The 72,089-nt window shown below is 37.8% G+C and overlaps 2 pseudogenes; one reads left to right on the top strand and one right to left on the bottom strand.

Moving 5' to 3' along the window:
• On the bottom strand, window positions 26,353–27,471 carry Olr1004-ps (olfactory receptor pseudogene 1004; annotated as a pseudogene).
• Or6c5f-ps1 (olfactory receptor family 6 subfamily C member 5F, pseudogene 1) lies at window positions 64,468–65,384 on the top strand (annotated as a pseudogene).

A 72,089-nucleotide genomic window follows, 5' to 3' on the forward strand; every position in this document is an offset into this window, starting at 1 on the left:
GGAACATTAGAATCTAGTAATATAATTACTTTACAGAAATCATACAGACATCATTCTAAGAGAAAACTATTTTTTCTTTTACAATTAGTTTCAAGTTTTGGCAGCACATAAGTGAATCTTAAGATGACAGCATTTATATCCTGATCCCTATGAACATTTATAGAAAGGCTTCTGTACAGTCTCTCTTCTGACTCTGTACTCTCCTATCTGTGCCCAATGGCCAAATGCAACAAGAAGTCAATAGAATGCATAGTGTGTCCTTTTCAGAGAACCCAGGAGGTGAGGAGTGTCAGAGCAATTTAAATGGAGAATACAAGCATGGGTTAATTTTTATACTTTGACAAACAGAATTCCAAAAGATTATAAAGGCCTGGATCTTATGGTGTACATATAGTTTGTCCTCCAATGTTTCCTAGGCCTTGATATTAAAAAGTGATTGAACCTAAGATGTAAAGCACATTTCAAATAGTTTTTAGGCCATTGTCTCAAAAAAGATTAATGTAGGTTTGGGGGACTTGCTTCTTCACATCAATAAAACAGTCACTAGGACAAAAAAAGAAGTGACAGATTTTTTAAAAACATTTCTATTGTTTTGAGAGTTATTCATTACAGCATACATAAGGGATCATGAATAATATGATACTAAATTCCTAAATTCTTCTAGGTTGAGGGTGCAAAAGTGATGTTCTTGTATGGCTCTGAATTATACGACCTTTGGAGGACGGCTGAAAGTAATTTTTATGAATGATTGAAAAGGATCTGGTGATAAGACTCTCATGCCTGTCAAAGTTAATTATTGTTTCTGTTCACTATGAAGTATAAAAGACTAGTAATGATACAAAATTGAAAATGATGGTGTATTTGAGAGGCAATCCTGTGGTAAATTTTACAAGAAATATTCATAGATAGCTCTAGGTATTTATTATGGGTTTTCTATTATCATGGTTCAGTATCTCCTCAATAGATTATTCTGCTAGTATAACATATGGTTGATACTTCTTTCATTGTTTTCCCCTATATTTAAATTCATTTTTGGAAGAGTAATGTTAGGAACAATCTTTTCAGTAAGAAAATTAATGTTTATAATTCTCTGTTCTATATAACCAATGTGACTTTTGAAATTTATTATTAAGAACCAGAAGGTCTTTTATAACACAGGTTCAAAAGATAATGTTGAGATATAGATTAGTTGGTAATATACTTGCGAGCATGAGAGTCTGTGTTCAATCCTAAGAATCCATGTTTAAAAAATTCTAGTTGGGTAGTGGTAACACAGGTCTTTAATCCCAGTACTCAGGCAGGAGGATCTCTAAGTTCGAGGCCAGTCTGGTCTACAGAGTGATTTCTAGGATGCTTAGGTATATGCAGAGAAACCCTGTCTCAAAAACCAACCAACAGCACCACCAACAACAAAAAAACAAACAGCAAAAGCCCTCCCCCAGCAACAGCAACAATAAAAACAATCTAGGTATAGTGGCACATGCTGGGAATTAGAGGCAGGCAGATCACTAGGATTAGCCAGGTTGGCAAGTTATAGAGAAGGTACTCTATCTCAGAAAAGGATAGATGGTAGGGCACCTGAGATTGTCATCTGGCCTACACACACACACACACACACACACACACACACACACACACACACGTAAGCAATGACTTTTCTGTATATTGAAAGATGTTTAAATCTGACATTTATCAGTTATCAGAGAAGGAGCATTCTTCAGTGTTTTCTCTTATAGACTGCTGGAACAAAACTTTAAAGTATAGTCAACTATAACAAAGTATTCCATATCTGGTCTACATTTTCTTTCTTTAAAATATAGCTAGATATTATGAATAATATAGAAATGTAGGTATCACATATAGAACTTTTACACTTGAACATTTAAGTTTTCATATGATATTACTTTAAAATATCTCATGAATACATTTGTTGTTTTTTAGACTCCTACCCAGATATTCATAATTCCCCAATCAAATGATCTAATAATACCCTTTAACCTCCGTTGCAATTTATACTGTTTTGGTAATCCATCTAGTGATAAATTCATGTGTCTTAGCAATCAATTAATTATATTGTAAGCTGAAATATTTTTAATCCTGAGCAAGCATGTGTAAGTCCTGGGATTTGCTTATATAAATGAGTAGAAATGGCATTCACTAAAGCCCTCAAGTAAATTGTAATGTGAACCGATTTCTTTCTTTAATTTTTTTCCCCCGGCATAGTATTGAATACATTTACTAAATCACTTGGGAGGCAGAGACTGGTAAATCTCTGAATTTGAGGCCAATCTGGTTTATATAGTGAGTTCCATAACACCCAAAGATATACAGAAAGATCTTGTTTCAAAACAAAACAGAAAGCAAAACATAACAAAGCAAAAACTCAAACCCAAACTTAACAACCAACCAGACAAAACCAAAAATGATTAAAAAGGACTTTCAAGTTTCCTTCCTTTAGAATTGGGAGCAAGGTCAGCTAACCAAGGTAGCTAGCATCCAATAAAATCTACAGTGATTGTCACAGAGGAAGGAAGTCTAAGGACTCTTGTTTTCCATGACATTCCTAGGGATTTCAGGGAAAAGTAGACAAAGTCTGGAGGGTCTGGAAAACTACCTTTTCAGCCCATCACCTCCTGTCAATCCCTCACTCTTGTTCTTCAGAGTTTAGTTCAGTCTGCAGACTCCTACCTTGGGCTACTTGGAATGGAACCCCTTGTTTTGAAACACCTATCTTTGCTTCAAATCCTGGAGAATCTACTATTCTGTGAAACAATAAGAGACAAAGTTTGAAAAGAAATATTATTGGAACAGAGCCATGCTCTTTTCTCTCTATGTATTTGGAAGATCTGAAGAAAAGTGTTCACGGTAGTGTCCATTCAGTTATCAGTATATAGGTAACCAGTCAATATTTAGAGATGATTTTCAAGGGACCCTGTTTTCATAGTGAGAAAGTTTGCATGCTATATTACTGAGGAAGCACTCCAGACAATGCTCACTGTATTCTATGCTGACAGTGTTTACTCAATTTATGGTTTTCCACAAAAGTGACAACTCCCATTTAAACTGTTTTTACAATACTTCATATAACATGAATGACACTGATAAACATACATAAAATATGCTTCTCTGAAACATGTTTCCTAAACTTTCATACAGAAAAGTAAGTGAAACAAGGATAATATACTCACTATTTGAAGAGCCAATCATACCTTTCATGGGATACCAGCAAAAAATTCCTTGCATGGGACATGGGGCAGATCAGTCAAGTCTTGGGTTTTAATTTCTGGCTTGTTCTCATGAACCTCTACTCAACTTAGGATGCTTCAGTGATTAGATTGCTGAGGTTCTTACCCTAACTTCATGCCTAGTGAAGCTTTAGGAATTTAAAATAATTTAGTATGCTCCAACATAATATTGGGGTCATTCTTCTTTTCTTTCTTTGGACATTAGATGGCCTTGAATAGAGGAATGGATAGAGAAAATGTGGTACATCTACACAGTGGAATATTACTCAGCTATCAAAAACAATGACTTTATGAAATTCATAGGCAAATGGATGGAACTGGAAAGTATCATCCTGAGTGAGGTAACCCAATCACAAAAAAACACGCATGGTATGCACTCATTGATAAGTAGCTATTAGCCCAAATGCTTGAATTACCCTAGATCCACAGAACACATGAAACTCATGAAGGGTGACCAAAATGCAAATGCCTCACTCCTTCTTTAAAGGGGAACAAGAAAATTTTTGGGAGGGAATAGGGAGGCAAAGTTTAGAACAGAGATAGAAGGAACACCCATTCAGAGCCTGCCCCACATGTGGCCCATACATATACAGCCACCCAATTGGATAAGATGGATGAAGCAAAGAAGTGCAGGCTGACAGGAACCGGATGTAGATCTCTCCTGAGAGACACAGCCAGAATACAGCAAATACATAGACGAATGCTAGCAGCAAACCACTGAACTGAGAACAGGACCACTGTTGAAGGAATCTAAAAAGGACTGAAGGAGCTTGAAGGGGCTTGAGACCCCATATGAACAACAATGCCAACGAACCAGATCTTCTAGGGACTAAGCCACTACCCAAAGACTATACATGGACTGACCCTGGGCTCCAACCTAATAGGTAGCAATGAATAGCCTAGTAAGAGTACCAGTGGAAGGGGAAGCCCTTGGTCCTGCCAAGACTGGACCCCCAGTGAACGTGATTGTTGGTGGGAGGGCGGTAATGTTTGGGAGGATGGGGAGGGGAACACACATAGAAAAGGGGAGGGGGAGGGTTTAGGGGGATGTAGGCCTGGAAACCGGGAAGGAGAATAACAATCAAAATGTAAATAAGAAATACTCAAGTTAATAAAGATGGAAAAAAAAGTTTTCTCTGATTTTTAAAATGAAAATATTTTGATCTTCATCTCTTCTTGAGAAGGTTTCGATATTAATAGAGAAACTGTTTGTTTTATTTATGAAAGCTGAGATGAAATAGCCACCAGGGACCTTGTTGACCCAATTTTAAGATCACTAATGAGTTTCCTATTGGCACAAACCCTAAAAAGAAAAAAAAAATAAAGTACCAGTGAGGACAGTGTCCTCAGAGAAATGGAGATACAATAGTTGCAAGTGCAGGCTGACATAGCATTGAAGACCAAAGGACACACTAACTTCCTGGATTTGTGTCCAACTCCTGGAGTGAACATAAGACCATCAGACTTAATTTACTTTCATTTAAAAATTATAGCTGAATGCCAGAGACCTGCTCAGGCAAAGGACAGGGCCTAAGCAGGATGATTGTAGCATCCAATGTGGAGGTGAATTACACTGGATAGCAGTTTGAATTTTCTCTGAGGCTCTGATGATAATTTGTGTGTGTCTGTACTGGGGAGGCAGAACACAGAGTAGGAAACTCTGCTTTCTCAGGGCCACAGGGATTGTTTCTTATAGTAATAATTATATAATTTCTTATTTCCATTTCAAAGAATTTCTAGTGCATAGGTATAGAAGGAGAATAAAACTTTTAAATTAATGATTATAGTCTAAGTGTCAATAATCATACTTCCTGAGACAAAGTGTAGCTAAGCAGGGAAGAGAGGACTTGATCTTGCTAAGAAAGCCTTATTGTTTCAAGTACTTGACAGTTTGAAGCCTGAAAAAGTTATCTTTTACATAGTGATTGTATCAAGCAAAACAAAACATTTTTCTTATTTATTAATCACTTTATTTGTTTATATTTGTTTATATTTATATTTGTTGATATCCCCCTTCCTGGTATCCCTTCCACAAACCCCTCATGCTTGCCTAGCCTCCCTTTTGCCTCTATGAGGGTGCTCCTCCACCAACTTCCCACTCCAACCTCACTGCTCTAGCATCCCCATACGCTGGGGCATAGAGCCACCATAGGACTAAAGGCCTTTCCTCCCATTGATGCCAGATTATGCCATCCTTTTTATATATGTAGCTGGAGCCATGGATCCCTCTATGTATACTCTTTGGTTGGTGGTTTAGTCCCTTGGAGCTCTGTGGTTTCTGGTTAGTTGACATTGTTCTTCCTATGGGGTTGCATTCAATTTCAGTTCCTGCAAAACAAAAATTAAGCAATCTGAATTACAACCTATTTCAAGCCTTCCTATTCCTTATTTCCTTTTCTATTTCTTAAATATGTCTTTCCAATATGTTCTTTATATTCATTTTACTACTGAGAGTGAGAAGTGTTAGGAGCCATTTGCCAACTTCTAAAAGCAGAGTAAAGGTTTGACCATTTTTCTGACAGAGAGAGAGAGAGAGAGAGAGAGAGAGAGAGAGAGAGAGAGAGAGAGAGAGAGAGAGAAAGTCTGCTTGTCAGGCAGCTCAAAGCCAGAGGCTGAAGATTCTATTGACCTTGATGGAAGGAACAGAGAGACTTTGAATGGAAACAGATGCTTTATATGTATATTTTAGCAATTGTTTCTGTTAGCTTGTGTCTTTGCTATCCATGGTTTACTGTGCAATCTAAAATTCTATGAAAAATACACTTGCAACTGACATCATAATGACCTGTAGCCCTCCCATATCTGTCTCTTGAATCTCCTTTCTGCTTTTCCTATAGTTATTCTCACTGCCACGGCTCCCTCAGAGGACTGCTCGACTTCTTGCTGGAGGGCTGGTACAGAGAGGATTATCAAATTCTAGTTTCTACAAAGTTCTATCCCTTCTGTTTTCATATTGTCCAGTAAACTTCTAATGATTAACCTAGGTTCTTTCATTCTTGGCTTCCTAAACTCTTTTAAAAATCTTACTCAAATTGATATCATCCATACAGATTTAGCAGGAAATGTTCCCAATTTTATTTATGGGTTTCTGCATGTTCAAAGTCTTAGCCTCTGTCCCAGCCTTTATGGCTGAGAAGGATTTTATTATATTTATTTTAAATCCAGATAATTTATTCCTCTTCTGTTTCTCTCCCCAAACCATCTCAGAACACCAATGCTTTCAAAGGTAAAAGGCAAATAGGGAATACCAGAAACAATTGTATAAATAATTCAAAAAGAGCACCAGGCAGCCATCTCTCTGCTGAAAGCTGGAACTTTATCACAGTCTCACTAGCATTTTGGTCAGGGGCTCTGCTAACTGAAAGAACCAAAATATCATGGCAAGAAAGTGTATGGATAATTGTTGTTTGGGGGGTAATTACATCTACTAGTTATATAGTTAATGCTATCATTTAGATCATGCACAGATATCTCCATTTGTAAACACATTTAATGCTACCCAAATGCTCCTTACATAGTTTTGGTAAAGGGTAAAAAGAATGCACTAGACAAGGAGGAAGGCTGTAGAGTGTCACTCTCTAGGTACCACACAGTCATTGCAATAATGAACCCACAGTAGCTGTAGTTACTAGCCTTCGGCCTACACAAGGTTGTTCCCATTCCCAATTAGGAAAGGCCATGACACCCTACCACAAATATCCATTAGAGAACAGATAGACCATTTAAAAAATAGTACTGGCAAAGTGGATAGTCTCTGTGATGAGATCAGCCTATACACTCCCTTGCACTCCATATGTATGAAACAGTCATTTTTAAAGCCATTCAATGCCCTAGGACACTCATGTTTAAAACAGCATTTATCTCCATTTCTGTATTAATGTATTGTACCATTTGTCAGGCTCCAACAATCCAACACAAACTGATGGATGATTTATTCTTGGAAATAGAAAGGGAGCCATTCTCTAAATTTACTGGGGGTGGTTTGAGGCTTTAGGAATACATTGTTATAATAAAATCATACAAGGGAAAACAGACTCAAGAATTTACAAGACACCCCAGACTGATAAAATTAATTAAGTCCCTTATTTTGATGTAATAAAATGACAGATGCCAAACATTGCAATGGGATGGCCTTATAGCAACCTATCACCTGGTACCTGATGTAGGTCAAGAAGTAATAGATGACTTTCTGTGGAACTTGGGCTGTGTGTGTGTGTGTGTGTGTGTGTGTGTGTGTGTGTGTGTGTGTGTGTTTTAACATAACTGTTGATGTTCCCTACATGACTGCTGGCATAGACCCCTGTTTCCCTTGTTAGGACCTGTATTTTGAACTTGCTGTTTCCTCCTCCTGGACCCAGTTGTACCTCCCTACTCATGGCTGGGCTCTGCACTTTTGGTGTCAATCCTTAACTACAGCCTATGACAGGTGTAGCTCACCTCCTAGGACTTATGTGCTTCTTTCTCTTTTGATGCCTATAGAGTGACATCATCTGGAACTTCAGGAGAGAATTCTTTTTCTCTGCTAACTTTATTTTATTTTTAGCTAAATTTTACTTTTCATATAATAAATATATTATCAAAACATCACTTTAGAATATATTTTAAATTAAAATATGATTATATCAATTTTTCTTTAATTTTCTCCTAGTCCCCCCACGATATATACTATCTCTCCCACCTTTTCAGGTCCCTAATCACTCTAAAACTGATAACCTCTCTTTCTGTGATTTTTATTGTTATACACACATATGTATATATGCACAAACAATCTGTTGAGTATGTTTTTGTTGTTTGTGCATATATGGTTTCAGGACTGACAAATTTGCAAAGGATAGCCAGTTAGTGTTCATTCCTGGGAAAATTTAACCTCTTAGCAGTCATAATTTGGCTGCGTTTTTTTTTTTTTTTGGATATTTTATTTATTTACATTTCAAATGTAATTCCCTTTCTCTGTTCTCCTACAGAAATACCCTATCCCATCCATCCTTCTTCTGATTCTATGAGGTTGTACCCCCACCCCACCCACTCCCACCTCCCAGCCTGGAATTCTCCTACATTGGAGCATCAAGCCTTCACAGAGGCAAGGGCCTCTCCTCTCATTCTCTGCTACATATGCTGCTGGAGCCGTGGGTTCCTATATGCATGTTCTTTGATTGATGGCTTAGTCCCTAGGAGCTCTGGGAGATCTGGTTTGTTCAAAACCCCTTCAGTTCCTTCTCTAACTGCTCCATTGGGGACCCTGTTCTCAGTCCAGTGTTAGCTGTGAGCCTTCGCCTCTGCATTTTTCAAGCTCTGACAGAGCCACTCAGGAGACAGCTACATCAGGTTCCTGTCAACAAGCACTTCTTGCTTCCACCACAGTGTTAGGGTTTGGTGTATGTATATGGGATGGATCCTAATGTGTGGCAGTAGCTGGATGGCCTTACCTTCAGTCTCTGCTCCATACTTTGTCTCCATAATTCCTCCTTTGAATATTTTGTTCCCCCTTTTAAGAAGGACTAAGGCATCCATAGTTTGGATTTCCTCCTTCTTGAGCTTTGTGTGGTCTGTGAATTGTATCTTGAGCATTCTGAGCTTTTGGCTAATATCCACTTATCAGTGAGTGCATACCATGTGTGTTTTTCTGTGATTTGGTTACATCACTCAGGATGATATTTTTTTATAAGAACAACTGAAGTTTATTTTCTCAAAGATTGAGAAGAAAAAATACCTAGTCAAAATGTTAGCATAATTAGTTGGTCCTGATCCCCAAAGTCATGTTTTGTATATGCAGAGGAAAGGTTTTCCAAATCCTTCCTCTTCAGGCTCATGACTCGAATACTGCCATTTGGGTGACATGATTTTCCCTGTCTTTCTGTGTCTGTCACACTCTTTTACTTAGAACTTGGTAGCAACAGTAAAAGCTCTTTCCCCCCAGAGCTCAAGGTTTGTGGCTACTCTGTGTGCATATCATAGTGATAAGCCACTCCAGAAATTTTCCATCTTTATTAAATTGGGTATTTCTACACTTGATCTTAGCCAAAAGGCCGAGAAGCGATTAAATTGGGTATTTCTTATTTACACTTCAAATGTTATTCCCTTTCCCGGTTTCCAGGACAACATCCCCCTAACCCCTCCCTCTCCCTTTCTATATGGGTGTTGCCCTCCTGCCCTCTGCCCAAGAAACCTGTAACTGGGGTTCCAGCCTTGGCAGAACCAAGAGCTTCTCCTTCAACTGGTGCCCTTACTAGACTATTTATTGCTACTTATGCAGTTGAAGCCCAGGGTCAGTCCATGTATAGACTTTGGGTAGAGGCTTAGTCCCTGGAAGCTCTGGTTGGTGGGCATGGTTGTTCACATGAGGTCTCAAGTCCCTTCAATCTCTTTCAGTCCTTTCTCTGATTGCTTCAACGGGGGTCCCATTCTTAGTTCAGTGGTTTGCTGCTAGCATTCGCCAATGTATTTGCCATATTCTGACTGTGTCTCTCAGAAGAGATCTACATCCGGTTCCTGTCAGCCTGCACTTCTTTGCTTCATTCATCTTATCTAGTTTGGTGGCTGTATATGAATGGGCCACTTGTGGGACAGGCTCTGAATGGGTATTTCTTCTGCCTCTGTTCTAAACTTTGCCTCCCTGTTCCCTCCCAAGGGTATTCTTGTTCCCCTTTTAAAGAAGGAGTAAAGCATTCGCATTTTGGTCATCTTTCTTGAGTCTCATGTGTTCTGTACATCTAGGGTAATCCAAGAATTTGGGGTAATATCCATTTATGAATGAGTGCATACCTTGTGTAGTTTTCTGTGATTGGTTTACCTCACTCAGGATATTTTCCCATTCCATCCATTTCCAAAAAATTTCATAAAGTCATTGTTTTTGATAGCTGCGCAGTATTCCATTGTGTAGACGTACCACATTTTCTGTATCCATTCTTATGTTGAAGGGCATGTGTGTTCTTTCCACCTTCTGGATATTATAAATAAGGCTGCTATGAACATAGTAGAGCATGTGTCTTTGTTATTTGTTGGAACATCTTTGGGTATATGCCCAAGAGAGTTATAGATTGATCCTCAGGTACTGCAATGTCCAATTTTCTGAGGAACCTCCAGACTGATTGACAGAATGGTTGTACCAGGCTGCAATCCCACCAACAATGGAGGAGTGTTCCTCTTTCTCCACATCCTCACCAGCATTTGCTGAGGATCAAAAACCTGAGTTTTTGATCTTAGCCATTCTCACTGGTGTGAGGTGGAACCTCAGGACTGTTTTGATTTGCATTTAACTTATGACTAAAAATCTTGAAAATTTCTTTAAGTTTGTCTCAGCCATTCAGCATTTCTCAGCTGTGAATGCTTTGTTTAGCTATGAACATCATTTTTTATTAGGCATATTTGTCTCCCTGCAGAAAAACCTCGTGAGTTCTTCGTACATTTTGGATATAAGCTCTCTATCAGTTGTAGGATTGGCAAAGATCTTTTCCCAATCTGTTGGTTGCCATTTTTTCCTAAGTACAGTGTCCTTTGCCTTACATAAGCCTTATAGTTTTATGAGATCTCAATTGTCTATTCTTGATCTTAGAGCATAAGGCATTTTTGTTTTGTCCAGGAAATTTTCTCCAGTGTCCACGTGTTCAAGTTACTTCTCCGATTTTTCTTCTAGTAGTTTGAGTGTATCTGGTTTGATCTGGAGGTCCTTGATTCACTTGGACTTAAGCTTAATACAGGGTGATAAGAATGGTTCGATCTGCATTCTTCTACATGCTGACCTCCAGTTGAAACATCAACATTTGCTGAAAGGGCTATCTTTTTTCTATTGGATGGTTTTGGCTCCTTTGCCAAAACTCAAGTGACCATAGGTGTGTGGGTTTATATCTGGGTCTTCAATTCTGTTCCACTGTTCTATCTTCCTGTCTCTGTACCAATACCATACAGTTTTTATTACTGTTGCTCTGTAATACTGCTTGATTTCAGGGATAGTGATTCCCCCGGAAGTCCTTTTATTGTTGAGGATAATTTTAGCTATCCTGGGTATTTTGTTATTCCAGCTGAATTTGTAAATTGTTCTTTCTAACTCACTGAAGAACTGGATTGGAATTTTGATGGGGATTAAATTGAATCTGTAGATTGCTTTTGGTAAAATGGTCATTTATACTATATTAATCCTGCCAATCCATGAGCATGGGAGATCTTTCCATCTTCTGAGATCTTTTTCAATTTCTTTCTTCAGAGGCTTGAATGTCTTATCATACAAATCTTTCACTTGCTTGGTTAAAGTCACACCAAGGTATTTTGTATTATTTGGGACTATTAAGAAGGGTGTTGTTCCCCTAATTTCTTTCTCCAATAGTATCTCTTTTCTGTAGAGGAAGGCTACTGATTTGTTTGAGTTAAATTTATACCCAGTCACTTTACTGAAGTTGTTTATCAGCTTTAGTAATTCTCTGGTGGAACTTTTGGAATCACTTAAATATACTATCGTATCATCTGCAAATAGTGACATTTTGACTTTTTCCTTTTCAATTTGTATCACTTGATCTCCTTATGTTGTCTGAATGCTCTGGCTAGGACTTCAAGAACTTTATTGAATAAATAGGTAGAGAGTGGGCAGTATTTTCTAGCCCCTGATTTTAGTGGCATTGCTTCAAGTTTCTCTCCATTTAGATTGCTGTTAAGTAATGGTTTGCTGTATATTGCTTTTACTATGTTTACTAACGGGCCTAGAATTACTGATCATTCCCAGACTTTTATCATGAAGGGGTGTTGAATTTTGTCAAATGCTTTCTCAGCATCTATTGAAATCATTATACGGATTTTATCTTTCAGTTTGTTTATATAGTGATTTACATTGATGGCTTTCCATATATTGAACCATCCCTGCATGCCTTGGATAAAGCCTATTTGATCAAGATGCATGATTATTTTCATATGCTCTTAGATTCAGTTTACAGGAATTTTATTGAGTATTTTTGCATCGATGTGCATAAGGGAAATTGGTCTGAAGTTCTCTTACTTTTTTGGGTCTTTGTGTGGTTTAGTCATAAAAGTAATTGTGGCTTCATCAAAGGAAATCTGTAGCATTCCGTCTATTTCAATTTTGTGGAATAGTTTGGATAGTATTGGTATGAGGTCTTCTATGAATGTCTGATAAAATTCTGTACTGAATCCATCTGGACCTGGGCCCTTTTTGGATGCCAGACTTTTAATGACTGCTTCTATTTCTTTAGGAGTTATGGGATTGTTTAAATGGTTTATCTGTTCCTGATTTAACGTTGTTTCTTGATATCTGTCTAGGAAGTTGTCCATTTCCTCCGGATTTTCAAGTTTTGTTGAATATAGGCTTTTGTAGTAGGATCGGATGATTTTTTGAATTTCCTTTGATTCTGTTGTTATGTCTCCCTTTTCATTTCTGCTCTTGTTAATATGGACACACTCTCTGTGTCCTCTGGTAAGTCTGGATAAGAATGTGTCTATGTTCTTGATTTTCTCAAAGAACCAGCTTTTTCTTCTGTTGCTTCTTTGTATAGACCTTTTTGTTTCTACTTGGCTGACTTCAGCCCTTAGTTTGATTATTTCCTGCCTTCTACTCCTCCTGGGTGTATTTGCTTCTGTTTGTTCTAGATATTTTAGATGTGATGACAAGCTATTGATATATGTTCTCTCTTGTTTCTTTCTGCATGCACTATGAGTTTTGCTCTTAGCATAGCTTTCACTGTGTCCGATAAGTTTGGGTATGTTGCACATTCATTTTCATTAAATCTAAGAAGTCTTTAATTTCTTTCTTTATTTCTTCCTTGACCATGCTATCATTGAATAGAGCATTATTCAACTTCCATGTAAATGTAGGCGTTCTTTCCTTATTGTTATTGAAGACCAGCTTTATTCTGTGGTTGTCTGATAGGATACATGGGATTATTTCTATTTTTCTGTATCTGTTGAGACCTGTTTTATGACTGATTATATCATCAATTTTGGAGAAATACCACTAGGTTGTGAGAAGGTATGTCCTTTTATTTTAGGATAGGATGTTCTATAAATATATTAAGTTCATTTGGTTCATGACTACTCTTAGTCTGTCTATGTCTCTGCTAAATTTCTGTTTCCATGATCTGTCCATTGATGAGAGTGGGGTGTTAAAATTTATTATTATTGTGTGAGGTCCAATGTGTGCTTTGCGCTTTAGTAAGGTTTCTCTTATGTATGTAGGTGGCCTTGTATTTGGAGCATAGATATGATTGAGAGTTCATCTTGGTGGGTTTTTCCTGTGATGAATATGAAGTGTCTTTCCTTATTGTTTTTGATGATTTTTGGTTGAAAATTTATTTTATTTGATATTAGAATGGCTACTCTAGCTTTCTTCGTCAGATCATTTGCTTGGAAAGTTGTTTTCCAGCCTTTTACTCTGAGGTAGTGTCTGTCTTTGTCTCTGAGGTTTGTCTCTGAGACTTGTTTCCTGTAGGCAGCAAAATGCTGGATCCTTATTGTGTATCCAGTTTGTTTATCTGTGTCTTTTTATTGGGGAATTGAGTCCATTCATGCTGAGAGTTATTAAGGAATAGTGATTGTTGCTTCCTGTTATCTTCGTATTTGGAGGTGAGATTCTGTTTGTGTGCTTGTACTTTTTTTCTTTTTTTGCAAAACGATTAGTTTCTGCTTTTTCTAGGGTGTAGCTTGCCTCCTTTCATTGGGATTTACCATTTATTATTCTTTGTAGGGCTGGATTTGTAGAAAGATATTGTGTAAATTTGGTTTTGTCATGGCATATCTTGGTTTCTCCATCTGCATAAATTGAGAGTTTTGCTGGGCTGGCATTTGTCACCTCTTAGGGTCTGTGTGACATCTGTTCAGGATCTTCTGGCTTTCATAGTCTCTGGTGAGAAGGCTGGTGTAATTCTGATAGATCTGCCTTTATATGTTACTTGACCTTTTTCCTTTACTGCTTCTAATATTTTTGTTTGTTTGTTTTGTGCATTTGGTGTTTTGACTATTATGTATCGGGAGGAGTTTCTTTTCTGGTCCAATCTATTTGGAGTTCTGTAGGCTCCTTGTATGTTTACAGGCATTTCTTTCTTTAGGTTAGGGAAGTTTCCTTCTATGATTTTGTTGAAGATATTTACTGGTCCTTTGAGTTGGGAGTCTTCACTCTCTTCTATACCTATTATCCTTATGTTTGATCTCATTTTGTCCTGTATGTTTTGGGCCAGTAGCTTTTCCTGTCTTTACATTATCTTTGACAGTTGTGTTGATGATTTCTATGGAATCTTTTGCTCCTGAAATTCTCTCTTCTTTCTCTTGTATTATATTTGTGATGCTTGTATCTACAGCTCCTTTTCTCTTTGCTTGGTTTTCTATATCCTGGGTTGTCTCCTTTTGTGATTTCTTTATTGGTTTTATTTTTATTTTTAATTCCTTCATCTGTTTGTGTTTTCCTGGAATTCTTTCAGGGATTTTTGTGTTTCCTCTCTAAGGGATTCTACTTGTTTATTTGTGTATTCCTGCATTTCTCTAAGGTAGTTCTTTATATCTTTCCTGTGGTCCTCCATCATCAAGATCAAATGTGATTTTAAATCTAGTCTTGCTTTGCTCTTGTGTTTGGATATTCAGTGTTGGCTTTGGTGGGAGACTTAATCTCCGATGATTCCATGTAGTCTTGGTTTCTGTTGCTGGGGTTCTTGTGCTTGCCTCTCGCCATCAGGTTGTCTCTGGTGTTACCTTGTTCTGCTATTCCTGACAGTGGCTAGAACTTTCCTATATCCCTGTGTGTCAGGAGTGCTATAGACCTGTTTTCCTGTTTTCTTTCAGCCAGTTATGGGAACAGAGTGTTCTGCTTTCAGGCGTGTAGTCGTTCCTCTCTACTGGCTTTCAGATGTTCCTGTAGGCATGTGACCTGAGTCCACCATGCAGGTCACTTGAAACAGAAAAGTTAGTCTTGTCTCTGGTCTCAGCCCTGATGTCATTGCTCAGGGCTGGTTTTCAGCTCTCCATGAGGGCAGCAACCAGAAGGGCCTGCCCCGTCTTCTCCTGGGTCCCGGTGAACTGGAGGCCTTGATGGCACTATGTGTTTTCCTCTAGAGTCAGAAATGTGGAAAAAGCATAGTCTCCTCTGGTTTCCCAGGCGTGTCTGCCCATGTGAAGGTCTAGCTCTCCCTCCCACGGGATTTGGGTGCAGGGAGTTTTTTGTCCAGGTCCCTTCAGATCCAGGCACAGTCTGGACCTCAGGGCTCCTGCAGCTTGAGTGCCAGGATGATATTTTCTAGTTCCATCCATTTTCCTACTTTCATGAATTCAGTGTTTTTAATTGCTCAGGTGTATCCCACTATGTAAATGTACCCCTATTTTCTGTATCCATTCCTCTGTTGAAGGACATCTAGGTTCTTTCCTTCTTGAGGCCATTATAAATAAGTGCCTGCATTCTTTTTCCCTAGGGGAGAGACTCTGTGAGATTTTTTCCTCTTCTGCATTAGCATGTCTATTGATATTATAATTGCTTAAGTCTTGTTTATTCAGCCTTTTCTAGGTAAGAGAGGCTCAGAGCAGAGTTCCTGGTATTCTGGCTCTTACAATCTCCCTGCTTCCTTTTCCATGTTCCATGAGCCATAGGTCCAGTAGTTGTATTGCAGATGTATCCATTGGGGCTGTTGTCTCTCTGCATTGTGTTGAGTTGTATGTGCATACACGTATTGGTGCCCCATGGCCCCACCGACACGGTACCGAGAATCGGGTGAAAGCTTGTGGGATTAAAGAAACATACACACACAGGTTATTCGTGTCAAGCCAGGAGAGGAAGAGAGAGACTCCTGTAGCATTATTCACCACTTATATACCCAAGTTCCCCAGGTAGAAAATATCTGGGAAGCACAGTGGGAAACCCTGGCTTGTGACTGCCTGGCTTGTGACTTCGGTAACAAAAGACTGAGTACGTGACCTGAATTAATTAGGGAGAAATCCAGGAAGACCAGCCTAAATCTCAAGGACAAAAGCTGAGAAAGCAAAAGGCAGGAGCGAATTCACTACTGCCCAGGTGTGGCCCTGGTGTGTCAGTTCCACATGCATCAGCCGGGCTCAGCAGGGGTCATGCGCTGGAGACACCGGGTGTTTGCTCAGGAGATACTTGGTATTGGCTCCGGCTGAAAGCATTTTGTGATTATTTTCTTCCTGTGCCGTAAATTCATCAATCTCACGACTTTATGGCCATACAGCCCAGAGTCACGTAGCCACTTTGAGTCATACAGTCACAAAGCGGCCAGGCCCAAATCCAATATGGCTCCCTACATACATGCACATGCATGTGTGTGTGTTTGTGTTTTAATAATAGTTTCCATTCAATAATAATAGAAAGAAGCATCATTTTTGAAGGATGATAGCTACATTTGTCTGTGGGTATACAGATGTAGTTAGAGTTAATGCTGTCTAACAGAGTTGTAGTAGAGATTCTTGTCTAATATCCATGATGTCACTGGTCCATATAAGTTGGTCAGGTTTCTAGCAGTGAAAGGAAAATTATACAGATTTAAGCTTTAAAAATATGAAGTTAAAAGAGTAAGTTTCAAAATTCACAGACTCAGGACTAAACACTGTGAAAAGCAAGTCCAGGCAGCTCCCCCCTGCCGCTAGGACTAACAGACCATAAAGATAAAGAAAAGGAATGCAGGAACCAGCCCGAGTTATCAGGACTGACCCAAACCATCTGGGAGAAAGGCACCTCCCCCAGCTTACTCAGAGTCACACCTTAACCAGATGTCCTTCAAACCCTGATACGCCCCTAGCTTCTAAAATCCTGTATGCTCCAGTCAATACTTACTCTCCTGCTGTGCTGTAATCTCACTGCCATGTTTAAATGAGCCAATCACTTATAGCCACGCCAGAAATTAGCCAATTGTGTGTAAATGCGCCAAACCCCCTAGCCTTCCCTATATAAACCCCTGACTTTTGAGCTTCGTCGTCGACACCTCTGGCTAGCAGGATACGTGTCGACCCAGAGATCCCCATAATAGATATCCGTAATAAACCTCGCCTTTGCTTATTACATCCAAAAGGGTCTCTCTGTGTCAGGTCCGCGATTTCCCGTGACTTTAGAAAGGGTCTCTCTTTGGGGATCTTTCAGCAGAAGGTATGATTTTCCTTTAGATGAGTATGCTTAGGTCCACTTAGACAGCTGTTGCTTATCACCATGATGTCAGTGCCACTTTTGCACTTGCCATTCTGGCCATGGTTGTGGTTTATTATCTGGGTAAAACTATTAAATGCTTCTCGTGGAAGATTGTAAGGTAATTTCTGATACTATGGAAACTAGACCACAAAAAAGAGGCTTTTATATTAGATACAACTCAAATAATACATGTCTTCGCTTCAAAAGTGTGAGGTCCTTCAGTAATAAAAACTTCAACAAACTAGAGGAAACCAGTCATAACAGCCACAGCTTTTATTATTTCTGGGGGTCACTTGGACTAATCTGACTAACTCCTTGAAATGTTTCTTGTGGAAGCCCTTAGTCCTGCCAAGACTGGACCGCCCAGTTTAGGGGAATGTCAGGGTAGAGAGGTGGGAAGGGGTGGATGGTCAGAGGGGAACAACTTCATAGAAGAAGGGAGATGGGGTATGAGAGAGGGGGTTCATGGATGGGAAACTGGGAAAGGGGATAACATTTGAAATTAAATAAAAAATGTCCAATTTAAAAACAAAGAATTACAAAATAACAAAGAAATATTTCTCATAATTGGTACCAGGATGTTTGTTATTGTGTAGTTCTTGTGGGGAGAATTGTCAGCTCAAGTGGCATATATAACGTATAATATATATACATATATATAATACTTTACTAATATTATCTGCCATTCCCTTAGTTTTCCTGTATGTAATGCAAATACTTGAAGGGCTGCTGTGCCTTCATGTATATACACTGCTCACCAGTTCCATATTCCACTAATTTGACTTTGTCTATTTTTAATCTGCCATATCTCCTGGCCAGGTTATCACACTTAGCTTTGTGGGTTTTCGCAAAACCATTCAAGATATAGGCACAGGTAAGCACTTTCTGCAAAAGACTCCTGTCATCCAGGCAAGAAATTATGCCAACAATTTAAAACTGTTATTTCATAAAGTTAAAGGTGCACTACAAAGAAAACAGTTGCTAAAGGAGAGGACCTATCAAATGGGAGAAAGTATTTGCCAGCTTTATACCTTACAGATGATTTGTATCTGGAATATACAAACATTAAAAAATTATATAACAAAAATGCACCCCAGCCAATAAATGGCTAATGGAATGAGAAGATTGTTCTCAGGAAATGAAATACAAATGAACAACTAACATGTTAAAAAAATATTCAACCTGAACAGCCTCTACAGATATGCAAATTAGATCTATATTCAGATTTCATCCTACCCTGGATAGAATGGCAGCCATGAAGGAAAGAAATAATGAATGCTGATGAGAATGTGGACAAAAGGGAGCTATGTACAAATTTAAGTTACTGTAGCCAATACTCAAAATTCAAAACATTAATCTTCCCTGGGACCTAGGTTTATTATTACTGGATAATTCATCGAAAGGACTCCAGGTCCACATATCACAGAGATGCTTGCACATCAGTGTTTATCACTGTGCCATTCACAAATATGTAACCAATGAATATATAAAGAATACATAACTATTTACCCAAGGATTTATATGAGCCATAGGAAAAAATAAAATTCCATTCACTGGAAAATGGAAGCAACTTGAGAGAGTCATATTAAATGAGTTAAGTCAGACAAAGAAAGACAGAGATCATATATCTTCTCATATTTGTACTTCACATATTTTATGTAGGCACTTGAAATCATATATGTACACATGGCATAATGTGAAGATGCAACTGTGTAGAAGAATACGGGAACTAATGGGAGAGGGAAAGGTTGTGAAAGATTTGTGTGTTTGTGTTTGTGTGTGTGTGTGTGTGTGTGTGTGTGTGTGTACATGTATGTGTGTCTGTGTGAGATCTGTCTAAATACATTTTATATGTGTATGAATGTTTTTATGTTACCCAAAATGTTTAATAATGACTAGAGGAAAATTCAATAAAAATGTACAGCATGGGTGGGTGAGATGTCTCTGTGATTAAAACTTTCGCTGCTCTTCTATAGGATCTGGATTCAATTTCCAGTACCTACACAGAAGCCCACAACCTACTGTAACTCTAGGTCCAGGGGATCTAATGCCCTCTTCTGATCTCCATTGGCATCAGGTACACATGTGTTACACAGACATACATGCAGGCAACAATATACTTAACATAATTAATGATGATGATGATGATGATGAAGTACTTATTAGATTTTCTGATTTTAAGCTAATGAATGACATGCAATGTTTGTATGTGTGTTTGTGCTTGTGCGTGTGTGTGAGTGTGTGTTTGTGTGTGTGTGTGTGTTCACATGTGTGTGGGACCCTCCTGGGCTCCCTCAGTGTTTGCCTCCTGCTGAGCCTTGCTGACACAAGTGGAAACTTTTGTTTTTAAGAAAAGAATATCTTTGCCTTTGCGGTTTGGCCGACCAGCATTAACACCATTGAGTCAGTTAATGTTTTTATCCTGAGAATGTAAACTTGTTTTTCCATTTTGCTTCCAGGGGCTTTTCCACCTGATGGACTTGGTATATATACTGTGAACCTCAGTAAAGCTTTGGCATTTTTGTAGCATGAATGACCCGAGTCTCTGTCTTCCACTGAATGCCCCAGGCCTACACCCGGTTCTCGGTACCATGGCAGCATGGGCACTGTCACGTTTGTGTAAAGATTCTTGAATACTATCATTGGTATTCATCCACAAGTATTAAATTTTCATCAAATATGTGGTCTATGATGTATATGTAGAGTGAATTTCCACATATCTAAGGAACAGACAAAAACATTTAATAGAGAAGGCTCATGTCGTTTAGAAATACCGTGAACTTTTTACATAGTTTTGTTATTGCTGTAGCACAGCCAATCTCTTCCTGAGAATTAAGCTTTTCATATTTTTTCCTGTACTTATGGGAAGTGAAAATTCAGAGATGTCAGCTTTCAAGATATTAATATTTTAGTACTGTGATCATCAGGATTTTAGATTTTAGGCATGTTTATTCTGTCAGGGTTCAATATTCAGGATTATGGATAAATAACTCTGAAGAAAAAAGACAATGAATGAGCAGGGACAATCTTACCACAGGGAGATACTTCAGAATTAAGGTTAAGAATAAATCTCTTTAGGTCTATTTATTACGGGGAAAGTAAATTTGGTGACTAATGTAAATAAAACTGTTCAGTTTGATGCATGTTGTCTTACCTTGTGGAAGCTTAGATAACCAGAGAAGACTTTTGAGAATAGAAAGTGTGGGCTGAGGTATTCACCCAATGGTCTCCTCCTCCATGACTCCAATATGATAACCTGTGGTGTGTGTGGTGGTTTCAATAAGAAATGTCCTCTACAGCCACACATATTTGAATGCTTTGCCTCCAGTTAATGACCTGTTTGTGGATATTGTGGGATGGGGTGGCCTCACAGGAGGAAGTATATCACAGGGTGGGATGGGACTATGGGTGTTTGGGGTTAGATCATAGCCTTGCCCTGATCTTAGTTCACAATTTTGGCTTCATAGTTTTCATGTGGAATGTGGCAGTGCCCTGCGGCTATGCTTATTGCACTGTCATGGATTCTTCACACAGAACCATAAATCACAATTAACTTGTTGATAAGTTGCTTTGGTTATGGTATTCTATCACAGTAACAGAGGCTTAACTAATACAGAAAGTGGTATCAGGGAGTGGTTTCTTGCTGTGAAGAAATCTACCAATAGTTCCTTGAGAGCCAGGGCTTTCAGCCTTCCTAACACTGTCCCTTTGATGCAGTTCCTCATCTTGTAGTGACCCCCAATCATAAAATTAATTTGTTGCTATTTCATAACAGTAACTTTGCTATTGTCATGAATCCTAGTGTAAATATCTGATATCCAGATTATCTGATAGGGGACACCTGTGAAAGGGTCATTTGTCCCTCCCCGTCAAAGGGTTGAGAACCACTACTTTAGAGAAAAATGAATGACTTAGAACTAAAAATGGTTTAGGTTATATGCTGCAAGCAGAGACTAACTGGCTATTTTAGTAGGATTTTGGGAAACAGTAATCTTGAGTAAAATGTGGACTTTTGAAGCCTGGCTCAAGAGGTTTCAGAGAGAAGCAAGACTTTCTCCAGCAACTGGGTTAGAGACCATATAGTGTAATACATTAGTAAATAATATGACTGCTTCTTTCCGAAGAACTTGTCTGAGGTTACATCAAAGTGTAGTGGATTAATTTTTTTGGTAGAAGAAATATTAAAACATTATAACACTGAATCAGTGACACAGTGGTTTAATGACCGGTCTACAGTGAAGAGAAGCTAGTGGGTGAGAAAGAAATAAAAATATATAGTTTTGTGAGAAAAAATATAAGGAATTTTAATGTTATAGCCAATGTTGTGCTGAGAAGCTGTAGTGGTTAAAGAGACTAACACACTTGTCCCCTCCTCCACTCTGGAACACCAAGAATGATGTCTCAAGGACAAGTCTCCACCCAGCTAAGCTTCCAATTTGTGAAAGAACCTGAGAAGTTTTCTGTGCCTAGAAAGCTTTAACTTCCCATGATGTTGTTAATGTGGTTGAAAGGGGTGAGAATCCATTCCAAATTGTCAGACAAACTTGGTATTGTTGTCTTTGTGAGTCTTGTTTTTGAGGCATATTGAATGCAAGAGTTAGGAAAGGGTTGTGGATTTTTTGGTTGCTTGTGGCCTCACAGTCCTGACACAATTGCCTGGACTCAGAAACTATAGTGTGAAGCTGTAAAAATGAATCCTGAGTTTCAGTGGAGACTCCAAGATGTTGGAGATGGATGCCATGAGAACTGAATAGAGGAAGAAATGTATGTTGTGGGCTGAAAATCCAGAAGGAAAGAGCCATTCAATCCCTTGGATATCAAACAGAAAGCTACAGGATTGGATATTTGCCTTGATGAGTTTTGGTTTTGCTTTGGTTCAGGATTTCCTTACTATTCCATTACTCATCTATTTTGGAATGACAATGTAGATTTATCCCAATGTGTGCTGGAAATATATAATTTGGATTTTGGATTTAGCAAGAACTACAGTAAAGAGACTGCCTCAGGTCTCAGAAGGGACTTTGATCTCCTAATTGGTGTCAAGACTGAGAAAGAGAATGGGAAGTTTTAAAGATTTTGTTCTTTTTATCTTTTTTTTTTTATTGTGCTATGGCCACACACCGATGGAGCTTGGAAGTGGAATGTGGTGAGTTGAAGAAGAAATATCTCCTAAATATGCACACAGTTGAGTATTTGATCCCCAGTTGGTGACCTGCTTGTGGCCCTTTTTGACTTGAACAGCTTTGTTAATTTTACACCATTTTTTGTTTTATGCTTTCATAGATTTCATTAATGGATCATATCTTTCTAAACATCTTTGAACATACTTGTAATAGCTACTTGAAGCCCACGCCTTGTTCTTCAGCTATATTGCAGTTCCCCCAAATTGTGTTGCTGGGACCTAGTGGGGACATACTGTTCTAGTTATTGTTGACTGCAGTTTTTGCTGGCATCTAGGCATCTTGGATGATTACAACCCTAGGAGTTGTTACCATGAACATTATAATTAGTTCCTGTTTGACTGTCATGATTTAGGCACTCAAAGCATTTAAAACTTAATCCATTAAACTATTCAGTATCACTTGACCTGGAAGATATATCAAGAAATATTTTCTCATTTGTTAAACAAATTTAGTATACACTGTTTTGTTTCATCATTGAAGTTACACTTGCTTCATTTTCTTGCTTTCTTTGCAACTTTTGATTGCTAAATTAGAAGTAAAATCAGGATAGCACTAGCTAGGAAAGTAGGATTTGTTCTGATTGGGAATTTATCCTGAAAAATATTTATTTGTAAGGAGATTAAAAGAGAAATTTTATGTGGTAGAGTGTGTTTGGGCACAGCACAAACACACTCTTTTCTTTTAAAAATTGTTTTATTTATTGACAAGATTGTACATGTATTTGGTTTATTTTGGTCATATTCACTTTGAATTTACATCTTTCTCTTTTCTATTTTGAATGTGTGTGTGTGTGTGTGTGTGTGTGTGTGTGTGTGTGTGTGTGTGTGTGTGTGTGTTTAGGCAATTTTCATGTGGTCAGTCTCTCGGTCAAATTCAGAAGCTCAGTGATAAAGTAGTCTCAATAGCAGCTTGTTCTGTGGATCCCTGTTGTTACTTACTGAGTAGGCTGCTATGAACTTCCTTCATTTATGTGGGTTCTTAACTCTAAACTCTGATTCTTGAACTCATAACAAGCACTTTACCAGGAAGTGATCTTTTCAGTCTTCAGTTCTTCTCTTCTGCCCCCTGAATCCCTCTGGAGTACTTCATCCTTTCAACATGAACCCTTCTTCCATTCATCTCTTTCTCCTTTTCTTTTATTTTCTTCTTTTTTCTTTTCTTTTCTTTCTTTTCATCTTTATTCACTTGGGTATTTCTTATTTACATTTCAATTGTTATTCCCTTTCCCGGAATCCTGGCCAACATCCACCTAACCCCTACCCCTCCCCTTCTATATGGGTGTTCCCCTCCACATCCTCCCCCATTACTGCCCTCCCCACAACAATCACTTTCACTAAGCGTTCAGTCTTGGCAGGACCAAGGGCTTCCCCTTCCACTGGTGCTCTTCCTAGGCTATTAATGGCTACCTATGAGGTTGGAGCCCAGGGTGAGTCCATGTATAGTCTTTGCGTAGTGGCTTAGTCCCTGGAAGCTCTGGTTTGTTGGCATTGTTGTTCATATGGGGTCTCAAGCCCCTTCAAGCTCTTTCAGTCCTTTCTATGATTCCTTCAAAGGGGGTCCCATTCTCAGTTCAGTGGTTTAATGATGGCTTTCGCCTATGTATTTGCTGTATTCAGGCTGTGTCTCTCAGGAGAGATCTACATCCGGTTCCTGTCAGCCTGCACTTCTTTGCTTCATCCATCTTATCTAGTTTGGAGGCTTTATATGTATGGGCCACATGTGGGTCAGGCTCTGAATGGGTGTTCCTTCTGCCTCTGTTCTAAACTTTGCCTCCCTATTCCCTCCCAAGGGTATTCATTTTAAAGAAGGAGTGAGGCGTTCGCATTTTGGTCATCCTTCTTGATTTTCATGTGTTCTGTGAATCTAGGGTAATTCGAGCCTTTTGACTAATATTCACTTATCAATGAGTGCATACCATGTGTGTTTTTGTGTGATTGGTTAACCTCACTGAGGATGATATTTTCCAGTTCCATCCATTTGCCTATGAATTTCATATAGTCATTGTTTTTGATAGCTGAGTAATATTACATTGTAGATGTACCACATTTCTGTATCCATTCCTCTGTTGAAGGGCCTCTTCTTTCTTTTCTTTTCCCATCTTCTTCTTTTTAATTCTCAAAACTCAATGAGTGTATAATTAAAGTAGCTTATAGGTATACATATTTGGTATTCTTTTTGCTTAATTGAAAACTTATTTGTGATTTAATCCCCAAAGGAAAATGACTCATTTCAATATGAATCCCTCAATAACCAGGGAATATTAATAACTTCTCTATTGGGGTTGTTCCTCATATGCTCTTCCCTTACCTATGTTGGAATAATGATGATATCTGTTTTGTCTGTGTGACCGCAGCCACTATGAGTTCGTTAGTGTAATAACCATGTCATATACAGAAGATAGAATTTTCCTGCACACTTCTCAATCTTCTACCCTCATAGTTTATTTGTTTGTTTGTTTGTTTGTTTATTACTCTTTTCTGGGTATATTTTCATCCTCAGGTGTTGGTGATAAATGACTTGTTTAGGGTTGATCACTCAACAGACACTTTTATTTATTTTTTATTAATTTAATGTATTAATGCTCTACTGCATATATATCTGCCTGCTTGATGAAGGCATCAGATTTCTTTACAGATGACTCTTGTGAGTCACCATGTGGTTGCTGGGAGTTGAACTCAGGACTCTGGGAGAGCAGTCAGTGCTTTTTACCACTGAGCCATCTCAACAGCCTTCACTCAACAGATCTAATTCTCAGCAGTTTTACCAATTATGGATCTTTGAACCCTTCAAAAACAGCTACTCTGACCTGCATTGAAGGCAGCACTAATTTGTGAGAATAAATAAAAATATATAGTAGCTAGTAGTATACTAAAATAATATAAAATATATATAAAATAATATAATAAAAATATGTAGTAGCTACTATAGTATAGTAGTTTGACATGCCCATTTAGGTAAATGGCAATAGCAGTTTCCCTACCTAGTGTCTATTAACTGTGTAGCCATAAGCTTACCATGTCTACATTACCAGTCATGAATTTCTTCCAGTAGGGAGTATCTTAAATGCAATCAGAAAGTGATTGGTTCTCCCTGTAGCATATATATCACAATTGAGTGAGCCAGTTAAATCTCACATAGAATGTTAATATTAGTACAGTATTAAAGGTTTATTTTGGGTAAGAAATTGATAGCTATCCCCCACCAGTTCCCTGCATAGCATCTTCTGGTACAACAAAAACTAAACACTAGGAAAGAAAGTTCTAGTTCAGATTCAGGTTGATTTATCCTGTGCCTTATTAACTTGTGTGGTGTCTTCAACCATAAGGACGTGTCATCTAGTTATGGTGGGCAGTCAAGAGCAGGAGAAATAGCTTATATTATTTTGGAGGTCTTTGGGGCTTCCTAATGAAAAAGACACAAAGAAGTAGATATCCTATACCTAGCACTGGAGTTTTAATTTCACTGTCTATTGCTTCTGGGAACAGTATAATATATCCAGATAGAGTATCTATGCTCAGAATCCTTTAAAATATTTTTAATTAGCTTATGAAGTAGGATTTTCATACTTTTAATGCATCAATAGTTGTTGTAATTAACTCTTCTCTCCAGATCTCCTCTCCCCTAATGCCAGTCCCCATTCTTACTTAAGCCTCCCTCATAGTGCTCATCACCTGTTTTTATATCACCTGTTTTATGTTCGTCTGTCTCTTTCTCAAATTTCTTTGTGAAATTTTATTTAAATATAGATTCATTCAAGAAGAGACAAATATATATATATACATATTTATATATATATATATATGCACACACACATATATATACATATATATATATATATATGAACTTTATGGTTTTGGTTCATATTTTATATCTATATTTGAACATTCTCTTTCTTCATTAAGATCATGGTAATTTTTTTGATGGAATCACTGAAGACTTCTCTAACTTGCTTATTTCTCAGAGTATAAATGAATGGGTTTAACATTGGAGCAATTGATGACATCAGAACTGCTACACCCTTATTGATAGCCACTGATTCCTTAGCTGAAGGGTTGATGTAAATGAAAATACAGCTTCCATAGGTGATTGAAACTACAATCATGTGAGAAGAACAGGTGGAAAAGGCTTTTTTCCTTTGTTGGGCAGAGGGGAACCTTAGAATGGTCTTGATGATATGTACATAGGACAGAGTAACACACACAAGGGTCAGAATGAAGGTCAGCACTGCACAAACAATCACCAGTTGCTCTATGAGCCAAGTGTCTGAGCATGAAATCTTCAAGATAGGAGATGCATCGCAGAAGAAATAATCAATAACATTTGAGTCACAAAATCTCAAATTTAGTAACAGGGTAAGTGGTGGCAGTATGATGAGCAAGCCAGCCATCCAGCAACAGAGATTAAGTGTCTGACACACCTTACTGTTCATGATGGTTTCATAATGCAGGGGTTTGCAGATGGCCACATAACGATCATAGGACATAATGGCCAGAAGAAAAAATTCATTTACTCCAAAAAATCAATAAAAAACACTTGCGTGACACAAACATCATAAGTGATTGACCTGTCTCCTGTTGCTATGTTATATAAATATCGAGGGATACAAGCAGATGTAAAAGAAATTTCTAACATGGAAAAATTTTTTAGAAAAAAGTACATTGGTTTTTTGAGGTGGCAGTCCAATATAGTGAGGGCTATGATAGTCAGATTCCCAGTTATGCTGAGCATGTAGGCAACAAATAGAAACACAAAAATAGGAATCTGAAGTTGAGGATCATCTGTTAGTCCCAACAGAAGGAAGGTGGTTATCGTGTTGTTCTTCATCACTAACTATTGAATTACTCAATCCTCACATGAAATGTAGACATGTCTTCTGTGAAAAGATGCAGAGACAGAGAGCAGTGAACTGTGACTGTCATAGTGAACTTATTCCTGTGTAATTTGTTCTACAAGTGGAATCTGATTCTTCTGATATTCTTGAGTGTTTAGCTACTCAATAATTTACTTTAGTTGATTGGCTTCACAGTTTGTGATATATCTTAAAGATCAACCCAAAGTTATGACATTTATATTCTTCTTTTTTATACTTGTAATCTATACCTAATTCAATTTTCTTGTCTAAGGTTTGAATCACAAAGTATTCTGATTAAATAAATTTTTTTTATGTCTATGATTTCTTTTGTATTTGAAAGGTGCACATTCAAGTTCCTTTCCGAGAATATTTGGTCCTTGGTAAAATATAGATATGTGACAACTCATGTGGATTCCATGAATGAGCTCTGTTGCTGTAGCTGTAACTTAACATTTTGCCATGATGATTAAGGATGCATTTATGAATCATGTTTTTTTCTTTTAAGTCGAAATTTCTACTTTGCTTTATAGCATCACTGTTTTTATATTTTTTTAAATTTTTTTCTTTTCTTTTTTTTTTTTTTTCCGGAGCTGGGGACCGAACCCAGGGCCTTGCGCTTGCCTAGTTTTATATTTTTTTCTGTTAGTGTGTAATTCACAAACATTGTTTACTGGGAGATATAGTTGACTACATGTGAAAATGTTTATCCAAGCTGAAAACAGAAAAAAAATATGCTCTTTAATCTTTCAGTGTGTTGAATATGGGAAATGTTTTAGCGATGTATTAATACCATCAAGTTCAAAATCAAGTTAAATATAGTACACATGCTTCCTATATTATGACCCTGAATAACTACTTATTTCAATGTTTGGTTTGAATGCCATGTTACTAAGAGTTACCTAAAGCTCTTTTTTTCTGCACTGCTTATTTGTGCTTCAGAGTCAGGTTATACTACTTCAACACTTTCTCTGAGAAAGTAAGCTTGTTGAAATCGTGGACTGTTCTATTCTCTTAACTCAGATAGCAACCCAAACCAACGCGGTCATAGATTGGTAAGCTATGTGTAAGAAAACACTTTAGCATTATATACATACCCACAACATTTACTTATACACTCAAAGGGGCAATACCTTCTTTTTGGGCTTCATCTGTAAACAGTTTTGTCTGAGACAAAGTGTCTTGTATCAGTGTATGATACTTGCATTGTACATGTGCATGTGTGTGTGTGTGTGTCTGTGTGTGTGTGTGTGTGTCTGTGTGTGTGTGTGTGCGTGTGTATTAGAGGTGTTTATGTATTTGTACGTGTATGCATTTGGAGCCAAGAGGTTAACATCAGGTATCCTCCTCTAATGCTCTCCACATTATTTTCTGAGACAAAAATCTATCACTGAACCTGGGGTTTGGTGTTTTGGCAAAGCTAGCTAGCCAGTGAACACCATGTATCTTCCTATGGATTACAGGTGTGCACCACAGCACACACTGTTTTATGTAGTTGCTGGAGATCTGAACTCAGGTCCTTATACTGGGAAGCATTTTATTTACTGAGCTATTAACTCAGCTCCTGTCATTGACTTTGACTTTTAAAATTTTTGTGTCTTAAATTTGATCCTGATATCTTCTTGTATTTGCAACAAGAGAGATACTCCTGAATAGAGTCATTACTTTTTTACATGCTGTTCAAACTGCTAAATATCATCTCCTCCTTGGAATAGCTGTCATTATAACTTGGTTACTGAAATTTTTAGTTTTCTTGAGACTGCTGTCAGTAATATATTCAAGATAGAAGTAAGGGAATTCACATACCTTAATATATGATTTTCACATTACTTACATGTTATATATATCAAACATTTTTGCATCCCCTTAAGTGTATTTAAGACCATTTGATTTACCATACGTTCATGTTAAAAGTTAAAAACTCTCTATTTTTGTAGATTGTTATGATTTCAAAATTTTGCCTGTATTAAAATTAAAATGAACATATGCTAACCTTTAAAATAATTTTCTATATGCTGTTATGCATCTCTTTATTTAAGACTGTTAAAATATCTGCAAAGTGTGTTTATACTTTCATAATTCTTAAAATGTACTCTCAATAGTTAAAGGTACATTTATTTAATACCTTTATGTACCAGAATGTTGTTTATGAGCTTTACATTACTTTCCCCTGAAGGAAAGTATAGCTTTGTTGCAGTAATGACATTCAAATTGCCACAGTACAAATATCTTAAATAAATCTTTTTTTGAAGATTTTTTTTTAAATCAGAGTCTTATTATCAAGACCTAATTGGCCTGGAACTCACTACAAATACAGGGCTGGCCTTGATCTCACAGAGATCTGTCTGCCTGTTTTTGTCTCCGAAGTGGTGGGATTAATGGTGTGTACCAACATGGTTGTGTGTGTCTGTGTGTGTGTGTGTGTGTGTGTGTGTGTGTGTGTGTGTGTGTATGTTTGTTTTCCTTTCAAGATATAAGTTTTGGTTTAAGAGGACGTTTTCATTCACAAAATTATGCAATGATATAGGTTCTGATATGTGAGGTTGTCATGCATAAAATTTTACCATGGAATAGTCAGGTTTTTAGTTTCCATCTAAGGATTTGAGCACCATTATCTACAAGTTTTCCTTTGAATTTTCCATTTTTGTTTTTTCAATGGATCATTTAGTAGTATATGAAAATAAGAGTTAAGAACTTCTTAATTTTTGATTTAGAGTATAGTTCCTACATTGTTTTTCTAAGGTGACATTTTGTTTCATTAGTACAATGAATGAAATGTATTTTAGTATTTGAATGACCACCTCCAGTGTATGAGGATGAAAAAAAAATAATTCTGTTCCATTTTCCTAATGAAACTAGTATGGTATGTTGACAATTGTCTTTTTGGCTTTAAAATATCCACTGCCTCAAGAGATAAAGGCTGCATCACCCTAAATTATAAGGTAGTTTTACAGTCACTATCAGTGGGAAGGAGAGACAATAATGATTTTGGAAGAACCATGCCATTCCTAGGAACTACAAAGACTAAATGATTTTAATCAATTGAATTCGCTGTTTTTAGCCACCTCTGTTGTCAACACATCTTCTGAGTGTTTACTTCTGGAGTTAGTTTGTGGTAACTTGTTTATTCCTGTATTGCTGTGCCATAACCCTGGTTACAAAAATAACCTTCATTTACTTCATTAAGGGCAAATAATTCCTAGCTTCTAAGAGGCAAAGCTTTTGAAAATAATTACATTGTCCAAGTTTTTTTTTTAATTAAACAGTTTACAGAGAGCCAAATTTTCCACATTAGGATAAATTATCACACTGGATGATTCTTGATTCTACACCTTTTCTCTTTGAACAGGTGAGTGAGGCTATAAATTCACAGAAACTGGCTAGAAATCCCATATGTTGAAAAAATTTACCATTAAAATACAACCCAAAATTGACTGCGTACCTTTATATAACAATTTATATAAATAGTAAGAGCAGTTGATTTTGGTATGCTAGGTCCAATATGCTTACCAAAAAAATGTCACCAAAGAAGAAGTTAAATGAAGAGCCAGTGTGCTTGCTCTTCTGACAGCTAACGGTAGGTTCAGCAGAATCTTTAAGAGTCTGGAGGCTATTTTGATACAGAGATCCTATCAGTCAAGTCTCTTGTAGAACTTTTCAGTTTCAGTGCACAGATCCCCATGTTCTCTGATACTGTGCAAAGAACTAGTTGACAAACCCTCCAAGGTTTTCATCTCCAACACACTGGAGAGGTTTTCATAACCAGAACTTTGTTTAATTTTTATGCTGGGCATACATTCTAGATTTCTTTTGGTTGAAAATAAACACAACTGAAAATATGTCCTCTTTTTTTTTAAAGAATTGACATGATGATTTTTTGGATAGTTTTCTTCACTATTCGTATTTGCATTTGATTCTTTCCTAAACTTGAAACTAACTAACTAAATATCCGAGTCCTCAGTGACCCATGTTCAGACCTCCCTAATGAGTATCTGTAATGAACTTTGGCAAAAAAGCCTGAAAGATGCTGTAGTGGGGACAGTGTCCTTAGAGACAAAAGATGCAGCCATAGCAACTGGTACAAAGAAGAGACACAGGGGAGAAAAATTATATGGTCATGAAATATCTGCAACTCCTGTGTTTTCTCTTTACCATAAATGAACACCTTCAGCAAAGTGGCTGGGTATAAAATTAACTCAAATAAATCAGTAGCCCTCCTCTACACAAAAGAGAAACAAACCGAGAAAGAAATTAGGGAAACGACACCCTACATAATAGTCCCAAATAATATAAAATAACTCTGTGTGACTTTAACCAAGCAAATGAAAGATATGTATGATAAGAACTTCAAGCCTCGGAAGAAAGAAATTAAAGAAGACCTCAGAGGATGGAAAGATCTCCCATGCTCATGGATTGCCAGGATTAATATAGTAAAAATGGTGAGTTTACCAAAAAAGATCTACAGATTCAATGCAATCCCCATCAAAATACCAATCCAACTCTTCAGAGAGTTAGAAAGAACAATTTGCAAATTCATCTGGAATAAGAAAAAAAACCCAGGATAGCTAAAACTATCCTCAACAATAAAAGGAATTCAGGGGGAATCACTATCCCTGAACTCAAGCAGTATTACACAGTCATAGTGATAAAAACTGCATGGTATTGGTTCAGAGACAGATAGATAGACAAGTGGAATAGAATTGGAGACCCAGAAATGAACTCACACACCTATGGTCACTTGAGTTTTGACAAAGGAGCCAAAACCATTCAATGGAAAAAAGATAGCCTTTTCAGCAAAAGGTGCTGGTTCAACTGGATGTCAGCATGTAGAAGAAAGCAGTTCGATGCATTCTCATCACCCTGTACAAAGATTAAGTCCAAGTGGATCAAGGACCTCCACATCAAACCAGATACACTCAAACTAATAGAAGAAAAAGTGGGGAAGAATCTCAAACACATGGGCACTGGAGAAAATTTCCTGAACAAAACACCAATGGCTTATGCTCTAAAATCAAGAATCTCTAAGATCAAGAATCAACAAATGGAATCTCACAAAACTGCAACGCTTCTGTAAGGCAAAGGACACTGTTGTTAGGACAAAACAGCAACCAATATATTGGGAAAAGATCTTTACCAGTCCTACAACTGATAGAGGGCTTATATCCAAAATATACAAAGAACTCAAGAAGTTAGACCGCAGGGAGACAAATTATCCTATTAAAAATGGGGTTCAGAGGTTAACAAAGAATTCACACCTGAGGCATGTCAAATAACTGAGACACATCTAAAGAAATGTTCAACATCCTTAGTCATAAGGGAAATGCAAATCAAAACAACTCTGAGATTCCATCTCACACCAGTGAGAAGGGCTAAGATGAAAAACTCAGGTAACAGCAGATGCTGGCGAGGATGTGGAGAAAGATGAACACTCCTCCATTGTTGGTGGGATTGCAGACTGGTACAGCCATTCTGGAAATCAGTTTGGAGGTTCTTCATAAAATTGGACATTAAACTACCTGAGGACTCAGCTATACTCTCTTGTGCATATACCCAAAAGTCGCCCCAACATATAACAAAGATGCATGTTCCACTATGTTCATAGCAGCCTTATTTATAATAGCCAGAAGCTGGAAAGAACCCAGATGCTCTTCAACAGAGGAATGGATATAGAAAATGTAGTACATCTACACAATGGAATATTACTCAGCTCTCAAAAAGAATGACTTTATCAAATTCAGAGGCAAGTTGATGGAATTGGAAAATATCATTCTGAGTGAAGTAACCCAATCACAGAAAAACACACATGGTATGGACTCATTGATAAGTGGATATTAGTCCAAATGCTTGAATTACCCTAGATGCACAGAACCATTAAACTCAAGAAGGATGAGCAAAATGTGAATGCTCCACGCCTTCTTAAATGGGGAACAAGAGTACCCTTGGCATGGAATAGGGAGACAAAGTTTAGAACAGAGGCTGAAGGAACACCCATTCAGAACCTGCCCCACATATGGCCCATACATATACAGCCACCATACCATATAAGATGGATGAAGCAAAGAAGTGCAGGCTGACAGGTACTGGATGTAGATCTCTCCTGAGAGACACAGCCAGAATACTGCAATTCATAGGTGAATGCCGGCAGCAAACCACTGAACTGCAAACTCGACCCTGGTTGAAAGAATTAGAGAATGGACTTAAAGAGCTTGAAGGGGCTTGAGTTCCCATATGAACAACAATGTCAATCAACCAGAGCTTCCAGGGTCTAAGCCACTACCCAAAGATTATGCATGGACTGATGCTGGGCTCCGACCACATTGGTAGCCAATAATAGCCTAAGAAGAGCACCAGTGGAAGGGGAAGCCCTTGGTCCTTCCAAGACTGAACCCCCAGTGAATGTGGTTGTTGCGTGGAGGATAGTAATGTTTGGGAGGATGGGGAGGGGATTCCCCATATAGAGGTGGAGTGGTAGGGGTTAGGGGGATGTTTGCCTGGAAACTGAGAAAGAGAATAACAATCAAAATGTAAATAAGAAATACCCAAGTTAATAAAGATGGGGAAAAAAAGAAAGGTGAAAAACTGTAAGGGTTTTGCAACTACTATATTTTCCAGGCATTAAGTGAAAAAACAAAATCATTGGAGTACTTGGTACAAGTTTCCTTTTAAAATTTGGAAGTAAATGACAGCATGAATATTTAAGAATAGAAGTATTCTTTTTATTATTTACTCTTATAACTTTCTTTTTTCACTTAATGGCATGAACTGTTCCTAAAACGATGACCATAGAGATATAAGTACATGTTATGCACTTTTCCTCATCCACTTATATTTTAAATCAGTCTTCTGTGGGAATTTGTACTGTGTATTTCAGTTACATTTGCTCCCCCTTCCTGCTCCTTCGATTACAACCCAACTTTATGCCTTTTTTTTTTTTTTTTGGAATCTCTTCGACTTCAATCAGTCCATATACTCCTGAACAAGTCACATTCATTGGAGTGCAGTAAACTCCCGCTAAGAGCCGATCTCTTAAGGGAAAATAAATTTCCATGGTGGAATTCTATCCACAAATGTGTGCACAAATATTGTCCATGTTGTATCAACCCCTTTGAATTCATTTATGCAACAATCATGATGAATCCAGGAAACAACATTTCCTTGTACTGATCCACTCCTACTTCCAAGTCTGAACCTTGGGAAAATGGCAGTATTATACAGGTGCCTTGCTTGAGGCTGAGCATTCCATAGTCTATTCTCAAAGACACTTTGATCAATTGTGCGTTTCTATGTTAAATTGCACCCATCTGCAATGAGGATTGATGGCTGCACTAATCTACAGGTATAGCAAGAAGTCTTAAGGAGTTGATATAATATTATATTCTTTCACTTATTTATTAAAACTTTATTTAAAAGAACTTTCAAGTGATAAAGTCATACATCAAATTAACCACACTTAAAGTCTATACATCTCAACGACAATCTCTATACATTCAGGGTAGCCATTCTGAAGCTGTAAAGCTTCACATTGGACTTCATCATTTCATCTCTGAATGTATTTTTATATTCTTATCCACAACAAAAAAATAACAAGCCATGGCAGAGTTACAACTAGAAAAGCAATTTAGTAGAGTATTAGATTGACCCTTATAGCCTGTGTCTTGTCTACTCTCAGAAATTTGGTCTTAATAATAGTGTCAGGTATAGGTTTGAATTGTGGGCCTTAAATCCAATGGAAAAATGGTTGGTTACTACTTTGACATTTGTGCCACACATGTACCAAAGGGCATGTGTTGACAAGATAGTCATTGTAGTTTCTTGAATAGTTCATATTGGTGATTCAATTTCTTCTCTAGTACGGTGTACAGCTCCTCCCAACAGTATGAAATCTAACCAGTAGAGATGAAGCTTCCTGTTGTATACCATCTTATGTTGTCTGCTATGGTTCAAATCAGTGCTCTCTTTAGCAATAGTCCCTTGCTATCATAGTTCTTGAGGATAACCTTAACATGGGCAATAGGTGTAATATTTGGGTTGCACAGACATGAATATGGAAAAATGTCAAAAGCCATGAAGCCAGCACTTCCTTTAGACATAGTCCAGCAAAGCTGAACCTAAAGCTGCTTTAAACACTGTGCTGTTTTTTACTTTGGGGTTCTGATATTTCCATATTGTACTATTAGTGGGGATCTTTTAACATTATGATTCACTTATGTCTTTTCCCCAGAAAATTATTTATGCTCTTAAAGAGGTAACCTTATCTGACCCCACTCAGGAGTCTTCCTTGCCATGGAAATTGTGAAAAGCGCAAAAAAATTGAATATCTCTAGAGTTCTGTTTTCACATCTCCTCCTCAGCAAAGTCAGTAAACAATAGATTCAGCAACAGAGTAGAGTACAAGCTTCCACTTATATGCAGTCTACAGGACATTTCTCCCAGAAAATAAAAATGTAATAACAAAAATTAGTTTTCCAAAACAAACTTTTATAATATGTATAGATGAGATAAAATTAATGTAAAATAAATATAAAAATTTAATCACGAGACTTGGTGGTAGCCATGTATCCTCTGCAGGAGACAGCATATGAGTGCCTCTCTGATGTGATTCTACTGTTGCAAGGCCCAGTGAAACCCCTTCTTAGTTGGCAAAGACATGTGGGGAATTCAGTGGCCTCTATGCTTATTACTTAGATGGTATGTGCAACAAGCTCTCCTAGCTTTCTCTATGCTTCCTATTCTCATAGTAATATTTCATTTTGTGTTTCACTTTTTTGGTCATGGGTAAGTCTCAGATCACGCACGTTAAAAGCCCTGTGGATTATTCTTGTTCTTCTAAATATTCTTTTCAAGGGTTAAATCCTCCTTTTCTCTCGATCCTCCAGATTTGACCATTAATCCTGAGTACTTTGGAACACTTAATCATGTCCCTACAGAAACACCTACATCCACACTGAGTAGTCCTGTGGCAATTGTAAAAACAGTGGGTCCTGCTTGCATGACTGTTCTGAGAAAGCTATGTTTGCCCAACAGAGACTTAAAATGGGGAGGCTATGTCTGATTAACAGAGAGGTAAAATGGGGAAACTATATCTGATCAAACAAGACTTTGAGTACGGGGAAGCTATATCTGATAGATATAGTCTTAAAAAGTGGTTCTTGGAAAGATGAAATCAATAACTGATAAGTGCATAGCATGAAAGGTTGCTTGGAACAATGTACAAGTCTCTAGGATTAAAAAAATGTGACAGAAAGATGTCTTTTGATTACTGGACTTATACAAATGTTTAATCTGTCTCTTAACTTGTATAACCGTGTATCACATTTGCTACCATCTAGTTATGTGCTCTTGTCTACAAGACATGCCTGGCTGGCTATTTATTTTTAGCTTGAGGAAATTGTGCTTTGTAGTGCAAAATAAGGTTGGGGGTGATTGACTCAGTGGGAGTAGGGAAGGAGGAATGGAAACTCTTGGGTGCCTTTTGTAATCATGTGGATTTTATAATGCTAATGTTATCATTTCTTTAAATAAAATTACAAATGTCATCATTGCTGGGATGTAGGCATAAATTTCTTGTAATCTACTTTCTATAAGGGTTCATTGTCACGTCTGGCCCACCACCCAGCAGAGGTAGTAAAAGAGAAAAGTTACTAGAACAAGAAAAACTGGACCTATTCAGCAATAGTCCTTTGGGTGGGAGTGAGCTTCATCTTCTTGGGCAGCAGCCCAGTCCTATAGCAAGCACAAAATATGACTTAGCAGCTATAGTCTAGTCCTTTCATCAAGGAGCCACCAGGCTTCTGTAGTTCAATCCTGAAGAAACTGGCAGGCTGGCCAATTGGCCTGAGGTTAGGATTCAAAACCTGCATGCTGCCACAAAAACCTTGAAAGCAGTTCTTGGCTGAGTTTCTCTCTATGGCAGTGTTATTACAAGTTGAGCTCAACAGTGCTATGTAGGGCAAAGCAATTCATGTGAATCTTTAGGGAATAGTAAGGCAGAACAAACCAAACCAAAGCTCAGTGATCTTATCCCACTGTCTGTGGGGTCATATTTATACTCCTTCATCAAGTATATTTTCACCTGTGTCTGCTTCAGGAAAACACGCTTTCATGTGTTTGCTTTTGCAAGAAATTATTTCACCTGTGTGTCCCAGCAATACATCATTTGACATACATAACTAAGTTTCCAAAGGACTAGAAATTTCCACCTCACTGGGCAGAGCAAGATTTTGATTTTATAAAGACAACTCAAGCTATTTGGGGCCACTTGCTTGAATACCAAGAGGTGGGCATTGTCTTCATTTGCACTGAGAACACTCCCCCATCTCAGGACCTGAATCTTGTAGCTGCAGTTGATCTCCAGCAAGGTCTGCTTCACATTAAGATACAATTAGATCTATTATGATTAAAACTGCTAATATACACTTATAGAATATTTTATCCTAACAGTTCAGAATATACTATCTTTTTAGCAGCCCATGTGATATACACAGGTGTATGGATAATGAAAAACACACTATTGAACAATAAATTATCCATCATAGGAACTAAGAGGAAAATAAAAAACTTTAAAATTAAATAAAAGTAAAAATACAACATGCTAGATATTTGGTATTCAATGAAAGCCTAAGAAAGAAATTAATATTTAACAATACCTATATTAAAACCAGCAGAAAGATTGCAAATAACCTAATAATTTATTTAGTGCCTCAGCAAAACAAAAGACATACTAAAGTCAAATAAGTAGGTGAGACTAAATAATCCATATAGCATTGAAATTAATAAAATGCGAACAAATAATAGCAACAATAAAAAAGACAAGTAATTTATTACCAAGGGCTCTTTGAAAAACTAATCAAGAGAAGTGTGGACATTCCTGAGAACCCAGAGGATACAAAATTTTCTGCCCACATTCCTGACCCAGGAGGATATTACTTAGTGTCATCTGTGTCCCCTGGAAACATGGTCTAATGAGCAGTAAGAAACAGGACCCTTTGTGTTTCTGACTACAGCAAGAGCTGAAAGTCAGTTGCCAGAAGTTTCCACATACATACGACCAAAGCTCTCTGTTCCCAGATGTGGCTAAGCCACTTTTACAGGCCAAGCCACTTTTAGAGTCAGCAAGACAAGCCAGCACCAGAGGAAACTTGATGGTGAAAGACAAGTGCAGGAAAATAAACAACAGAAACTAAGACTACTTGGAATCATCAGATCCCAGTTATCCCACCAAAGCAAATACTGGATATCTAAACATACAAGAAACAAACAGATTTAGATTTAAACTCACATTTTATGATGATCATGTAGGACCTTCAGAAGGAAATACATAACTCCCTTAAAGAAATACAGGACAACACAAGTAAACAAATAGAACCCCTTAAAAGGGAAACGAAAAAATCCCTTAAAGAATCCCTTAAAGAATTGCAGAAAAACACAACTGAACAGGTGAAGGAAATGGACAAAAGCATCCAGGATTTAAAAATGGAAATAGATACAATAAAGAATGCAGAAAGGGATACAACCCTGGAGATAGAAAACCTAGGAAAGAGATCAGGAGTCATAGATATGAGCATCACCAACAGAACACAAGAGATAGAAGAGAGAATCTCAGGGGCAGAAGAAACCATAGAAAACATTGATACAACCATCAAAGATAATGTAAAATGCAAAAAGCCCCTAGCATAAAACATCCAGGAAATACAGGACATAATGAGCAGATTAAACTGAAGGGTAATATGTATAGAAGAGAGTAAAGACTCCCAACTTAAAGGGCCACTAAATATCTTCAACAAAATTACAGAAGAAAACATCACTAACTTAAAGAAAGAGATGCCTATAAATGTACAAGAAGCCTACAGAACTCCAAATAGATTGGGTCAGAAAAGAAATTCCTCTCATCACATAATATTCAAAACATGAAATCCACAAAATAAAGAAAGAATATTGAAAGCAGTAAGGTAAAATGTCAAGTAACATATAAAGGCAGACTTATCAGAATTAAACACCAGACTTCTCACTAGAGACTAAGAAAGCCAGAAGTTCATGGGCAGATGTCATATAGAAGCTAAGAGAACACAAATGCCAGCCCAGGCTACTATATCCAGAAAAACTAATAATTACCATACATGAAGTAACCAAGATATTCCTTGACAAATCCAAATATACACAATATTTTTCTCGAAATCCAGTCCTACAAAGGATAATAGATGGAGAACTACAATAAAAGGAGGGAAACTATACCCTAGAAAAAGCAAGAAAGTAATCTCCACTCAATGAAACCAAAAGAAATGAGACACACAAATATTATTCCACCTCTAACAATAAAAACAACAGGAAGCAACAATCACTATTCCTTAATATCTCTTAACATCAATTCCCCAATAGAAAAACTTAGACTAAGAGACTAGATATACAAAAAGGACCCAGAATTTTGCTGCATACAGAAAACACACCTCAGAGAGAAATGCAAATACTACCTCAGAGTAAAAGACTGGAAATCAACTTTCCAAGCAAATGGTCTGAAGAAACAACCTAGAGCAGGCATTCTAATTTCCAATAAAATTGACTTTCAACCAAAGTTATCAAAGTTAAGGAAGAACACTTCATATTCATCAAAGGAAAAATCCACCAAGATGAATGCTCAATCATAAATATCTATGCTCTAAATCCAAGGGCACCTGCATTCATAAGACAAACCTTAGTAAAGCTCAAATCACACATTGCACCTCACACAATAATAATAGGAGATTTCAACACCCCATTCTCATCAATGGAAAGATCATGGAAAAAGAAATTAAACAGAGACATAGAGAAAGAAACAGAAGTTATGAACCAAATAGATTTAGCAGATATTAATAGAACATTTCATTCTAAAACAAAAGACTGCATCTTCTTCTCAGCACCTCATAGTACCTTCTCCAAAATTGACAGTAAGATAGGTTACAAAACAAATCTCGACAGATACAAGAAGATATAAATAATCCCATGCATTCTATCAGATCATAATGGAGTAAAGTTTGTCTTCAATAGCAAGAAAAACAACAGAAAGCTTATGTACATATGGAAATTGAACAACACTCAATGATAACTTGGACAAGAAAGAAAAAAGGAAAGAAATTAAAGACTTTTTAGAATTTAATGAAAATGAAGACACAACATACCCAAACTTATAGGACACAATGTTAGCAAGACTAAGAGGAAAATTCATAGCTGTGAGTGCCTCCAAAAACAAACTGGAGAAAGCATATATTAGCAGCTTGGCAGCACAACTAAACGGTCTACAACAGAAAGAAGCAAATACACCCAGGATGAATAGAAGACAGGAAATAATCAAACTCAGGACTGAAGTCAACCAAGAAGAAACAAAAAGGACTATATAAAGAATCAACAAAAGAAGTTGGTTCTTTGAGAAAATCAGCAAGATAGACAAACCCTTAGCCACACTAACCAGAGGGCACAGAGACATTATTCAAAATATTGAAATCAGAAATGAAAAGGGAAAGATAAGTAGAAGGTCGGAGGAAATTCAAAATATCATCGGATCCTACTACAAAATCCTACATTCAACAAAACCAAAAAATCGGGAGGAAATGAACAGTTTTCTAGACAAATACCAGTTACCAAAATTAAATCAGGATCAGATAACCAATTGAACAACTTCATATTTCCTAAATTAACTGAAGCAGTTTTTAACAGTCTCCCAAACAAAAGAGCCCAGAATCAGATTGGTTTAGTGCAGAATTCTATCAGACCTGCATAGAAGACCCCCATACCAATACTGTCCAAACTATTTTACAAAATATAAACAGAAAGAGCATGACAAAATTTCTTTAATGATGGACAATTATACCTGAACTACACACAGACACAACAAAAAGAGAACTTTAGAAAAAATTCACTTATGAATATCGATAGAAGTATACTCAATAAAATTCTTGCAAACTGAATTCGAGAACACATCAAAACGATCATCCATCATGATTAAGCAGGCTTCATTCAAGGGATGGTTCCGTGTATAGAAATTTGTCAATATAATCTACTATAAACCAATTCAAAGAAAAAAACATAAAATCATTTCATTTGATGCTCAGAAAGCATTTCACAAAATCCAACATCCCTTCATGATAAAAGTCCTAGAAAGATTAGAAATTCAAGGCTCAAGCCTAAACATAGTAAAAGCAATATACAGGAAAACAGTAGCTAACATTATACTAAATAGTTAGAAATTGAAGCAATCTCATTAACATCAGGGACTAGACAAGACTGCCACTCTATCCCTACTTATTCAGTATTGTACTCAAAGTCCTAGACAGAGCAAATAGGAAACAAAAGGAGGTCAAACACACACAAATAGCAAGGGAAGAAGTCAAAATATCAGTATTTGCAGATGATATTATAGTATACTTCTGTGACCCCAAAATTTCCACTAGAGAACTACTAAACTTGATAAACCACTTGAGCAAAATGGTTGGGTATAAAATTAACTCAAACAAATCAACAGTCTTCCTCTACACAAAGGATAAACAGGCTGAGAAAGAAATTAGGTGAATAATACCCTTCACAATAGTCCAAAATAATATAAAATACCACAGTGTGATTCTAACCAAGCATGTGAAAGAACTCTATGAAAAGAATTTCAAGTCTCTGAAAAACGATATTGAAGATCACAGAAGATAGAAAGAATTCCAATGCTCATGGGTTGCCAGGATTGACATAGTTAAAAGGGCCATTTTTTTCAAAAGCTATTGACAGATTCAATGCAATCCCCATAAAAATTCCAACTCAATTCTTCATAGAGTCAGAAACATCAATTTGCAAATTTATTTGGAATAACAAAAAACCCAGAATATTGAAAACTATACTCAACAGTACCTCTCTTGGGCATATACCCAAAAGATGCTCCAACATATAACAAAGACACATGCTCCACTATGTTCAAAGCAGCCTTATTTGCAATAGCCAGAACCTGGAAAAAACCCGGATGCCCTTCAACAGAGGAATGGATACAGAAAAATGTGATACATCTACACAATGAAATACTACTCAGCTCTCAAAAACAATGATTTTATGAAATTCATAGGCAAATGGATGGAACTGGAAAATATTATCCTGAGTGAGGTAACCCAATCACAGAAAAACACACATGGTATGGACTAATTGATAAGTGGATATTAGCCCAAATGCTCGAATTACTCTAGATGCACAGAACACATGAAACTCAAGAAGTATGACCAAAATGCAAATGCTTCACTCCTTCTTTAAAAGGAGAACAAGAGTACCCTTGGCAGGGAATAGGGAGACAAAGTTTAGAACAGAGGTTGAAGGTACGCCCATTCAGAGCCTGCCCCACATGTGGTCCATACACATACAGCCACCAAATTAGATAAGATGGATGAAGCAAAGAAGTGCAGGCTGACAGAAAGCAGATGTAGATCTCTCCTCAGAGACACAAACGGAATACTGCAAATACATAGGCGAATGCCAGCACCAAACCACTGAACTGTGAATGGGACCTTGGTTGAAGGAATTAGAGGAAGGACTGAAAGAGCTTGAAGGGACTTGAGACCCCGTATGAGCAACAATGCCAACCAACCAGAGCTTCCAGGGCCTAAGTCACTACCCAAAGACTATGCATGGACTGACCCTGGGCTCCAACTGCATAGGTAGCCATTAATAGCCTAGGAAGAGCACCAGTGGAAGGGGAAGCCCTTGTTCCTGCCAAGACTGAACCCCCAGTGAACGTGATTACTGGATGGAGGGTAGTAATGGGGGGAGGATGTGGAGGGAAACACCCATATAGAAGTGGAGGGGTAGGGGTTAGGTGGATGTTGGCCTGGAAACCGGGAAATGGAAAAACAATTGAAATGCAAATAAGGAATACCCAATTTAATAAATATGGAGGGAAACAAAAACTGCTGGTGGAATCACCATCCCTGACCTCAAGCAGTATTACAGAGTAATAGTCACAAAAGTTATACAGTATTGGCACAGAGAGAGGCAGATAAATCACAGGAATAGAATTAAAAATCCAGAAATGAACTCACACACCTATGGTCTTTTGATCTTTGTCAAAGTCGCTAGACCCTTTCAATGGGAAAAGATAGCATTTTCAAAAAATGATGCAGGTTCAAATGGAGGTCAGCACTTAGAAGAATGTAAATTGATCCATTCTTATCACCCTGTAAAATGCTTAAATAAAAGTGGATCAAGGACCTCCACTATAAAACAGATACACTCAAACTAATAGAAGAAAGTGTGGGGAAGATTTTCGATCACATTGACACTAGGGAAAATCTCCTGAACAAAACAACAATGGACTATGCTCTAAGACCAAGAGTTGTCAAATGGGACCTCGTAAAACTGCAAAGTTTCTGTAAGGCAAAGGACAATTTCATTAGGACAAAATGGCATCCAACAGATTTGGGAAAAGCTCTTTGCAAATCCTAGATATAGTAGAGGGTTAATAAAAATATACAAAGAACTCCTGAAGTTAGACTCCAGAGAGTCAAATAACCCTTTTTAAAAATTGGGTTACAGAGCCAAAGAAAAATTCTCTGTTGAGGAATAGTGAATGGCTGAGAAGTCCCTAAAGAAACATTCAGCATCTTTAGTCTCCAGGCAACTGCAAATCAAAACAACCCTGAGATTTCACCTCACACCAGTCAAAATGGATAAGATAAAAAACTCAGGTGACTGCAGTTGCTAGCAAGGATGTGGAGAAAGAGAAACACTTCTCCATTGTTGGTGGGATTACAAACTGGTATAACCGCTCGGGAAATCAGTCTGTACGTTCCTCAGCAAATGAGACATTGCACTACCTGAGGACCCAGCTATACCTTTCCTGGTCATATACCCAAAGGATGCTTCAACATACAACAAAGACACAAGTTCCACTCTGCTCATAGTAGTCTTATTTATAATAGTCAGAAGCTGGAAAAAAACCCAGATGCTGTTCTACAGAGGAATAGATACAGAAAATGTAGTACATCTACACAATCGTGTACTACTCACCTATCTAAAACAATGACTTCATGAAATTCATAGGCAAATGGATTGAACTAGAAAATAACATCTTGAGTGAGGTAAACCAATCTCAGAAAATCATACTTGGTATGCTCTCACTGATATTTGTATATTAGCTCAAAAGCTCATTTACCCAATATACAATCCACAGACTACATGCAGCTGAAGAAGAATGATGAACAAAGTCATATATAACCACCAATACTAGATAAGATTGATGAAACCAAAAAGTGTATGCTGACAGGAAGTGGATATGGGTGTCTCCTGAGATACCCAGCCAGAGCATGTCAAATACAGCCCACAGCAAACCATTGAACTGAGAGTGGGATCCCCATTGGAGGAAATAGAGAAAAGTTTGAAAGATCTGAAGGGGCTTGCAACTCAGTAAGTACAACAATGCCAAACAACGAGAACTCCCAAAAACTAAAACACTACCCAAGGACTATACATGGACTGACCCATGGCTCCATCTGCATGTACAGCGAGTTGTGTACCAAAAGAAGGTGAAGACCTTGGTGCTGCCAAGGTTGGGCTTCCAGTGTAAGGAAATGTTGGGGGTGTGTGGGACTGGAGGTTGATAGAGAGGGGAGCACCCTTACAGAAGGAGAGATATAGAGGTTAGGGTGCTTATAGACAGGAAACTGAGCAAGAGAATAATATTTGAAATGTAAATAAAAATCCAATAAAATGTTCATATATATATATATATATTTGAAAATCTAATCAAGAAAATATTAACGAGGGGGTTGGGGATTTAGCTCAGTGGTAGAGCGCTTGCCTAGGAAGAGCAAGGTCCTGGGTTCGGTCCCCAGCTCCAAAAAAAGACCCCCCCCCAAAAAAAAGAAAATATTAATGAAACTAATGAAGAAATGGAAAACAAGAATCTCATTAAATTAGGAACAAAAAGAGAGGAATTACAACAGACAATAACTTTTGAATACATACTCAGGACATAGTTTAAAAAAATATATTCTACCAAATTTGTGAATTGATAATAAGTAGACGTGATATTTACAAAAATTAGTGTGTTTAAGAATTCTATGGCAGTGTTATACCTTTGAGAAAGGAATAACTTTTATAAGGTTTTTCTTACTGTATGTATTCCTGCACTAAAACATCATGACCAAGAAGCAAGTTGGAGAGGAAAGGGTTTATTCAACTTACACTCCCTATTGCTGATCATCATCCAAAGAAATCAGGACAGGAACTGAAACAGGTCAGGAGCTAAGGCAGAGGATATGGAGGGATGCTGCTTGCTGGCTTGTTTCCCTGGATTGTTGAGCTTATTTTCTTATAGAACCCAGGACGACCAGACCATGGGTGGCACCATACACAATGGGCTGAGCTACTCCTTGATCACTAATTAAGAAAATATCTTACAGCTTGATCTCATGGAGTAATTTCCTCAAGGGAGTTTCCTTTCTCTGTGATAATTCTAACTTGTGTCTAAGTTGACCCAGAAAACCAGCCAGTACAAGATTTTTCATAACATTCTTGTTTTTATTCTTTTACTTTAATCTATGTGGGATACATATATATATTCACACCCATCCCTTATAACCTTGTACCATTGCCATCCCCATCACACTCCCACTGACTGCCTACTTTCTCCTAAATATACGTCTTCTATTTTCTTATCTTTTGAAGTTTTGGAGTGAGTCTAGTATGTCTTGTATAGGTAACTGCCACAGCTCTGCTTTCATGCACAACCATCATGTCATACTAAGAAGATAGTGCTCCACAGAATTCCTTTCATATTCCAGTTGCTACAGTCTTTCTGTCCTTTCTTCTGTGTTCCCTGTGTGGATGGTAATACATGTGTACTATTTACTGTAAAGGACTCAACAATCATTTACTTTTAGAACTTTGTTAAATTGCAAATCTTTGTATTTATCATTACCCACTAAATAAAGTAGCATCTGCGATCGAGGCTAGGAGTATCACTATATCAGTATAAAAATTGCACATGTAGAGGGCATCTTAGCATATGTCCATTTAGGAAAACATCAGTAATAAATCCCTCCTAAGAGCTGTGACACCTTAGCCATAAACTTTTGATTACTGTGTACTTATTCCCTCCCATGCCATCTCAGATACAATTAGAAAATAGTTGATTACCTCAAAAGAGTCATACCAGTATTGCAGCTGTGAGAACATCTTGCCGATCTCACAATATTGTTGTATTCTGGCTTTATAGTTTAGAAAGACTATTGATGAATTTCCTTCCCTGAAGTCTGAATAGAACTGCGAATACTAGCCAAAAGAGAGGATTACTTTGGTTCCAGCTTGATTTCTCTTTGTGATTTTAGTAAAACACATGGTATCAAGAGCAACTGCAACAGACTTTACTACTTTGGAGCCTCTACAGGTCTCTGTTGAATTAATTAAATAATTATTAAATCGGATCTCAGGCTTTGCTTCCTGCCTCAATCATCTAGGTTCCTGAATGAAAGACACACACACACACACACACACACACACACACACACAAACACACACACACACACACACACACACACACACACACACACACCCTTTATATTTTAATATGCCTTAAGCAGTGCAACAGCTGGGCGACTGCCTAGCTTCCATGCTGCTAAAATCTATCTTGCATTGATAATTCTGAGTTACCTTTTAGTAAGTTCTACATTCCATGTTGACTACTTTTAACTCCAAGTCTAGACCACACTTTATTGGCCCAGAGCTCAGAATACTCTCCTTGCTTCTCTACCCCATGTTTTCCCTCTCTCCACAATCTCCTGGCATGTCAGATGTCCTTCTTCCTCTACTTTGTTCCTAAGTCCAGGAAATCCTAAAATCCCACCTCTGTCTGTTCTTCCCAGCTATTAATTGCTGGAATTTTTATTTACCCACCAGCACCAACTGGGGTCAGGTTCCCAGAAGCTACATGCTGACCCTTTGTGAAAACAGTATTTTGGGGTAGCAATTAGCATTCAAAATACATGCAGCCTTAGGACTCTATAGACAACAACTCGAAGTGCAGTATGCAGCTGTCAATGGAATAGCCTACCTCCCAATCTATAGCTTCTGGGAGCAGCAAGATACCTCCTCCATTTGAAATAAAATTTAGAATTTTAAATTAGCATATATAGTAGTATGCTGTTTTTTCATCTATCCTCTGTTTCAGCTGTACCTCTCTATATTTCCATTTAGGCTTCCCCCAAAACCTCCACATTACCCATACATACTTTACATCCTGACTACAGTTTTCATTCCATCAACTTCTCCCAGTTCCTCCCCACCTCCCACCTTTCCAGATCTACCACCCTCAGCTTTCCTTCAGAAAAGAGCAGGCCTACAAGAGATAGCAACCAAACAGGACAAAACAAGATACAATTAGGCAAGGCAAAAGAACTCAGACTGAGGCTTGACAAGTCAACTTAATAGGAGAAAAGAGTGCAAGAATAAGCAGAGTCAGAGAGACATTCACTCCTACTATTGGGAGTTTCATAAAACCACCAAGCTAACAGCCATAACATATATACAGAGGATTTGTCATAGACCCTTGTAGCTCCTGTGATAATTGTTTTAGTTTCTGTGAACCCATATGAGCCCTGCTTAGTTAATTCAATGGGACACATTCTCATGGTGTCCATCCCCTCTGTCTCCTACTTCTGTGGGATTCCCTGCTGTACAATTTGGACTCTCTCTCCACATAATATCAGGAAGTGGATCTTGTTCCAAGTCCCATTTGCTGCTGGAGGAAGCCTCTGTGATAATAACTGGAGAAGGCATCAATCTATGAGTATAACAAAATATCATTAGCAATCATTTCATTGGGTTTTTTCCCATCTAGAAATCTGGGCTATCTAATTTCTGGATTCTGAATACCTAGACAGTGTAGGACATGTTCTCCTCCTTGTAGTGTGGACCTCAAGTTAAACTCAATATTATTTGGTCACTCCCACAAGTTCTGTGACACCATTGCTCCAACAATTTGTGTAGGCATGACAAATGGAAGGTTGAGAGATTTGTGGCTAGGTTAGTGTCCTGGATTCTCTTTTCATACACTGCAGACTACCTTCCCATGCTAAAAAGTCTAGAATGGAAGGGTGAAGGTTACATGCATGAACAAGTTTGACCTTTCCATTGAGTTGTGTGGATGTTGTTCTTAGCAATGGGTCCTGAATTTTGCAGACAGCAGGCAGTGTCATTTGGCAGAGGTTAGCTCTCTGTCTTTGCACCACCCTGGCTTTAGCAATCTCCATGGGTCCTCCTTAGCCAACAACTTAAATGAATGCCACCCACTGAAACCACTGAAGCCTTCCCTAGCAACAAAAGATGACTAATTCAGATTCCATATCCTCAATTATTCCATACACTAAGAGTTATCACTAGAGTCATCCTCACAGATTCCAAGTTTTCATTATGCTAGTTTTCCATCCACCATATGACACCAGTTGCGGTTGTTTCTCCCGGCATTTTCTCCCTTCATTCCTCTTCCCACCTGATCCTTCCTTTCCCTGTTCTCACCCACCTGCAGTCCACCCACAAAACCTAATTCCTTTTCCCAAGGAGATCCATATTTCCTGTTACTAGAGTCTTTCTCCTTACCTCACCTCTCTGGGTCTATGGATTGCAGCTTGACTATCATTTACATAACAACTAATATCTACTTATCCAAAATACATTAAATATTTCAATAACTAGAAATCAAAGAATCAAATACTGAAATTTTAAAATGGGTTAAAGATTTAAACAGAGATTTCTCAATAGAGGAATCTCAAATAGCCGATAAACACTTAAAGAAATGTTCAACATCCTTATACATCAGGGAAATAAAAATCAAAATGACATTGCAATTTCATCTTATATCTGTTAGAATGACTAAGATAAAAAAAAATACAAGTAACAGCTCATGCTACCCAGGATGTAGAGCAAGAGGTACATGACTACATACCATGTTTGTCTTTCTGGGTCTGGGTTCCCTCACTCGGGATGAGTTTTTTTTTTTTTTTTGTTGTTGTTGTTGTTTGTTTGTTTTTTTTTCTAGCTCCAACCATTTGCCTGAAAATTTCATGATGCCATTTTTAAAAAAGCAGATTTGTAATAAAAGATTGTGTAAATGTACCAAATTTTCTTCATCCATTCTTTACTTGAGAGATGTCTAGGTTGTTTCCAATTTCTGGCTATTAATAATAAAGCTGCCATGAACATGGATGAACAAGTCTTTTTGTGTTATGATGGAGCATTATTGGGTATTTGCCCAAGAGTGGTATAGCTTTGTCTTGATTCAAAATTTTCTGAGGCACAGCCAAAGTGATTTTGAAAGTGACTGTACAATTTTGTACTCCCACCAGCAATGAAATAATGTACCTCTTTCATTGATTTGCCATTGGTGTTCTGTTCATGGAGTCATCATATGCTTATGTATTCAATGCTATTTCTTACTTTCTCTTCTGTTAAGTTCAGTGTATATGGTTTTATTTGGCAGTCTTTGATCCACTTGGGCTTGAGTTTTGTGCAGAATGGTAGATATGGATCTACTTTTATTCTTTTAGATGAGTAATTAGCAAACACTATTTGCTGAAGATCTGTTCCTTTTAACATTGCATATTTCCTGCTTATTTATAAAAACCAAGTGACTACACATCTTTGGATTTATGTGTGCATCTGTAAGGTGAAATGTCAAATTAGTTTTAAAGTCATTTTTCTATGACTACGAATATTTTAACATTTCTTTAAGAGATTCTCAGGCATTTGTGTTTTATGGTTTGAGAACTCCCTTTATTTCTATAACACATTTTCAAATTGGGTTATTTGTTTCCCTGGTATTCTTTTTTTAATAATTAAATATATTATATATTAACCTTCTATCAGATATATAATTGTATAGATGTTTTTATTATGCTGTAGGCTGTCATATGACTCAAGTGGTGGTATCCTTTGCTATATAAAAGCATTTTAATTTCATGATATCCCATTTACTAATTGTTAATCTTAATGCCTGTGTTATCAATTTACTTCTTTTTTAAATTAAATGCATTTACTTATTCACTTTATAGCCCAATAATAGCCCTTCCTCTCCATGTAGTATCCCCTCACATAAGACCTTCCCCTATTCCCCTTAGAAGGAGAAGCCCTCTTCTGAAAGATAACTATCTCCCACCCACCCTACCTCCCCAGTTCCTCTATTCCCTCACGACTGAACAATAAAAAGATACATGCTAAAAGACTAGGTACATAAACAGGATCCATCATTCTGCAGGATATACGGAACACAGCTTAGTCCAGAATCCAGAACTGTGGCTGTCCCACAGCCCTTGAATGTAAAACCTACCTGCAGAGAGCTGGTCTGCCATGAGCACTCTCCCTCTTAAGCCCACAGCATACAAGTGGAGCCCAACTTTCTCTCCATTGACTGTCCAATGAGAAAAACTCTGATAGCACTCAGGGTGCTGGAGCCATAGGGAGGCCTAAGACAGGACTCACCTGGTTTCCATCTGCACCCAGACCTGGGGCTGGTCCACAGTTCTTGGACCCCAAACTTGCCCTGAGAGAGCTGGTTCTCCAGGAGCACCCTCACTCCTAAGATCACAGGCCCCCAGGCCCCCAGGAGGGACAAGTTTTTGTCAGAGACAGCAAGATCAACTAACATCAGCAATAACCAGATGGCAAGAGGCAAGGACAAGAACCTAAGCAACAGAAACCAAGACTGCTTGGCATCATCAGAACCCAGTTCTTCCACCATCAGAAATACTGGATATCCTAACACACCAGAAAAGCAAGATTTGTATTTTAAAATCAAATCTCATGATGATTGTGGGGAGCAGGCGTGGCAGCAGTCCCGAGATGGTGCCCGAGACTGCAGCTAAGTCTCATGACTAGCACCTGACTTCCTCACACACCTGAAACTAGCCACGTCCATTGTGAGAGCTGCGCAGGCGCACCATGACACAAGATCAGGCCATGTGACATGGACCTATGAACTGAAATTACGCAGTCTGGACTGATGAGGCAGAGTTGAGGGAGGATATAAGGTAGTGTGCTTGGGGGCTGAGGGAAGAGAGGGAAGAAAAGAAACGAAAGATTCCTGCTTGCATGCTGTAAGGTTCCTGAATAAAGTGCTTTGAGAAGAATGCTGTGTCGTCGCTCTTTTCTGCAGGACAGAGACGGAGATGACAGATGATGATAGAGGACTGTAAGAAGAACTTAAATAACTCATTTAAAGAAATACAGAACAGGTAAACAAGAATAAGCCCTTAACTAGGAAACACAAAAAATCCCTTAAAGAATTAAAGGAAAACACAGCAAACAGGTGAAGGAATTGAACAAAACAATCCAGGATTTAAAAATGGAAACAGAACCAATAAAAAAATCACAAAGAGAGACAACCCTGGAAATAAAATCCTAGCAAAGATATCAGGGGTCATAGATGCAAACATAATCAACAGAATACAAGAGATTAAAGACAGAATCTTAGGGGCAGAAAATATCATAGAAAACATTGACACAACCATCAAATACAGTGTAAAAGGCAAAAAGCTCCTAACTCCGACCATCAAGGAAATCCAGGGCACAATGAGATGATCAAACAGGTATAGACGATCACAGGTATAGAAGAGAACAAAGATTCCCAAATTAAAGGGCCAGTAAATATCTTCAACAAAGTTATAGAATCAAGCATCGCTAACCTAAAGGAAGAGATGCCAATGAACATACAGGAAACATACAGAATTCCAAATAGATAGGATCAGAAAAGAAATTCATTTCATTAAATGATAGTCAAAACACCAAATATACAAAACAAGGAAAGAATATTAAAAGCAGTAAGGGGAAAAGGTTAAGTAACATATAAAGGCAAACGTATAAGAATTATACCAGACTTCTCACCAGAGTTTGTGAAAGCTAGAAGATCCTGGACAGACATCATACAGACCTTAATAGATCACAAATGCCAGCTCAGCAAAACTCTCAATTACCATAGATGGAGTAGCCAAGATACTCTATGACAAAACCAAATTTACACAGTTTATCTTTCCACAAATCCTGCCTAACAAAGGATAATAGATGGGAAACTCCAACACAAGGAGGGAAACCCTAGGAAAAGCAAAAAAGTAATCATCTTGCACCAAACTCAAAAGAAGGTAGCCACACAAATATAATTTCACCTCTAACAACAAAAATAATAGGAAATAGCAATCATTGAATCCTAATATCTCTTAATATCAATGGACTCAATACAGAACATACTGGATACATAAAGTGGTCCCAGCATTTTGCTGCATATGGGAAACACACCTCAGTGACAAAGATATACACTACCTAAGTGTAAAAGGATGGGAAAATTTTTCCAAACAAATGATTCCAAGAACAAGCTCAAGAAGCCATTCTAATATCAAATAAAATTGACTTTCAACGAAAAGTTATGAAAAAAAGGAAGGACTCTTTGTACTCATCAAAGTAAAAAAAATCTATCGAGATGAACTCTCAATTCTGATCATTTATCCTCCAAACGCAAGAGGATCCACATTCATAAAAGGAACTTTGCTAAAGCCCAAAGTATATATTGCTCCTCACACAATAATAGTAGGGGACTTGAACACCTCACTCTCATCGATGGAGACATCATGGAAAGAGAAACTAAATAGAGACAGTAAAACTAACAGAAATTGTGAAGCAAATGAATTTAACAGATATCTATAGAATATTTTATCCTAAAACTAAAGAATATACCTTCTTAGCACCTCATGGTCCCTTCTCCAAAATTGTCCATATAATCAGTCACAAAATGAGCCTCAACAGGTACAAGAAGATTAAAATAAGCCCAGGCATTCTATAAGATCACCACAGACAGAGGGTCTTCTTCAATAATAGTGACAGAAAGCCCACATCCACATGGAAGCTAAATAATGCTCTAATAAATGAGAACTGAGTCAAGGCATAAAACAAGAAAGAAATTAAAGATTTTTTAGAATTTAATGAAAACGAAGGCGCAACATATCCAAACTTATGGGATAAAATGGAAGCAGTTCTAAGAGGAAAACTCATAGCTCTGAGTGTCTCAAAGTAGAAATTGGAGTGAGCATACACTAACAGCTTGACAGCACACCTGAAAGGTCTAGAACAAAAAGAAGCAAATTCACCTAAGTGGAGTAGACAGAAGGAAATAATCAGACACAGAGGTGAAATTACCCAAAAAGAAACAAAAAGAACTATACAAAGAATCAACAAAACCAGGACCTGGTTCTTTGAGAAAATCAACAAGATAGAAAACATTTAGCCAGACTAAACAGAGGGCACAAAGACAGTATCCAAATTAACAAAATCAAAAATGAAAAAGGGAGACATAACTGAGGAAATTAAAAAAAATGTATCCTACTTTAAAAGCCTATACTCAACAACACAGAAATCAATCAATTGGAAACAAAGAGAAAATACAAAAAAAAAATTAAAAAAAATTAAAAAATAAAAACATAATCTGGTTCTTTGAGAAAATCAACAAGGTATATAAATCCTAAGCTAAAGTAACTAAAAGACACAGAAAGACAGTATCCAAATAAAAAAAATTATAAATGAAAAAGGGGATGTAACAACAAGCACTGAGGAAATTCAAAGAACCATTACTTCAAAATTTGTACTCTACAAAATTGGAAAATCTAAACAAAATGGATGATTTTATAAACAGGTACCATTTACCGAAATTAAATTTAGATCAAGTAAATTAAACACTCCTATAACATCTCAGGAAATAGAAATATTAAAAAAAAAACAACCAAAAAAAAAAAGACTTAGAATCATATGGTTGTGTGCAAAATGCTACCATACTTTCACAGAAGACCTAATGCCAATACTCTTTAAATTATTCCACAAAATAGAAATAGAAGGATCACCACCTATTTGTTTTGTGTCTCTACAGTCACCCTCATACTTAAACCACACAAAGAGTCAACAAAGAAAGAATATTTCAAGCTATGTGAACATTGAAACAAATATTTTCAAATAAATTCTTGGAAACTGAATCGAAGAACACATCAAAAACACCATTGAGCATGGTCAAATTGTCTTCATCCCAGGAATGGAGAGATGGCTCAATACAAGAATATCTATCAGTGTAATCCAATATATAAACAACCTGTAAAAACCCCAGATGATCATCTCATTAAATGCTGAAAAATTCTTTAACAAAATCCAACACTCCTTCATGTTAAAACGTTTGGAGAGATCAGGGAGATAAAACCCATACTGAGACATAACAAAAGCAATACACAGCAATCCAGCATCAGATTAAATGGAGAGAAATTTGAACAATCCCACTAAGATCAGGGACAAGCCTGCCTACTCTCTCCCTATCTATTCAATACAGTACTCAGATTTCTATCTAGAGCAATTAGACAACAAATGTAGGTCAAAGGGAAACAAATCAGAAAGGAAGAAGTCATGGTACCAGTATTTGCAGATGATATGATAGTATACATAAGCAACCTCAAAAATTTTACCAGAGAACTCCTTCAGCTGATAAACAAGTTCAGCAATGTACCTGGATATACAATTAATTCAATGAATTCACTAGCCCTCCTTTATAAAAATGATAAATGGGCTGAGAAAGAAATTAGGGAAACAACAGCCTTCACAATGGCCACAAATAGTATAAAATATCATGGTGTGACTCTAACCAACTAAGTGAAAGGTTTGTTTGAAAATAATTTCAAGATGCTGAAAAAGAAGGTGAAGAATACCTCAGAAGATGGAAAGATTTCCCATGCCAATGTATCAACAGGATTAACATAGTAAAAATGGCCTCCTTCCCTAACGCAATCTACAGATTCAATGCAATTCACATCAAAATTCCAATTCAATTCTTCATAGAGATAGAAAGAACAATTCTCAAATATATCTGGAATAACAAAAATCCCAGGATGTCAAAAACCATTCTCCACTATGTTCATAGCAGCCTTATTTATAATAACCAGAAGCTGGAAAGAACCCAGATGCCCTTTAACAGAGGAATGGATACAGAAAATGTGGTACATCTACACAATGGAATATTATTCTGCTATCAAGAAAAATGACTATGAAATTCATAGGCAAAAGATGGAACTGTAAAATATCATCCTGAGTGAGGTAGCCCAATCACAGAAAAACACACATGTATACACTCATTGATAAGTGGATATTAGCCCAAATGCTCGAATTAAATAAAATAAAAAAGAATGACTCCATGAAATTCATAGGCAAGTAGACAGATCTTGAAAATATCATGCTGAAGGAGGTAATCTAGTCACAAAAGAACACATGATATGCACTCTCTGATAAGTGGATATTAGCCAAAAAGTAGCTTGGAATACTCATGACACAAGTCACACACTATATGAAACCCAAGAAGAAAGAATATCACACCAAATTGTGTTTGCTCTAGTCTTACTCAGAAGGGGGAAAAATAATCTCAGGGATTTAGAGAGAGATAGGAGAGAGAGGGGATAGGAAGGGGAAAAGCAGAGTCAATTCAGTTAAGGGAGGTGATGTAGGAGAAAAGAGGGTCAGGAATTTTAAAGGAGCTATGTAGCAGTGGGGGAGGATGACTTAGGGGTAGGCATTACAAAGTCCCAGGTGCCTGAGACCCAGAATTTCCCAGGACACAACATTAACCAAAAGACCCCCAAAAGGGGAGATAAAACCTGTAGAGCCCATATCCAGTGGATAGTCATGGCCCCTAATTGAGCAATAGGGCCACCCACCCACCTCAAAAATATTAATCCAGAATTTCTTCTGTCAAAAGGAAATGTAAGGAAAAAGAGTGGAGCAGAAATTGAAGGAAAGACTGTCCAGAGACTGCCCCACCTCAGAATCCATCCCATCTGCAGACACCAAACCCAGACACTATTGTTGATAAGAAAAAGAGCTTACTGAGAAGAGCCTGGTGTAGCTGTCCCCTGAGAGGCTCTGTCAAAGCCTGACCAATACAGATATGGACATACCTAGCCATCCGTTGAACTGAGCATGGGGACCTTAATGGTGAAGTTAGGATAAGGACTGTAGGAGCTGAAGGGATTTGCAATCCCTGTCTTGTAGTGCAGTGGGACTCCACCCAACCCTTTAACTGGCACTACCAAAGTCAGACAAACTCAGCTAAAGCCTATACCCAACTGGTGACCCACAGAGACCCACAACAAAACTCAAAGACCACTGATCTAGTTCAAAAGGCTAGGCCTTTTTCTGATCTCTGTCTCTGTCTCTCTGTTTCTGTCTGTCTCTGTCTGTCTGTCTCTGTCTCTTTCTGCCTCTCTTTCTCTCTCTCTCTCTCTCTCTCTCTCTCTCTCTCTCTCTCTCTCTCTCTCTCTCTCTCTCTCTCTCCACATGTTCCTGATAACTTACTCTACCATGATGCTGACTAGACTCCACTCTCTGCCCCTTCCCCAGCCCCACAGCAAGGTCTCAAACACAGCTAGAAAAGCTGACTTTCAGAAGGATGTTTTTGTTTCCCCTGCATGCCAATCTGAGCACAACCTGAGATCCTCTGCAGGCTGAAATATTAGATCTACCCTGCCCTTGCCTTCTTGCACGGTCCAGCTGGCTGCCAACACTGGGGTTAGAAACACAGACGGAGCACAACTATAGGTACTGCCCCTAATTCCCTCTGGCCCTGGTGATAACTGTGCTATCAAGCCTCTTTGCTTATTCCATTGAGCTTTTCTTCCAAGTTGCCTTTCATCTCCCTCCTCTCTACATTTAGGCATAAACCAGCCAAGAAAAAACAAACATGGAAAACAAGGAGACCTGTCTTCTAGACCACACAGCAGCAGCATGGCCCAGCAGTACCCTCTGCCCTGCACCTAGGCCAGCCATAAACAATGGGAAAACATACTTGAAACCCCAAAACTTTCAGTCCCTGCTTAAATACTTATTCTCTCTAAGAGGAACACCTAAGACGCTGTTCATGCTTCTTAATCCACAATTTCCATGCTTCTTTATCCAAATGTGTATTTTCTCCCTAACAATTGGGACTTATGTCCAAAAAAAATTCAATTTGTTTAAATTTCTTAATCCACAATTTCCATGCTTCTTTATCTAAATGTGCATTTTCTCCCTAACAATTGTGACTTATGTGAAAAAAATTCAATTTGTTTAAATTTCTTTTAAGGTTTAATATCAACTCCCACAGGTCAAACCGACTATATTGATAACCATTATTTAATCCTTAATTAAAAACCAGTTTTCTTTTACAGACAAGCTGTTACTGCCTATTCCAGATGCATAATTAACATCTTAATCTCTTCCTCAGCTATCAGTAGCAGATTTAAAGAAAACCTTTCTTAACTAAATTCCTCACACACCCTTGATTTTCTAGAATCATAACAGCAGACCAGGATGTGCTCACAAGCAAACCATTACAGGCTTAACCCACACTACCCACCCTATGCAGACATGCCCCTGCTGGGATTCTATTCCTCTGTTGTGATTACCCTACAGATTTATCTACAGTGTGGCTCCCACAGATCCAGCTAAGACAGAATGCTATCATCTCCTCAGATCTTTCTGGAATAAAATCTGCCTTCCTCCAGTCACATCACCTGACTAAAGACTCTAAAGATACATGCTGAGATTACAAATGACAGCTGAGACCCAGAGAGGACAGACTTGGAACCTTCCAGCTATAGATGAACTCCCTTGTCAAAGTCAAATGGCTAATAAACTTGGGGAAGTTACATGATAGTAAGGAAAACATAATGTCTATCTAGATTAATCAAATGTTTAAAACCAATGTTAATACCCTCACAAACTGTACAACCCATGGAACAATTACTTTGTTCAGTAATCTTGTCTTCCCAACACCTCACTGTCACCCATCCTTAAACCTCTAGCTTAGTTGTGCTACCACTCTGGCCTGTGTAGTGTTTTCTTTTGGATACTTCAATTCCACCCAAAATTTTCACTACAAATGACACCATCACTCCAGAGACACCTCTGTTTAAAAAAAATAAAGGGGAGAAGTGGGACCATGTAAAGCAGCCTGGTTCTTGGTTGAACTAAGGCTAGAAACCCTCAAAACTGAAGGGACAGTAGGCATTTTCCCTGACTTTTGGGAAACCAGGCCCCTGGCACTAGCCACAACCTTCCATAGATTTGTGGCTATCAGTCATGTAAGGCTAACACTCTAAGCCCTCCAGAGTGGGAGGACATGACCATAGGTCACATAGGTTGAAGACAGATATCCATTTTATTGAAGTGCCTAAAGGCTTAGCCAATGAACTTTTCTTCCCAGACACTTCTTCCTGCAAAAAGTATTTAATCTCAGGCCTACCCTGACAAGTGGGTAGGTTTTACTCATCCATTTTCTGCCATGACTTTAATGTCTTTAAATCATGGACTGCTTCTTTTTATGAGGATCTGCTGTGGGAAGCCAAAAAGAAGACTTTTGCCTACCGAGCCCTCGGCTAATCTCCTGTAGAAGGCTTCCCTGTGCTCCCAGCCATGTCTGCCACTACAACCAAGTCAATCCAAGCCCATTACCATCAAGACAATGACTATCCCATGGGGCCAGTCAGAGCACCCCTCATATCCCCTTTGACCCTGGGCTAGATCCAGCCTATGGGCCCCCACTCAATTCTCAGCTCTTGTGTGGTATCCAGTGGTACCTGAATGTTCTAGAGCCTGAGAACCAGATGGCCCTGGCCTAAACCAGCTTTCATGGTTCTGTGCCTCAAGTGCCTCAGATTTCCCTTCCCCACTCATGGAATGGTGTTCTGTGGCTTCCCTACAACTAACACCCACCCAGCAACAGAGTAGGATAACCATAGTCAACTCTTGTGTCACACCTATAGTGACTGACTCCTGTGTATGACACGATAATCCTACAGGTGGGTGGGGGAGTGCCCTCATAGAGGCAGGGGAGGTAAGAATGGATGAGGGTTTGTGGAGGGGAAATTGGGAAGGAGAATAATATTTGAAATGTAAATAAATAGAGTGACCAATAAAAAAGAAAATAAAGAAAGAAAAATATGACATTAATAACTCAGTATTCACTTAAAAAAACAAAATAGGAAATTGGTGGAACATTTTGTATAGTAAAATCTCATGTCTGTATTTGTAGAATGTATAAATATAATAAATTACATGAGAAACAATAAAATATCTGAATGTGACATTATTTAATACCTACAGTTTGGTATAATAGAGGATATCTTCTTTATATTTATTAAAGGATTTGAAGAAAATGTGTGGCTGCAAGTTTAGGGCAAGAATAGGTCGGTGTACATTCTTGTAGCCCTGGATGTTATATTATGGAGCAAATATCAGTCTTGAAATTATAAAATAATAAGACAAGAAAATGATACAGTCCCAACTTTTGAAGATATCAATGTAATGCTCTTTTTATTCTCCAATTCTTCTCTGCAGTTGCAGAACATATTAATTATAAAATATTAGTCTGAAAAAACGAAAAAAATATTAGTTAGACTGTCATAGAATAGACTATTGTAGGGCAATTTAGTCCTGAATTTAAGTAATCCCAAGTGTATTGAGAATAAATTATCTCCTGGCATAGACTTGAGTCCATGCATTTATTAACAAATTGCTTGACGAAAGGGAAGCCAGACTGGAAGTTATCAAGCAATTGGTACACTTTTTCTCTGTCTCTATATTGTTCGTTTATTTAAGAAATATGTGTGATGACATCATTGTGCCCACGTCTTGAACTTCTACTTGCATTCTGTTTGTCTTTAGTTGAGTGTCTCACAGATTTACAGACTATCTAGAGAAGATGAAGTTTTATTTATATTTATGCAGTTTTTAATTTTATCTTATCCAGAGGCCTTCAAAATGTTTTGCCTTCTATTGTCTTAAAAAATACCAGGTGATTCATTTTTGTTAAAGAATTGCAAGGGTGACAATAGTATGTTCATAGCACATCCAGTTTCTGTGAAATGATAAAAAATATAAAAGGTACATTTATTTTCATTTCAAAGTGAGGCAGGCCATTAGCAACCTTAGAAACCATTCTACTTGTACTTTTCAGTGTGGCAGGATTCAGTACAATAAACAGAGGCAAGAGCAAATGGTAAAATCATCTTCTGAAGAATATTATGCATATGTTCACTTTTAGTTTTTAAGTGGGAGAATTTAAGTCATGTCTGACTACTGTAGGGCTTAATATCTGAGTGATATTACCATACATACTAAACAGTGTGTTAAATATTTGTGGACAAATGCATTCTTATCCATCATTGAAAGGTGGAAGTTACTGAAAAAAGAAAGGATTCTCAAATTATTATTTAAATATTTTTAATGTTAATTTTACTTTTAATATATTTTAACTATTTTGTACACCGTGTAACAGTTATCAATCAGTTTTGATGACATTTTGATGGAAAAGATATACATTTTTTTTATTAACTTGAGTATTTCTTACTTACATTTCTAATGTTATTCCCTTCCCTGGTTTCTGGGCCAACATCGCCCTAACCCCTCCCCCTCCCCTTCAATATGGGTGTTCCCCTCCCCATCTCTCCCCCCATTACTGCCCTTCCCCCAACACTCATGTTCACATGGGGTCCAGTCTTAGAAGGACCAAAGACTTCCCCTTCCACTGGTGCTCTTACTAGGCTATTCATTGCTACCTATGAGGTTGGCGCTCAGGGTCAGTCCATGTATAGTCTTTAGGTAGTGGCTTAGTCCCTGGAAGCTCTGGTTGCTTGGCATTGTTGTTCATTTGGGGTCTCGAGCCCCTTCAAGCTCTTCCAGTCCTTTCTCTGATTTCTTCAACGGGGATCCCATTCTCAGTTCAGTGTTTTGCTGCTAGCATTTGCCTATGTATTTGCTGTATTCTGGCTGTGTCTCTCAGGAGAGATCTACATCCGATTCCTCTTGGCCTGCACTTTTTTGCTTCATCCATTTGACTAGTTTGGTGGCTGTAAATGTATGGGCCATATGTGGGGCAGGCTCTGAATGGGTGGTCCTTCTGCCTCTGTTTTAATCTTTGCCTCCCTATTCCCTGACAAGGGTATTCTTGTTCCCCTTTTAAAGAAGGAGTGAAGCATTTGCATTTTGATCATCCATCTGGAGGTTCATGTGTTCTGTGCTTCTAGGGTAATTCAAACATTTGGGCTAACAGCCACTTATCAATGAGTGAATACCATGTGTGTTTTTCTGTGATTGGGTTACTTAAGTAAGAATGATATTTTCCAGTTCCCTTCATTTGCCTATGAATTTCATAAAGTCATTGTTTTTATACCTGAGTAATATTGCGTTGTGTAGATGTATCACATTTTCTGTATCCATTCCGCTGTTGAAGGGCATCTGTGTTCTTTACAGCTTCTGGCTATTATAAATAACGCTGCTATGAACATATTGGAACAGGTGTCTTTTTTATATGTTGGGGCATCTTTTGGGTATATCCCCAAGAGAGGTATAGATGGGTCCTCAGGTAGTTCAATGTTCAATTTTCTGAGAAACCTCCAGAGTGATTTCCAGAATGATTGTTCCAGTCTGCAATCCCACCAACAATGGAGGAGTTTTCCTCTTTCTCCACATCCTTGCCAGCATTTGCTGTCACCTGAGTTTTTGATCTTAGCCATTCTCACTGGTGCGAGGTGTTTTGATTTGTGTTTCTCTTATGACTAAAGATGTTGAACATTTCTTTAGGTGTTTCTCAGGCATTCGGCATTCCTCAGCTGTGAACTCTTTGTTTAGCTCTGAAACCCATTTTTCATAGGCTTATTTATCTCCCTTCAGTCTAACTTCTTGAGTTCTTTGTATATTTTGGATATAAGCCCTTTATCTGTTGTAGGATTGGTAAAGATCTTTTCCCAATCTGTTGGTTGCTGTTTTGTCCTAACCACAGTGTCCTTTGCCTTTCAGTAGCTTTGCAGTTCTATGAGATCCCATTTGTTGATTCTTTATCTTAGAGCATAAGCCATTGATGTTTTGTTCAGGAATTTTTCTCCAGTGCCCATGTGTTCATGATGCTTCCCCACTTTTTCTTCTATTAGTTTGAGTGTAACAGGTTTGATGTGGAGATCCTTGATCCACTTGGACTTAAGCTTTGTACAGGGTGATAAGCATGGATCGATCTGCATTCTTCTACATGTTGACCTCCAGTTGAACCAGCACCATCTGCTGAAAATGATTTCTTTTTTCCATTGGATGGTTTTGGCTTCTTTGTCAAAAATCAAATGACCTTAGCTGTGCAGGTTCATTTCTGGGTCTTCAATTCTATTCCATTGGTCTATCTGTCTCTCTCTGTACCAATACCATGCAGTTTTTATCACTATTGCTCTGTAATTCAGCTTGAGTTCATGGATAGTGATTCCCCCTGAAGGTCTTTTATTGTTGAGGATAGTTTTAGCTATCCTGGGTTTTTTGTTATTCCAGATGAATTTGCAAATTGTTCTATCTAACTCTTTGAAGAATTGGATTGGTATTTGATGGGGATTGCATTGAATCTGTAGATCGCTTTTGGTAAAATGTCCATTTTTACTCTATTAATCCTGCCAATCCATGAGCATGGGAGATCTTTCCATCTTCTGAGGTCTTCTTCAATTTCTTTCTTCAGAGTCTTGAAGTTCTTATTGTACAGATCTTTTACTTGCGCGATTAATGTCACACCGAGGTACTTTATATTATTTGGGACTATTATGAAGGGTGTCCTTTCCCTAATTTTTTTCTCAGCTTGTTTCTCTTTTTGTGTAGAGGAAGGCTACTGATTTATTTGAGTTAATTTTATACCAAGCCACTTCGCTTAAATTGCTTATCAGCTTTAGTAGTTCTATGGTGGAACTTTTGGGATCACTTAAATATACTATAATATCATGTGCAAATAGTGATATTTTGACTGGAAAAAATGTACATTCTTAAAGACAAAAAACGTGGAGACTTAGAAGAATGAAGTAAAAAGATGAATAATGTTCATTTTCAGCTTCCGCACTTAATGACTTGTGCTGCATAGCACAGAAAGTGTAACACCAGCTTTGATATCTTACACCACAAACCCTGTGATGTCTTTAATTATAAGGAGAGGACTAATAGAAGTCTTAAAGATTACAGTATAGAGTTCTGTGGTTTGAGAATGTAAATCATATAGATAATTTTATTTATTCTGATAATTGTATGAGAGGAATGACACTATTATAATTCAAAATGAAAAAAAAAATGTATGAGTTCCCTATGTCCTCAAGAAAGTTTAGGTGTGAAGTCACAAATAAACTTAGTAAAACCAGTTAAAATAATATTTGTCTCTGAATTTATAGAAAATAGTTTTGTTTATTTCTGGCTCTGCTTAATTATTTTCTTTGGCCCATGTTTTTTATTTTAACAAATCAAAATATATTTACATTTTGCTTGTTGTATTGTTTCAAGACAGACTGTCTTTGTGTAACCCTAGCCAGAACAGTCAGGTTGTCCTTGATCTAGTAGAGATTGTCCTTCTGCTTCCTGAGTGCTGGGATTAAAAGCTTGTGGCACCATCACCCTGCTTTATTTGTTTTATAATAAAAGAAAATCTAGTCTCTTTTCAGAGTTTATAAACATTTATATCCTTAGCCACTTAAAAATAACACATATTGGGCTAGATTTTTGGCTCAGGCATTAAAGGCTAAGATTATAAGCAAATACATAAGAACAACACATAAGCATGACATTTAGCTTTAGTGAATATGCTTGGGTTTATGCCAATAAATTATAGAATTTTTGAAATAGTAATAGAATTAAAATCAAATGTTATATATTCAGTCTTGAAAGCATATAATATGTGAAATCAGGAAACTTGTTTCATATTGAAAAGGAAGATACTATTAAAATATTGTCACACAAATCTAGAGTTCAAAAGTATACTACACTTATAGAAATTATGACTCTATGTAGAGTTTTCTGTATCATTGTTGAAGGGGCTTTATACATACACTTATAAATATTTTTCCATGTAGCAAGATGGTTTCTGTTAAATAGGAGTGAACAGATATCATTTTTCTTCATTGAATATTTTAATATCAATATTTAAACTTTAATATTTAAACTTTAATACTGTTACATTAATTTTTTTTTGAATTTTTAATCAATAGATTTTTGGGGAAAAAAACAGCATGAAAACCACTCTGTGATCATCAATTTGTTCTCTTGGGCATATCAGGCACACAAGAACTTCAGGTTGTGATTTGTACCTTTTAATTCATTGCTTACATGTTAAGGGTCACTGGAAACCTAACCATCATCACCCTCACCTTGCTGGATTCTCAGTTAAAGACTCATATATATTTCTTTCTCCAGAACTTCTCTTTCTCAGAAATTATATTCACCAGTGTTTCCATCCTTAGATCTTTCGAGTCAATAATGACTGAAGTCAAGACAATTTCTTATAACAACTGCCTGACTCAGTAATTTTTCTTCATTCCCATGGGAGTATCTGAGTTCTTTCTTCTAACCACTGTGTCTTATGATTGCTATGTTGCCATCTGCAAGCCACTGCACTACACTGTCATCATGAATCAGAAAGTCTTCACTCTTCTTGCTCTCACGTCATGGCTAGGAGGGTTTCTGACCATTATTCCATTGCTCATGCTATTTCTTAAGTTAGATTTTTGTGCTTTGAATGTCATTGATCAATTCTGCTGTGACTACTTCCCCATTCTGCAGCTCTCCTGATCAGATACATGGTGTTTAGAGACAATAGGCTTTTATTTTGCATTTGTTACCATGCTGCTCACACTGGCCTTAGTGATCTTATCATACATCTTCATCATCAGCACCATTCTGAGGTTCCCATCTAGAGTCAGAGGAAAAAGACTTTCTCCACCTGTTCCTCTCTTGTCATCTCCATCTCTTATGGTAGCTGCATTTTCATGTATGTCAAACTTTCTGCAAATGAAAGAGCATCACTGACCGAAAGAGTGGCTGTTCTCAATACTTCAATTCCTACCATGCTGAACACTTTTATTTACACCTTGAGAAATCAACAAGTAAAACAAGCCTTAAAGGATTTGATTAGTGAAGTAGTGTTTGATAGGAAAAAAAGAACATACTGATTAACACAAATGTCATTGCACCTCTTCAAATATGGAGAAATCAGACTTTAATTATTGTATGACCACCTTGGTTTTAGCTTCTTAAAAAGTATATTGTGTGTATGAGTATTTTGGCACCTTGTATATCTGTGTATATTTAATTGTAACTATTGAAAGCCTTGTACCCATAGAGGCCAGAAAAGGGCATTGGGTCTCCTGGATATGGGGTTACTATGGCTGTGAGCCATTATGTGGTGCTGGGAATCACACCAGTGTCTTCAGAAAGAAGTGGAAAAACTTTTAATCTTGAAGCCACTTATCTAATCCCGAAACTTTCCTTGTGATTTGACAGTAAGTGGGTTATATTTTTCTTTAAAACTTTATGGACGGCCCGCAGCAGCTCACTGCTCCAAAAACCTGTGGGAGAGAGAGCTCACAACCGGGGCAGGTGGACACTCCTGAGACTGCAGAGCAGAAGAGACTACCAACACTGCCTACCCCTGTCCACATCCCTGGCCCAAGAGGAAACTGTATATGGCCTCTGGGAACCGGAAGATAGGGGCACTGGAGCTGCAAGTCCCCTGTGCTGGAGACACTGCCAGGAATGGAAGGTCCCAGATCAACAGTACTCTGCACCCATATACCATGGGAGGCAGAGCTAAACCTTCAGAGATGCAGACACACATGGGAAGCCAGAAGAGACTACACTCTGCTCACATTTCTGACTCGGGAGGAAAACACCTAACACCATCTGGGATCCTGGTGCAAGGGGGCTCCCGGAAAAGGTGGCACAGGCCCTCCTGGGTGCCACCCACACTGAGAGCTCAAAAGCAACACCCCAAAAGCAAACATGAGCTGTGGGACCACAGGTAAGACCAAATTTTCCGCTCCAAGCAACCTGCATGGTGAACTCAGGACACAGGCCCACAGGAACAGCTGAAAACCAATAGACAGTAAAAACTACATGCCAAAAAGCAGAACACTATGTTCCCATAACTGGCTGAAAGAAAACAGGAAAACAGGTCTACAACACTCCTGACACACAGGCCTATAGGACAGTCTAACCACCATCAGAAATAGCAGAACAAAGTGACACCAGACATAATCTGATGGTGAGAGGCAAGCAGACAACCCCAAGCAACAGAAACCAAGACTACATGGCATCATTGGAGCCCAATTCTCCCACCAAAGCAAACACAAGATATCTAAACACACCAGAAAAGCAAGACCTAGATTTAAAATCACATTTGATCATGATTCTGGAGGACTTCAAGAAAGACATGAAGAACTCCCTTAGAGAAATGCAGGAAAACATAAATAAACAAGTAGAAGCCTATAGAGAGGAATCACAAAAATCCCTGAAAGAATTCCAGGAAAACACAATCAAACAGTTGAAGTAATTAAAAATGGAAATAGAAGCAATCAAGAAAGAACACAGGGAAACAACTATGGATATAGAAAACCAAAGGAAGAGACAAGGAGCTGTAGATATAAACATCACCAAAAGAATACAAGAGATAGAAGAGAGAATCGTGGGAGCAGACAATTCCATAGAAATCATCGACACAGCTGTCAAAGGTAATGTAAAGCAGAAAAAGCTACTGGTCCAAAACGTACAGGAAATCCAGGACTCAATGAGAAGATCAAACCTAAGGATAATAGGTATAGAAGAGAGTGAAGACTCCCAGCAAAAAGGACCAGTAAATATCTTTAACAAAATCATAGAAGAAAACTTCCCTAACCTAAAGAAAGAGATGCCCATAAACATACAAGAAGCCTACTGAACTCGAAATAGATTGGGCCAAAAAAGAAACTTCTCCCGTCACACAATAGACAAAACACCAAATGCACAAAATAAAGAAAGAATATTAAAAGCAGTAAGGGAAAAAGGTCAAGTAACATATGAAGGCAGACCTATCAGAATCACACGAGGCTTCTCCCCAGAGACTATGTTAGCCAGAAGATCCTGGACAGATGTCATACAGACCCTAAGGGAAAACAAATGCCAGCCCAGTTTACTGTATTTTGCAAAATTCTCAATTAACATAGATGGAGAAACCAAGATATTCCATGACAAAACCATATTTACACAATATCTTTCTACAAATCCAGCCCTACAGAGGATAATAAATGGAAAAGCCCAACATAAGGAGGGAAGCTACACCCAAGAAAAAGCAAGAAACAAATTGTATTGGCAACAAAACAAAGAGAAGAAAAGCACACAAACAGAACCTCACATTCAAATATTAATATAAAAAGAAGCAATAATCACTATTGCTTAATGTTTCTCAACATCAATGGTGTCAACTCCCCAATAAAAAGACATAGATTAACAAACTAGATAAGCAATGAGGACCTTGCATTCCGCTGCCTACAGGAAACACACCTCAGAGACAAAGACAGAGACTACCTCACAGTGAAAGGCTGGAAAACAACTTTCCAAGCAAATGGTTTGAAGAAGCAAGCTGGTGTAGCCATTCTAATATCGAATAAAATCGATTTTCAACTAAAAGTCATCAAAAAAGATAAGGAAGGACACTTCATATTCACCAAAGGAAAAAATCCACCAAGGTGAACTCTCAATCCTAAATATCTATGATGCAAATACAAGGTCACCTACATAAATAAAAGAAACCTTACTAAAGCTCAAAACACACATTGCACCTCACACTATAATAATAGGAAATTTCAACACCCCACTCTCATCAATGGACAGATCATGGAAACAGAAATTAATAAGAGACATAGACAGACTAAGAGAAGTCATGAACCAAATGGACTTAACAGATATTTTTAGAAGAATCTATCCTAAAGCAAAAGGATATACATTCTTCTTAGCTCCTCATGGTATTTTCTCCAAAATTGACCATGTAATTGATCAAAAAACGGGCCTCAATAGGTACAGAAAGATAGAAGTAATCCCATGCATGCTATCAGACCACGACGGCCTAAAGCTACTCTTCAATAACAATAAGGGGAGAACGCCCACATATACATGGAAGTTGAACAATGTTCTACTCAACGATAACCTGGTCAAGGAAGAAATAAAGAAAGAAATTAAAGACTTTTTAGAGTTTAATGAAAATGAAGGAACAACATACCCAAACTAATGGACACAATGAAAGCTGTGCTAAGAAGAAAACTCATAACTCTGAGTGTCTGCAGAAAGAAACAGGAGAGAACATATGTCAGCAGCTTGACAGCATACCTAAAACCTCTAGAGCAAAAAGAAGCAAATACACCCAGGAGGAGTAGAAGGTAGGTAATAATCAAACTCAGAACTGAAATCAACCAAGTAGAACCAAGAAGGACAATAGAAAGACTCAACAGAACCAAAATTTGGTCTTTGAGAAAATCAACAAGATAGATAAACCCTTAGCCAGATTAACGAGAGGACACAGAGAGTGCGTCCAAATTAACAAAATCAGAAATGAAAAGGGAGACATAACTACAGAATCAGAGGAAATTTAAAAAATTCTCAGATCCTACTACAAAAGCGTATATTCAACAAAACTTGAAAATCTGCAGGAAATGGACAATTTCCTAGTCAGGTACCAGGTACTGAAGTTAAATCAGGAACATATAAACCATTTAAACAACCCCATATCTCCTAACAAAAGAGAAGCAGTCATTAAATGTCTCCCAACCAAAAAGAGACCAGGTCCAGACGGGTTTAGTGCAGAATTCTTTCAGACCTTCATACAAGACCTCATACCAATACTATCCAAACTATTCCACAAAATTGAAACAAATGGAGCACTACCGAATTCCTTCTATGAAGCCACAATTACTCTTATACCTAAACCACACAAAGACCCAACACACAAAGAGAACTTCAGACCAATTTCCCTTATGAATATAGGTGCAGAAATACTCAATAAAATTCTGGCAAACCGAATCCAAGAGCACATCAAAACGATCATCCAACATGATCAAGTAGGATTCAACCCAGGCATGCAGGGATGGTTTAATATACCGAAAACCATCAACGGGATCCATTATATAAACAAACTGAAAGAACAAATCCACATGATCTTTTCCTTAGATGTTGAGAAAGCATTTGACAAAATTCAACACCCCTTCATGATAAAAGTCCTGGAAAGAATAGGAATTCAAGGCCCATACCTAAACATAGTAAAAGCAATATACAGCAAACCAGTCGGTATCATTAAACTAAATGGAGAGAAACTTGTAGCAATTCCACTAAAATCAGGGACTAGACAAGGCTGCCCACTCTCTCCCTACTTATTTAATATAATTCTTGAACTTCTAGCCAAAGCAATCAAACAACAAAAAGAGGTCAAGAGGATACAGATTGGAAAAGAAGTCAAAATATCACTATTTACAGATGATATTATAGTATATTTACGTGATCCCAAAAGTTCCACCAGAGAACTACTAAGCCTGATAAACAACATCAGCAAAGTGGCTGGGCACAAAATTAACTCAAACAAATCAGTAGCTTTCCTCTATATAAAAGAGAAACAAGCTGAGAAATAAATTAGGGAAATGACACCCTTCATAATAGTCCCAAATATTATAAAATACCTTGGTGTGACATTAACCAAGCAAGTAAAAGATCTGGACAATAAGAACTTCAAACATCTGAAGAAAGAAATTGAAGAAGACCTCAGAAGATGGAAAGATCTTCCATGCTCATCGATTGGCAGGATTGATATAGTAAACCAAAAGCGATCTACATATTCAGTGCAATCCTCAACAAAATACCAATCCAATTATTCAAAGAGACAGAACAATTTGCAAATTCATCTGGAATAACAAAAAACCCAGGATAGCTAAAACTATCCTCAACTATAAAAGGACTTCTGTGGGAAACACTATCCCTGAACTCAAGCAGTATTACACAGCAATAGTGATAAAAACTGCATGGTACTGATACAGAGACAGACAGATAGACCAATGGAATAGAATTGAAGACCCAGAAATGAACCCACACACTTTTGGTCACTTGATTTTTGACAAAGGAGCCTAAACCATCCAATGGAAAAAAGATAGCATTTTCAGCAGATGGTGGTGGTTCAACTGGAGGTCAACATGTAGAAGAATGCAGATCGATCCATGCTTATCACTCTGTACAAAGCTTAAGTCCAAGTGGATCAAGGACCTCCACATCAAACCAGATACACTCAAACTAGTAGAAGAAAAAGTGGGGAAGCCTCTCGAACACATGGGCACTGGTGAAAATTTCCTGAACAAAACACCAATGGCTTATGCTCTAAGATCAAGAATCGACAAATGGGATCTCATAAAACTGAGAAGCTTTTGTAAGGCAAAGGACACTGTTTTTAGGACAAAACGGCAACTAACAGATTGGGAAAAGATCTTTACCAATCCTACAACAGATAGAGGGTTTAAATCCAAAATATACAAAGAACTCAAGAAGTTAGGCCACGGGGAGACGAATAACCCTATGAAAAATGGGTTTCAGAGCTAAACAAAAATTCACAGCTGTGGAATGCCGAATGGCTGAGAAACACCTAAAGAAATGTTCAACATCTTTAACCATAAGGGAAATGCAAATCAAAACAACCCTGAGATTTCACCTTGCACCAGTTAGAATGGCTAAGATCAAAAACTTAGGTGATAGCAAATTCTGGTGAGGATGTGGAGAAAGAGGAATACTCCTCCATTATTGGTGAGATTGCAGACTGGTACAACCATTCTGGAAATCAGTCTGGAAGTTCCTCAGAAAATTGGATATTGAACTACCTGAGGACCCAGCTATACCTCTCTTGGGCATATACCCAAAAGATGCCGCAACATATAACAAAGACACATGCTCCACTATGTTCATAGCAGCCTTATTTATAATAGCCAGAAGCTGGAAAGAACCCAGATGCCCTTCAACATGGGAATCGATACAGAAATTTTGGTACATCTACACAATGGAATATTACTCAGCTATCAAAAACAATGACTTGGGGCTGGGCATTTAGCTCAGTGGTAGAGCGCTTACCTAGGAAGTGCAAGGCACTGGGTTCAGTCCCCAGCTCCGAAAAAAAGAACCAAAAAAAAAAAAACAATGACTTTATGAAATTCATAGGCAAATGGAGGGAACTGGAAAATATCATCCTGAGTGAGGTAATCCAATCACAGAAAAACACACATGGTATTTGCACTCATTGATAAGAGGCTATTAGCCCAAATGCTTGAATTGCCCTAAATGCACAGAACACATGAAATCAAGACAGATGATCAAAATGCGAATGTTTCAGTCCTTATTTAAAAGGTGAACAAGAATACCCTTGTCAGGGAATAGGAAGGCAAAGATTCAAACAGAGGCAGAAGAAACACTCATTCAGAGTCTGCACCACATGTGGCCCATACATATCTTGCCACCCAATTAGACAAGATGGATGAAGCAAAGAAGTGCAGCACGACAGGAACCAGATGTAGTTCTCTCCTGAGAGACACAGCCAGAATACAGCAAATACATAGGTGAATGTCAGCAGCAAACCACGGAACTGAGAACGGGACCCCCGTTGAAGGAATCAGAGAAAGGACTGGAAGAGATTTCAGGGGATCAAGACCCCATATGAACAACAATGCCAAGCAACCAGTGCTTTCAGGGGCTATGCCTCTACCCAAAGACTCTACATGGACTGACCTTGGGCTCCAATCTCATAGGTAGCAATGAATAGCCTAGTAAGAGCACCCGTGGGAGGGGAAGCCCTTGGTCCTGCTAAGACTGAATCCCCAGTGAAC

This window comes from Rattus norvegicus, chromosome 7, assembly GCF_021556685.1.
Source record: "Rattus norvegicus strain SHRSP/BbbUtx chromosome 7, alternate assembly SHRSP_T2T, whole genome shotgun sequence".
In the NCBI taxonomy this organism is placed as follows: domain Eukaryota; kingdom Metazoa; phylum Chordata; class Mammalia; order Rodentia; family Muridae; genus Rattus; species Rattus norvegicus.